At 32.4% G+C, this 61,825-nt stretch overlaps 5 protein-coding genes and 2 long non-coding RNA genes across 8 annotated transcripts in view; all 7 read left to right on the top strand.

Moving 5' to 3' along the window:
• Nucleotides 1-3,922: 3,922 nt before the first annotated feature.
• Nucleotides 3,923-4,867, top strand: LOC125589993. Its single transcript, XR_007326186.1, has 4 exons — nt 3,923-4,169; nt 4,293-4,373; nt 4,547-4,592; nt 4,694-4,867. It is a non-coding gene; the product is annotated as an uncharacterized LOC125589993 (long non-coding RNA).
• A 1,669-nt stretch (nt 4,868-6,536) lies between these two features.
• Nucleotides 6,537-11,819, top strand: LOC106444495 (protein DETOXIFICATION 49). Its single transcript, XM_048762777.1, has one exon. It carries the CDS (start codon nt 10,054-10,056, stop codon nt 11,689-11,691), a length of 1,638 nt encoding a protein of 545 aa, XP_048618734.1. The 5' UTR covers nt 6,537-10,053; the 3' UTR covers nt 11,692-11,819.
• A 2,982-nt stretch (nt 11,820-14,801) lies between these two features.
• LOC111214288 (proline-rich receptor-like protein kinase PERK5) lies at nt 14,802-18,639 on the top strand. Its single transcript, XM_022716858.2, has 14 exons — nt 14,802-15,266; nt 15,376-15,805; nt 15,899-16,021; nt 16,133-16,664; nt 16,736-16,776; nt 16,865-16,933; nt 17,029-17,129; nt 17,229-17,307; nt 17,395-17,493; nt 17,606-17,674; nt 17,762-17,811; nt 17,918-17,999; nt 18,062-18,156; nt 18,260-18,639. The coding sequence occupies exons 1-14, from the start codon at nt 14,944-14,946 to the stop codon at nt 18,354-18,356; spliced, it is 2,190 nt and encodes a 729-aa protein (XP_022572579.1). The 5' UTR covers nt 14,802-14,943; the 3' UTR covers nt 18,357-18,639.
• A 3,074-nt stretch (nt 18,640-21,713) lies between these two features.
• Nucleotides 21,714-24,791, top strand: LOC111214289 (protein IQ-DOMAIN 22). The gene is made up of 4 exons (XM_022716859.2): nt 21,714-22,582; nt 23,377-23,589; nt 23,680-23,754; nt 23,962-24,791. The coding sequence occupies exons 1-4, from the start codon at nt 22,040-22,042 to the stop codon at nt 24,559-24,561; spliced, it is 1,431 nt and encodes a 476-aa protein (XP_022572580.2). The 5' UTR covers nt 21,714-22,039; the 3' UTR covers nt 24,562-24,791.
• Nucleotides 24,792-26,003: 1,212 nt separating this feature from the next.
• LOC111214488 (protein IQ-DOMAIN 22-like) lies at nt 26,004-33,695 on the top strand. Of its 2 annotated transcripts, XM_048762792.1 has the most exons (3): nt 26,004-28,569; nt 28,660-28,734; nt 28,893-29,594. In XM_048762792.1, the coding sequence occupies exons 1-3, from the start codon at nt 28,345-28,347 to the stop codon at nt 29,481-29,483; spliced, it is 891 nt and encodes a 296-aa protein (XP_048618749.1). In that variant the 5' UTR covers nt 26,004-28,344; the 3' UTR covers nt 29,484-29,594. The 2 variants fall into 2 exon arrangements, 1 of the variants encoding a protein (XP_048618749.1); XR_007326202.1 differs by lacking the exons at nt 28,660-28,734; nt 28,893-29,594 and adding an exon at nt 33,654-33,695 and having other exon boundaries at nt 28,356-28,569.
• An 18,180-nt stretch (nt 33,696-51,875) lies between these two features.
• On the top strand, nt 51,876-53,791 carry LOC111214706. Its single transcript, XM_048762803.1, has 3 exons — nt 51,876-53,033; nt 53,145-53,420; nt 53,496-53,791. Exons 1-3 carry the CDS (start codon nt 53,010-53,012, stop codon nt 53,514-53,516), a joined length of 321 nt encoding a protein of 106 aa, XP_048618760.1. The 5' UTR covers nt 51,876-53,009; the 3' UTR covers nt 53,517-53,791.
• Nucleotides 53,792-61,412: 7,621 nt separating this feature from the next.
• LOC111214707 overlaps nt 61,413-61,825 on the top strand; it is a 3,446-nt gene continuing 3,033 nt past the window's right edge. The window contains exon 1 of the long non-coding RNA XR_007326205.1: nt 61,413-61,825. This exon is cut by the window's right edge and continues 1,443 nt beyond it. This is a non-coding gene — a long non-coding RNA (uncharacterized LOC111214707).

Here is a 61,825-nt window from a genome sequence, read left to right on the forward strand (position 1 = left end):
GAAGGTAACTCGCGTGTCTATTACATTAGGTGAAGCCAAGAGTATGTCAATTTCAACATTGTCTTTCCAAGATAAGGCTAAACCACCGCTAAGGCCTTCCGGTGGAACAGTAAAATGATTTGTGAAGTCAGTGCCCTTGTACATCTTGTAGACATCTTCATCCTTCCTTTTAGTTTCCATTAGGAACATTATGTCGGGGGAGTTTTTTGTACTGAACTCCCTAAGACGACGAACTGTCAGGTCGCTCCCGATACCTTGACAGTTCCAGCTCATATTGAATAGTCATCAATTATCATTCGTGTGGTTTGTAATAACCGGAAGACGCGTCGAGACTTTTTTTGGGGGGGGGGGGGGGTTCACAATTCACACAAACTATTAACAAACGAAACGAATCACAGTGTGGCCCCGGTGGGTCCAGCTTCGGCCATATTGTACCGTGTACCAGAAAGTTACCAACCCGAGGACAGATCCTATTACACCGCTGTTTCCTTCTTGCCAAAAATGAACCAATCTCAGATTGTGGGCATTGTCAACGCCGCAATATAGGGTTGGTAAAGTAGAAATAGTATAGGTGATTACGGTATAATTGTAGGCTTTGGGTTTCATGATTAGATTAGAGAAGTTTAACGTTGCATGTACAATTGTTTTATCAGATCAAAGTATCATGGATGCAACGTCGTATGTCTGCAATAATTAAATTAGCATGTCTATGTTCAAAAATGTTTTAAATATATGTGTATGCATTAAAAAATACAGTGAAACGTATTATGTCGCGATATTGGGTAAGCGAGACAAATTGCAAATGATTAAAATCTTATTAAAAGATACTAGTGAGGGAGTAGTAAACAAGTGTTCAGATATCGAATTTTCTTCTCATCCGTTTAAGTGTCTCTCTCTAAGACAATGATCTAGTATATGTGATTTATTATATTGTAACACTTATCATAACTATTGAAATGATTAGTTAACAAACGTTTTTTTTTCCTTGCAAAATGTGTAAACGGACACGTAAAATACAAAAGTTAAACGACTTTCTTTTACGTTTTTGCGTTGTAAATTTCGTTTAACGTTCACAAAAACAATATGCTGTAACTCTGTAAAACAATATGCTGTAACTCTGTAAGTTTGTTTGAAGATATATACTACCTATCCTTGTTTATTTTTTCCGTTGCAAGCAATAATACTACGACATATACTTGATTAAGCTTACCAAAAATATAAACTTATCCGCTAGCAAAAACAATAGATTTACATACACTTAATTTTTTTTTGGAGGGGTCAAAATACATAGATTAGAACTATCAACGTACAAGCGTTAACATCTCCACATCGTTGAACCAACAATGACAAAACGAACATAATTTTATTTTGTTGTTGTTGTCGCCAATGCGAACAGTACGTTTGACACAGACTTTTTTATTTGATTAAAAACGTTTGACGCAGACTTGAACACTAATGTACATACAGAGACCAAATTATTTAGAAACTAGGATAAGACCTGCGCCTTACGCAGGGTGAGTTTATTTGTATATATTATCGATAGTTTCTTTTATACATTTGATTATTTTATTTATATATATAAAATATTTATTGTTGTTATTATATAATTTCTTTCCAATGAATCGGATCAATTTTTATTAAAAATAATGAAACAAAAGTATAATTAATACATCATGAGTTGATCGGATTGGACATTAAACAAATTATGACTTAAAACCTTATTTTTTTCATCGAACACATTCTTGAAAAAAGTGAACAGTATTGTTTTCACAGTTGAATTATTTTGACTTTTATCTTCTATATGGTTTTGAAAACTTTCAAATCAACTATCGAATTGATACATGTCATTTTAATGTTTTTAGTCGCATACTTACGGAAAACTTACATTAATTTAAAGTCGTTTTAAAAAAATCAAAATATAACATATAAGAAAAAATCTAACATATAAGAAAAATATAACATATAAGGTGTCCTCATTTTTGTATTTTAAATTCGTTTAAAAAAAATATAACATATATAAGGTTTCCTCATTTTTATAATTTAAAGTCATTTTAAGAAATTCAAAATATAACATATAAGAAAAAATCTAATTTTTTTATTATGTGGTTAATGTGATTGTTTATTTTTTAATAATATAAAATTAAACAAAATGAAGAAGGATGCAAAAATTGTTATCAAATCTTTATTATTCATAATCATTAATTGCCATATATATGTAAATAATATTAGGTAATTTAGTAGCATTTATTTAGGGAAAGAATACACACATCTTATATTTTAGGTTAATATAATGTTCTCTAGTGGACATTAAACAAATTATGACATAAAAACCTTATTTTTCCCCTCGAACACATTCTTGAAAAAGTGAACAGTATTGTTTTCATATTTGAATTAATTTGACTTTTATCTTACATATGGTTTTGAAAACTTTCAAATCAACCAGCAAACTGATACATGTCATTTCAATGTTTTTAGTGGTATACTTAAGAAAAACTTACTTTTTTGTAATTTAAAGTCGTTTTAAAAAATTCAAAATATAACATATAAGAAAAATATAACATATAAGAAAAATATAACATATAAGGTGTCCTCATTTTTGTATTTTAAAGTCGTTTTAAAGAAATATATAACATATAAAGTTTCTTCATTTTTGTAATTTAAAATCATTTAAAAAAATTCAAAATATAACATATAAGAAAACATCTAATTTTTTAATTATATGGTTAATGTGATTGTTTATTTTTTAAAAAAATATAAAATTAAACAAAAATGAAGAAGGATGCAAAAATTGTTATCAAATCTTTATTATTCAAAATCATCAATTGTCATATATATGTAAATCATATTAGGTAATTCGATAACTTTTATTTAAGGAAAGAATACACACTTCTTATATTTTAGGTTAATATAATGTTCTCTACTGAACATTAAACAAATTATGACATAAAAACCTTATTTTTTTCATCGAACACATTTTTGAAAAAAGTTAACAGTATTGTTTCCACAGTTAAATTATTTTGAATTTTATCTTGCATATGGTTTTGAAAGCTTTCAAATCAACCATTGAATTGATACATGTCATTTTAATGTTTTTAGTCGTTTATTTAAGGTAAACTTACATTTTTGTAATTTAAAGTCTTTTTTAAAAAATTCAAAATATAACATATAAGAAAATTCTAACATATAAGAAAAATATAACATATAAGGTGTCCTCATTTTTGTATTTTAAAGTCATTTAAAATATATATATATAACATATAAGGTTTCCTCATTTTTGTAATTTAAAGTCATTTTAAAAAATTAAAAATATAACATATAAGAAAAAATCTAATTTTTTTATTATATGGTTAATGTGATTATTTAATTTTTTTTAATAATATAACTTTAAACAAAAATAAAGAATGATGCAAAAATTGTTATCAAATCTTCATTATTCATAATAATTAATTGCCATTATTCATAATAATTAATTGCCATATATATGTAAATCATATTAGGTAATTCCGTAGCTTTTATTTAAGGAAAGAATGCACACTTTCTATATTTTAGGTTAATATAATGTTCTCTAGTGTTATATAATTATAAAATAATGTGACACCATTAGATTAAACTATACTTTATATTAGATGCTCTAGAATTCTTTGAAATAGAATTTAGAAGGCATTTAGAGTGCCACCTAGGATTTGGGGTTTTTTTTAATTAATACAAAATTAAGGTTCTAATTTTTCAAATGCTTCTCAATTAATATATAGGGGATTAGGTGAAACAGCCTTCATAAACAATGCCAAATTAGCCTAATAAGTAATGACACATAATTCACAAAATAAAAGATAAAGGATTAAATTGATAATGGTTTGAGAACTAAGAGCATCTTTAACGCTGCCTCTTAATAAGGTTTTTAATTAAAAAAAATAAAAAAATGAAGAAAGGCGAAGAGGCACCTCTTGTGGAAGGCCTGGAAGGGGCGCCTCTTGCTTGCCAGATGTCACTGAATTAGAGGGTGAAGCATTGGTTACGCGTTAAACGCGAAAAATCTCTCTCTCTCAACCTCTCTTCGGCAAAAGGCGATTTCGACGTCTCCTTCGGTTGCTCGCGTCGGCGTCATCTCCATCGATGTCTCGTATCGTCGACATCACCTTTGGTGGCTCGCGTTGGCGACCTCTCTCTCGGTAGTTCTCCTCCAGGCGATAGAGCTCTCTTTCGATTGCTCTTCTAAGCGATCGTTCTTTTCTTGATTATACATGTCTTAGATTAAGCATCTTCTTGGTCTGATAGGTTGTTTTTCTTTGTAGTTTGTTGGTTCTCCTTGAATCTGTCTCTCGGTGGGTCTTCTCCTCGAAGCTTTCCCTCAGTGCCTCACCTCAAATCTAAAGGTAAAACGGTTCTTCTATTCTTTGTTAGCTATGTATGTCATTGATTATTATATATGATGTTCTGATCGCAATTTCAATATGATGTGTGTGTAAGTTTGTTTATGTTCGGTAAGTTCTGTCTCGTGAAACAGAAAGTAATGCACTGATATTTACATGTGTGTTTGTGGTAGAAGACGAAGAAAAGCTCAGCAGAGGAGTACATTTGGTGGAACAATACATGTAAAAGTCTTCTTCTTTTGTATTGATTGAAAGGTTTATTGTTGAGTTGGGTATAGTAGTTATGTCTGAATTAATTTTTTTTCCTGTCTTGGTGCTGTCAGATTGAAGGATCAAGCTTCAGCGAGCAAAGGGTGATTGAGCAAACGTTCAACGAACGAAGGTTAGTGTTACTCTGTCTTTCTGGTTTGATTAAGGATTTGGTTTCAATTGAATCGTACTGTAATTTGAGCTCTTTAAAAACATTAAGTTTAATAAAGTTTTTTTTAAGAACCCTATATTAAGAACTTCCCATTGGAGCTAAATATATTGGTCTCTCTTAAGTGCAAGCTCTTAAGTATCATTAATTACTAAAAAAACATTAAGAGCTCAAATTTGCCTCTTAGGGTTGATGATGCTCTAAGGATAAATATATGGATCACTTATCCCGATTTTATCAATGGGCTATTCTCTGGGCTCGGATTGGGTTTCAATGGTTATTAGACTGATTAAGAAAAAATAATTATTAGATTAAACATGTGGAGCATGAACGTTATCTCTTCCATATTGAGCAAGAATTATGAAATAAGAACTTCCGAGCAACTATATAATGTAGCCTGTAAATATATGATCGTTTTGATAAGTATGAGCAACAAAAAACGATATATTATATTTTTAATAAACAATAATATAAGACATTATGTTTATGAAGAAGATAATAATATAACCGGAGCTTCCACTTGTGTAAAGGATTCGCAACTGTGAGTCCGACCACTTAAAACGCTATAAATGGTAAGAAAACGTGAATTTTGCAGATTTGGTAGTGATTAGTCTTTGGACCTAAAAATCATTTGGAATAATACCATAGTTATCAAAAAAAAATATTATTCGCGTATTATTCATTGCATATACAAAATATCTTTTTTCAAAATAAAACATAGTCAATCTAATTAAGTAAGCTAAAGCATATATATATTGTCTCAATAGATAAAATATTTGGGATATTGTAACTCATAAGAGTCTAAAGGTGGATATATATAACACAAGAGTTGCTGGCAGTCCAATTTACACATATAGTTAGATTTTACTATCCTGAAAAGTCCAATATTGTGTCATCAGATGATAAGACAACCAATGAAGTAAATTTGAGGATAATAGCTGCTACCTCTATTGATAAAGCCTTCTTCCCAAAGGATAGATGTTTCTGGTTCAACTACTGTGGTCTGTGGGGATGGGATTAAATAACCGACTTTTGTCCCTGGTCCAAAGAGATTATGAGGTTAGGCCGAGAATTTCTTGAATTCAGAAAAAAAACTTTTAGGTTTGCCTCTCTTTTCTGACATTCAGCTTAATCAAAGAGTGTATCCTAGTTTGGTGTTCATAGTACAGTATAACCTCTTTAAATTAATATTTTTAAATTAATATATACTAAAAATCTCTATAAAATAATATAATTTTATAGTCCCAAATTAAGTTTTTGATTCAATTAGTATATCGATAAATTAATATTTCTATAAATTAATTAAAAAAATTTTAGTTTTGGTGTAGTCCCAACATTATTAATTTATAGAGGTTTCACTGTTTGTTTTGGACTGTTCTTTTTCTTTAAAATTTCATTAAGTTCTATTAAAGACCTACTCCCTCCGGATTTGAATATATGATGTTTAAGGTTGTGCACACATATTAAGAGAAATTAAATACTTACTTATATCAAATACTTTTTGGTTTTACTTTTAGTTAGTTTAAAGATTTATTTGAATCCCAATAAAATTCAACCACTTATATTTTTTACATTTTATTTTAAAAGCAAAATGCATTAATGAAAAGTAGAACATCATACATTTGTATACAAGAAAGAAAAACTAAAACATCATATATTCAAATCCGGAGGGAGTATAATTTATCTTGTCTAGGATATGATATATAGACGAACATAGGACAATACCCTAATAAGTAATAATGTTCGGCATTGAAACAATGTCAACATCGGGTGCCAATGGATATATCTAACAGAAAAAAAAATTGATGAAATAGTTTTCTTATCGAACTTGGTTCTCTCAAACTCCGATAGATAACTAATTTTTGTCTGATACTACTACACGATCAATGCGAGGTGCCTTCCAATTTCCCATACAACAAACAATTTTGTCGCGTAATCAGATATCGGTTGATAGGACTCTAATGGTTTTCTTTTGAAAAGATAATCGAGTTACTTTTCAAAATTATATAGAGTGAAGAAACTCGCGCGTTTAAAGATTTTAAAAGGGATGTATGTAATTTTAAACTTAGAAGATATGCAAAGTATATCATGTGCTGTTAAACAACTTTATACTTATACGTAAATGATGTCTAAGATCCCACGACAAGTTAAAATATTTATAGGCCCTTTGTGTATTAACCCATAGCAATTGAATACTGTAATACATATATTACTTTATTTTCTCCCTGCTATCGGATAATGGTTATCTCATACATAGAAGTCACCAAATGACAGAATACAAAGGTATGTCTAGTTAAAGCTACATGCATTAATGCATAAACTATGCTGTTAGGCTATTAGGGTTCCTAATGGTCTTGCTTTCCTTCTATGCCAAATATATTAATACATTTTGTACATCTTTGACAACTTGACATATTTCTGTTTCGCAGGATATTGTTTTTTTTTTTGTTACCTTGATCATATGAAGATATGGTTTCTAGAATATCAGTGGATAAAAACCATATTAGAAAAATGCCGTACGCTGATTTTAGTTAGTATATGTCTTCGCCGAAAAATATAATCAAACGTTGACAGAATGATGCACAATTATTAGTTTGTGTTAAGAAAAAAAAAGAAACAGAATTTTTTTTTTTTTAAAACAGAATTTAGCTACCATGATAATAAATACGTTTAAATATAATGAATGGCATCCCTCAACCGCAAAGTTTCTTATTATCAAACAAAATCACTCTCAGTAATTTAATATGTGGTTTATTATTGAGCTATAGCACAAAACCTAAATTCTTCCATAATATATAAAATATATCTGTTAAAAATATAAAATTATATATCTTATCATATAAGTTCTCCTTTTTAATTCGTCGCATTATTTCTATTTACAGTTGTGAATCTAATATATTAATTCAAGTTCATATTTTTCATCTACCATTAACAAGTCATATTAGGACCACTTAAATAATTAATTAATATGACATATTTAATTATTGACATTAATAATAAACTAACAATAAATTTGAATTTAATTTTTTTTTTAATTATAACAAATCTGTTGAGAAATAATCTAACAAAATCTTACCTAAAATTTTAAATATTTTTATAAAATAACATATTATTTCAAATTTTTATAAAATATGAAACTATAGATAATAAAGAATAACTTTTTGAAATGCACCACGAAAAAATAAACAATATATGTTGTAAAACTTAAAGCAATCTAATATTCTGAAATCATAACTAAAAAAAACTTAATATCATAACATCCAAAAATATCTTATATCAATAAAACTTACTGAAATAACATAATAAATGCTATTATGTATAAAATTTACTAATATCATAGGGTTATATTATTTAAACAAAATAGTGGTTTTACTTATGAATCCCGTAAAATACTAAAATAAAATATATTAGATAATTTTTAAACAAACATGTAAATATTAATTATCTAACATATTATTTTCTATAATATAAATAAATAAACTTAAAAATGTATTATAGCAAAATGTACAAATAAAGAAAAAACATATTTTGAAGGATGTTATAATAATATCAAATACATTTATAAAATTAAAAAATACGTGCGGATAAAAATCTGATTATTTTATTATAATATAGTAAGCGATCGACATAACTCGTGATAAGATAATATAATTTTCGTTTCCCATCATCCTAAACTTAAGCTATATTAATGGTCCACATTCTATAGAGGTCAAGCATGTGACATTACAATATTGTCTATGCACAAACAATAAAATTCTTATTCCAAATCTATACCATAAACTCATAAAATCTTTCATTTAAAACGAATTATGGAGGCAAGCTTTACTTTTTCGCGAAACTATAATTTTCCTCTCAACTACATGAATAGGGTGGTCCAATAAATTATTGTGTAAAATTTTTAAATGTGTATTAAATGGGTATATTCCATATAATTCTTCTCACTTTATTGCAAGCATCAACATCTTCCAATTTTTTTTATAGAAAGCGTACCATAATTTTGAATATAATTCCGTGACAACTTGATATTAATCTTTACTTAATCTATGCATTGGTTTAGTGAAAGAAAAAATAGAGACGAAATTGGAAGTATATAGAAAATGTAAGGGTCATTTTCTTGTATTATTGGTCAAAGACTCAAACAATTGGAAACTCAGTTTTATAATATATTAATATCGTACATTTTACACCGAACCGTCAAGTGGATTCAACTCTGACGAAGATAGTCATCTTTAGCGATTTTCTCACTAACTGATTACTTTTTTTTTCCGACAACTGATTACTTTTTTTTTTGTTTATAGTTTAGATGAAATAGTGATTCTCTAACATCCAAATTTAAATTAAATAAGCTTTGACATTTGTTGTTGAACCCTTAAATTTAAGAAACGACGCGAGTCAATTTGTTACGCTATGTTTTTATAGTTAGGAATATAATTCTCTAATACGTCTCAAATCTTATCTTAGAAACTCAATTTCTGATTAGTTGTATCTAACAATCAAATAACATGTATTGCAAATCTAGAAAGTCATTTTCAATGTATAGTGCATATAACAACTATATATTAAGCCAGTCTTTTATGGACCACAGTTCAGCCTAAAAAGAATTTCCAGCTAATGTATAAGTCTTGTAGCTTATCATTTTTATTTGATATATGTGAAGTTCGTCAATAATCAATTAAGTAAAATCCTGTACAAATGAGATGTTTCAAAAACGTAGAAGATGCGCAGTGAACCAACTATTTGCTGATGTAACAAAACTTAGGAAATAGTAGAATTAACAAACAAGAAAATTATATACAATATTATTTTTCAATATAAGCTGAGATGCATGCATTCAGCAAACGTGAAGAAAAAAAATCCAGATAAAGGATAACTTATTTTTTGTAAAGCCCCAAGTCAAAATACAAATAAACGAAAACGTGAGTAAAATAACAAGTTTCCATATACATCCCTGATTCATAGTTTCTCACAATGTTGTGTGTGTGCATGTATTCCCCACAAGGCCACAAACGAAAATAATAATCATAATAATAATATTAAAATAATAATTCCAAAATAGACACCAAAAAATTAATTTTCGAAATTTATATTACTTTGTAGTATTTCATAAATGAAAATAAAAAACTGTTGCCAGTAGGAAGACGGGGTCATAACAATGACATAATGGCTGGTCAAAAAAACCGCCAAAACTGTTCTGTTTTTATTTGGAGAAGAAAAAAAACTTAACTGTTCCTTAATCACTTGTCTAAGCTTAATTAGCCACTTAATATGAAACTTATAAACACGCCTTTCACATATCGACAGCACCTTCTTCATCTCCTTTCTCTCTCTCTCTCTCTCTCTCTCTCTCTCAAACCTGCAAACATGGCTGTTCCTTTGATCCTCAAGAACCAAACAGATCACCGACAAGATCCTCACCCGAACACCACGACCCATCTCTCCTCTACGCTTCAAGAAGCCAAATCAATCGCCAAAATATCCCTCCCGATGATCTTAACCGGTTTACTCCTCTACTCTCGCTCGATGATCTCAATGCTCTTCCTCGGCCGTCTCAACGATCTCTCTGCTCTCTCCGGCGGCTCGCTCGCCCTCGGCTTCGCCAACATCACCGGCTACTCTCTCCTCTCCGGTCTCTCCATCGGCATGGAACCCATCTGCGTCCAAGCCTTTGGCGCCAAAAGATTCAAACTTTTAGGCCTCGCTTTGCAAAGAACCACGCTTTTGCTCCTCCTCTGTTCTCTCCCCGTCTCTATCCTCTGGCTCAACATCAAGAAGATTCTCTTATTCTTCGGACAAGACGAAGAGATCTCGAACCAAGCTGAGATCTTCATCCTCTTCTCTCTCCCTGATCTGCTTCTTCAATCTTTATTACATCCTATCCGTATTTACCTCCGGTCTCAATCCATCACTCTTCCTCTCACATACTCTGCTTTCTTCGCCGTGATCCTCCACATTCCGATCAACTACCTTCTTGTTTCTTCCCTTGGTCTCGGCCTCAAAGGTGTAGCCTTGGGAGCGATATGGACTAATGTGAATCTCCTAGGGTTTCTGATCATCTATATCGCGTTTTCGGGTTTATATGAGAAGACTTGGGGAGGATTCTCTATTGATTGTTTTAAAGGATGGAGATCGCTAATGAAACTAGCGATCCCTAGTTGTGTATCAGTTTGTTTAGAATGGTGGTGGTACGAAATAATGATTCTTCTTTGTGGACTGTTACTTAACCCGCAAGCAACCGTCGCGTCTATGGGAATCTTGATCCAGACCACTGCTTTGATCTACATTTTTCCTTCCTCTCTTAGTGTGAGTGTCTCTACACGCGTAGGGAACGAGCTAGGCGCGGATCAGCCTGAAAAAGCAAGGACAGCTGCGAGAACTGGACTCTGGTTAAGCCTAGGGTTAGGTTTACTCGCCATGTTTTTTGCCTTGATTGTGAGGAATTATTGGGCTAGATTGTTCACGGGTGAGGAGGAGATTCTGAAGCTGACTTCCATGGTTTTACCGATCATCGGTCTTTGCGAGCTAGGGAACTGTCCTCAGACCACAATGTGTGGAGTTTTGAGAGGAAGTGCTAGACCTAAACTAGGAGCAAACATAAACTTGTGTTGTTTCTACTTTGTGGGAATGCCTGTGGCTATATGGTTAAGTTTCTTTAGTGGGTTTGACTTCAAGGGACTGTGGTTAGGTATGTTTGCAGCTCAGGGATCGTGCCTGGTTTCGATGTTGGTTGTGTTGGGTAAGACTGATTGGGAAGCTGAGGTTCATAGGGCGAAAGAACTCATGACTAGAACAAGTGATGGAGATGGTGAAGATGATAATGGTAGTGGAAGTAATGCAATGCCGTTTTTGTTGGATTCTTTGGATATAGAAGAAAGTGGGAACTATAGGCATTTGAATCTGTTTTGATTTATTGTAGCACTAACGATATTTGTTTTCATTGTAAACTCTCTAATTGATTATTTTAGGAAGGAAATACTTCAAACATTTGATCGTTGGATTTTTTAAATATAATGTAAAATATGATTTGTGAGATATATTGCATTTTTCTAGTTTAATTTTTCTTTGTTGAATGGTTGAAAGCAATGTAAAGTTACAAAATCTTATCTGTCTCCTGTGATTAAATATCATGGGAGTGACATGATTTCATGAGAATGACTTGACAAACTTTAGTTTCAAACACAAACTCTCTCTGTCAAGTGGTTTTGAAGTATATATTATATTCATGTAAGTGTGTATGTATATATGAATCTGGTTATGCAATTAAAGGACAAGATAGAAGTTGGTTTCGTTGCCGGGAAATTCTAGTGCAAGAGTAAGATAAAGAATGCTTATAATAAAATAAATGTTAAACAACATGTGACGTGGTCCTCCATGAACGCATGTGTTTATGCTCCTAAGCGCGTGTAACTAACGGAAGGAGTTGTGGTGCAACTTTGTTGACGGCGAGAAATTTAACGTCTCCGTCAAGGTCGTCGTTTGCGACAGTGGACGCCGTGAATGACCCGCTTTTCTTTTGTATCCTTCGATTAATCTTTTTTATTCCACTAACATCGTCGGCTTGACCCGATAACCCGTCCACTTTTTTGTTTATTTCTGTAAATTCCACACGGTTGGAAGAAATATAATATTTGTGGATTACAACTTTACGACCACTTGGTTATAACTTATAACACTTACAAGAATGTATAATATTTCAATTGCAGACTTTAAATGTAACTAATGAGGATCGTTGGTAATCATATATAGCTTTTGGATCCCCTCTTTGGCTCAAGGAAATTTTTTGAGCCGGAAAGTAACCTTACCTCTTTGTAACAGTTTGGACTTTTGTCCCTCGTTAATATAAATGAATTCAGATGAACAAAATGTAACAAAGTCATGGTGTAGGTTAGTTGGTTACAAAGGAACAAGAAAGGCCCATAAAATGAAACAAAATGGGGTTGAAAGCCAAGTTGTGAGTTTGCCACTAAAATCAAACCTCTAGTTTTCCTCAAGTGTCCCAACTTGCTTTTATATAACCATAGCTTCTCATGTCCTCCATCCTCCATCACCTCGCTTCTTTTTTTTTGTTATTTATTTTGTCCACTTATATATTTTCTCTGGAAACAGTTGAGATTATCTTTTTAATAGGAGTTGTATTTAATCTTTTGGATTTTAAATTTCTTTTACTAACTCAATTAAAATTCTATCCACCTGCAATGACTGTTAAAAAACAACTAAACTAGTCATTCTTGTGTGTTTAAATAAGATTTGCACAAAACCCATCAAGCTCAACTTTTAAGTTGTCACACAAAAAGAAAAGAGAAAGTGAAAAGTTCTTTTGTATCCCCCAAAATTTTCGAGATTTTCATTCCGAGCTTTAAATATCATTTCTTAATGCTAATCTTGGTAAGTTGACCACAATATTAGTCTCAAGTATTAAGTAAGAGATATATAAAGTGAGAATATCACATGCAACTAAACCAACTAATATAAACTGCTCTTTTGATTTGAAGATTATTAAACATTTGACTCTACATCGGAAATGGTTTCCTTTTATAGCCGACCTCATGCTATTTTGACCCAATTGTGTTTGGCTTCATTAACAACACATAATTTCCGAGTAACTTCTATGGATTAAGAAAAGAAGAAGACATCTAAGTTATGGAACTCCCAAACAGATTACTCATTTTTATATCAGCTTTAAGAAGCTTCTTGGTTTCTCTTTCTCGTAAAACCAACCTCATTTAGCTAGAGTCTATGAACTTTCCCCATAGCCAAAAGTAATGCTGAGGATATGGCCTTGTCTATTTTGATTTACGTAAACATACCATTACCAACTACACGTCTCCAATGAAATATTGTATATAGCATTCTATGGCACAAAGTACAAAGCACGTACTAGCGTCGGCAACTATACATATACCAACTAAAGAAATATACTAACAATACGTCTTCACATTTCTCTAAAGTTCAAAATTGCAACTGAGAAAGAATACGATTTGTGGTTATTAAGGTTATATTTTAGAATGAATGGAGGTTAAATTCATCCAAATCATGCATACAATGTTTGGATCTAACTGCTGACCATTATAGAAACATTAGGAATAAGTAGATGAAAAAATGTAGAATAATAAAATTATAAGAATGAAAAAGAAGATTATTTTTATAAATTTTAGTGAAGAACAAATTTGTTTTATATTTCTTTATAATAAAATGAATGAAAAGAAATCAAAAAAAAGATTTTTAATAAATGGTAAAAAATAAAAAATAGTAAAAAATACATTATTTCCTTTCATTCTTTGATTCCTAGTTAGACCATTTGTGTTGATCGATTTGCAAAACATTATTTTCTTCTACTACTAATTAATTAGGAATTCTAAGAAAAAAACTAATTAGATTCATGGATTTGATATTTTTAAGAAAAAAAATGAGAATTTAACTAAAAGTTTTTAGATGCTAAAACAAACTAATGTGTATTCAAACTTTTGAGTCCATTCAACCAATATTTTCATCAATTTAGTCAAATTAATACCATAAACAATATGTAAAATCAATTGGAATATTTATTATATACTATACTAAAAATCATGATTTCCATAAATTTATTGCTATATATAATCTTCTAACAATAATATATCACAGATTTACATCTATCACCACTAAAAATATTTCAAAAAACCACGATTTATATTACAAATTATGGCATTTCTATACAAGAAATAATCAACCAAAGGGGTAACAGATTATTAAAATTAAAACGTCAGCAATAAATAATAGAATATGCGAATGCCGTTAGAGGCCTTTCAACACATTCAGGTCCCTTTGACATATCCACGGCAATGGCGGCAACAAGCAGGGCAAAATCGTAATTAAACTCAATCCTGACAAAATCTTTAGTTCCGGAATCCTTCAACTTGCATCGGCGTTTCTACACGTGGCAGCACCTAATTAGCCCACTCACCACGTGTCGCAACCGTAACGCGTCACAGTGTTTATTCCAAAGCTGGTTTTGTTAAGTATATGGCGTCACGAGTAATTTCTAAAGATGGAAAAAAATTAATAAACAAAAGAAGAATGAATGCCTCAGTTTCGATCTTCTGATTTTATTTTAATTTAAATAATTGCAGAAACTTAATTCATCCAGATGCATCTGCTCAACAGATTCTCCGGCAAGCTACGATGGCCGGCGAGAACAACGCGGATTCGAGCCTCTACCAGGTGCTGGTGGAGTGGTGCCAGAGGATGGAGACGAGTCAAGCGAGGCTGAGGGAGGATGTTGACGATCTGTTGAACCAGGAGGAGAGGCGAATCGGCATCGAGGCGGCGCCGGAGGCTGATGATGACGTGGAGGAGGCGGAGGAGGCTTGGGATAGTCCGTCGGCGACGTGGGAGAGAGCGGTCTCGGGGTTTTACTTCGCCGATAGCGCGTACCGGACTCTGATGGATTCGATGGGTCACGCGATTCACGTGACGTCCGCTGGCTCCGGAGAGATTACATTCTGGTAAAATCTGATAACCGATTAGCATAATTTGATTCGTATAGGTTGCTGGTAGAATCAGCAGCGATGCGTTGAAATGAATTAGAGTGTGATCGGTGGTTTCTTGAATCAGGAGTCGTTCAGCTGAGAATCTATACCACTGGTATGCGGAGGAAGTTGTTGGATACAGAACGATTGATGTGCTTGTAACGGAGGAGTATCGTAACTGCCTTACGAGTATCCGGAGCAGGGTGTGCCGTGGGGAGACTTGGACTGGTCAGTTTCCGTTTCAGAAGAAAACAGGAGAGCTATTCATGGCGCTGGTGACTAAAAGTCCGATTTACGAAGACGGGGAGCTTGTTGGTGTTGTTACTGTCTCAAGCGACGCGACGCTTTTCAATAGGATGCATCCGTTGAGTAGCGAGCATCATCAGCAAGCGTTTGGTACTAGACCTGAGTCTAACTTGAGGAAGCACCAGTGGCACCTCCCGAGGCCTCAGATAGCTGAAGTGCCACAGAATCTTCCAGCTGTCCCGCAGATTACATCAGCTGTTTCAAACCTGGTAATCTCAGATTCTGATTGTAGATTTGGTGTTTGATTCTTGTGCAAGATGAGTGATTGTTTGTTTTGGTTGTGGTTTGCATGAACTTATAAGGCGTCAAAGCTTCTACCACAGAGAAATGGAGATGATTCGTTTAATGCAAATCAGAGTTCTAGGAGCAGAGATGAAAATGTTCCGGTTGTTCCCTCCACAACTTTTGAAAAGTATGGTTCAATGGTAAGTGTTTGTTGTCTACTTAAACAAGACTTCGGTCTTCTCATTGAGATTTTCTAGAGCAATTGATGTGTCTCGTGCCATCAGCTGAATCTGCGTATATACTATTTGTAGGCGGATAAGTTTTTGGGGAAGCTGCAAAGGAAGATTACTGGCAAAGAAGATAACGAGTCTATCTTAGGAAGTGGAATAAACAAGATGGCCGGTGGCAGTGGATCTGTTTCTAAGGCTTCTAATGCAGTTAGCTGCACGACTTTCAGAGACAATGGCAATGGAAAGCTGAAAAAGGCTGAAACTAGATTCTCGGATGTTTATGGGAGTGGAGCTCGAGGTTTGAGCGAAGAGAGACATATAGTACCGCCTACTAGAGACCGATTCCAGTTAATTGGGAATCTGAGTCAAAAGAAACCACCCAAAGGACCAGAGTGTGGTTTGGTTTCTGGCAGGGGAACTAGAATGTCGGACTTAAACGGTGAGATAGAAGATGCTTGGACGGCTCGGCCTAGTGCTGATCCCTTTCCAGGCCTTGAAGTCAGCCTCGGTAGGCAACAAAGTCCATCGAGCCAAATTAATAATGGATTTGTTACCGATTCCTCGTGTGAGATACGGTGGGAAGATCTTCAACTTGGGGAAGAAGTTGGTCGAGGTGCATTTCGTTTACCAGAGTCTCATACTCGTTTAGTTCTGTGTATTCTGATGAATTATGGTTGTGCACAGGTTCATTTGCTGCTGTTCATCGAGGAGTTTGGAATGGATCGGTAAGTCTTCTGTAATTTAAAGATAATTCAAACATGGTTCTTGTATCAGTGGACGGAATAACTAACTAGTGTAGTTTATTTGGGCCAGGATGTTGCTATTAAGGTTTACTTTGAGGGTGATCACAACGCGATGACTTGGACGGAGTGCAAAAAGGAGGTATGCATATTTGGTTCTCTCTACTATGTAAATATCTTGCAAAATCATCCCTGCCAGACAAAAGTAATTAAATCAGTTGGAATCAATATCTTCAGATCAACATTATGAAGAAATTAAGACATCCGAATGTTCTGTTATTTATGGGAGCAGTATGTTCGGAAGAAAAATCAGCCATAGTCATGGAGTATCTGCCAAGGTGAGACTATTAAAATCTTGATCTGGAAGTAGTGTTGCTCCTTATTGAATGTGTTATAAGATGTGTGTTAATTTGTTTCTTTCCGGTTGTGATGATTAGAGGGAGTCTCTTCAAAATACTTCATAGCTCGAATCAGCCATTGGACAAGAAACGTCGTTTAAGGATGGCGCTTGATGTTGTAAGACTCTCATTTTCCTGAGACCCCCCTCGAAGTTTAAAAAAAATGAAAGGCTAAGTGAATACGGGTTCTCCATTGTCGTTGCAGGCTAGGGGAATGAATTACTTGCACCGCAGGAATCCACCAATAGTACATAGAGACTTAAAATCTTCCAATCTTCTAGTCGACAGAAACTGGAATGTCAAGGTACAGCAAATAAAAACTTCACTTTCCTCCACAAGTCGCACTCATGAAAGACCTCTAAAGATTAGTTTGGCCTCTTAATATAAAAAGCAACAATTTTTTTTCTTATTCCTAGGTTGGAGACTTTGGGCTGTCAAAGTGGAAGAATGCAACATTCTTAAGCACTAGATCCGGGAAAGGAACAGTAAGCCATCTCTGAATTCTTTTAAATCAAACAAAACATTCTTGGGTTTCTGTAACTAACCATTATTCATATTGTTTCTATGTGCAGCCGCAGTGGATGGCCCCTGAAGTTCTCAGAAGTGAACCTTCGAATGAGAAGTACGTTGATATAAATATTAACCCTGGCTTATTGTCTTTCTTTTGATAAATTGTTCAGTAACTTAGAATTTTGGGATTTAAAAACTTAATACTTTTGTTGTAACAGGTGTGATGTGTTTAGCTTTGGGGTCATCTTATGGGAGCTGATGACTACTTTAATACCATGGGACCGTCTAAACTCTATCCAGGTACCTTGTGTTCCTGTGAGACTATAGCACAATCATAAAGATTCTAATCAAGTTTAAAATAGGTTGTTGGAGTTGTGGGATTCATGGACCGACGGTTGGACTTGCCTGAAGGATTAAATCCTCGGATCGCTTCCATAATACAGGATTGTTGGCAAACGTAAGACACGATATTCATCTATAATTTGTTTCATCTGATATCCCTCAAAAGTTTGGAAGAGGGTGGTTTTTGTAATCTTTTAGTTATTAAATTATTGGAACAGTGATCCAGCAAAGCGACCGTCGTTTGAGGAAATAATTAGTAGGATGATGGGCCTGTTCCGCAAAGCGGGGTCGAGTGCACAAGAAGAAGAGGATTGAGAAGGTCAAAATGGTTCGTGGTTAGAGGATCGTTCACGCGAAGCAAAGGACGTGAGCTAAAGAAAAGTATACTATATACAATATGTCTCGTTGTATTATGTTCATCGCTAATTATATATCTTCACCAAATCATGCAAAGTGTAGAATAGCTGAATTAAAAGAGGGTCCATCAAAGAAAAAAAGGGTTGTTCACTAAGGCATTCAGTTTGGTTTGTCTTTTGCAGTTTTGGAAAATGTATAATGAAACAAAATCTTTGATTAAGTTTGGCAAAATTTTGGCTCAGTTTGCGATCAAATTTTGTTTCGGTTATGTTTATACAGTACAAAAGAATGTTACACATCGGTTACAAGAAAAATTGTATTATTTCGGTTCGATTTATGAATGTGTTAAGTCTTAAAATTGGTTTGCTTAAGAAATTTTGCTTTTGGACCCAGATGCAAATTAAATACTGTAAGGGGTGAAATAGAGAAATACGAAAAACAAGTGATTGGTGGCTTTTTATGATTTGGAATGTAGTTGGTTTCTGGGGAGAGAAAAGAACAGAAAAGGGAAGGTGAGGTAGTGAGCAGTGACAACGCGTAGCTTTGCCACTTTTGCTTTTATATTCTCTCTTACAGGCTTACAGCTTCCCATCACAGCCTCGTCTGTAGCTTCTCAGTACCTAATAATATAAGAAGAGCCAGAACCCTAAAACACTACTTTGTTTTAATCTGCATTTGTGATTCCTCGGTTCAGCATCTTGAAATAGATGCGTTTCATACACTCATAATCATATATGAAAACAAGGGAGTACATAGACGGGTGTAGCATTGTATAAGTGCATACATGTGCGACATGCGTGTAGAAAAAAGTATTGAAAGGAAGAAAAATTTGTTTTGGGGATGAAGAGATTTGTCTGCCTGTCTGGGTAAGTCCGAACAAATCACATCGAGCTGCATAGTGCTAATCTTTCGCTGACAACACGTTACACATGCTTGTGACCTATGTACAACAAACTGCTAGACTTCTAGCTCTTGCCTTGTATGTATTTCGTAGCATTTCAATTTGAAATTGTAATTACTTTATCTTTTTTATGATGTGTGACTGATTGATAAACGAGTCGATTTCCCAAGCGGTGTCTTTAGGGGAGTACTATATCACGGGAATACGGTGATTGCATATGTAATTTAAAACAAAAAGTGATGGTAGAAGTCACTATTAACGAAGGAAGGTACACAGTAATTTAAATACTTGCTTTCAAGCAGTACCGTGGGAAGGTTAATAGGGGCTCAAGGCAAGATTTTAAAACTAATGTTTTACTGATAAAAATTGTTATGCTTTTTGTTTTTAAACCTAAAGCAAACCAGATATATATACAACCCTATAAATTAGAACTCATTTTTCGTATTAGAAATGCCTAATTCAGAAAAAAGAACAGTTAAGCAAAAAAAATAATAATCAAATTTGAGACAAACATTAAAAACTGCTCTTAAAACCACTATATTAAACCAAACTTATGCAAAAATGGGACTCTCAAAATGTTAATATACCAGTGGGGCCTGTGGCGAAAGCCTTTTGGACAACATGGTAGTCACGGCCCTGCTTTCAAGCATCTATCACTCAAAATTATTTGTCAGATCTTTAGACCATTAAAAAAAAATGTTGAATCATCTTTAGACCATAAAAGTATAAAACAAAAACAAAATTCTGGAGTTTTCCTTTCCAACTTAATTATATTTCTTGTAAATGAGTTTCGTTTTTTTCCTTTGCAATCTCGCTGAACAAAGGGAAACCGACTAAAACAAGTTAATTTGTATGCTTCGTATTAGTAATAAGATTTTTTATTAGGTGCACCTAATCTTGTTAATAAATTATAATTATCGCTGATTAGTTCCTATCTAGATTTCCTGCGACAACTACATGATTAATCAAATCAGGTTGCATTATTTACTTAAGTATCATATAATATTCATTATTAGATAAAAACATTGTCATTTATTAGTCCGTTAAAAACTTACGATAATACCACAATCTCTCTTCCAAACAAATGTGTTTTTTTTGGGAAACAAACAATAGGTCCGCTGCAAAATTTTGACCATCACATGCAAAAGACACGTAAGACCGAGTTCATGCACGAAGAAGCGTTGAATAAAGTCAACAAACAACCATCGTCCACTCGCAGTTTAGTCTACTATAACTAAACATTCATGTAGGCTCCACCTTCTATACTTGTCCGAGACGTGGCAAATTTACAACGGCCTTTGGAGTTTTGGTCTGATGCCTCTTCCGTCTCTTGCGATGTCTTCTTCTTCGCATGAGAGACATACGGTAGATTCCAGTGGATTAATTTGTCGGTCCAGTTTTTTTTTGCCCTTAACGACTACGAGTTAGATAGATTCTCCAAAGTGGTACACGTGAACCGTTGGTCTCATTCTGATTACTACTTAAAGCCATATCTTCGTTAACAGTGTTTGTATGTTGATTATGGTTATAGATTTGGAATATATATTGAAGATTAACAGCTCACCTTGTATCCCAAGTTCGTAAATAAGTTCACTTTGGCTACTTAGTTTTGTATTTAGTTTTGGCTGTCATGATCTTTGTTCTTGGAAATCAATGTTTAAATGATTAATATTAAATCGATCATGTCAATATATTATATTGAGAGAACTACGCAGTTTTCATTCGCACAACACTACTACTATTACACATGTAGCGGTTCCTACCAGTCACAAAACATGATATTTGTCATATACCATACTAGGCTAGTCTATATACAGTCCGAAAATATAACATCATTTTAAATGCGTAAAGGACAAAAGAGAAAAGAAAACAAACAAACAAAAATATAAGAATCGTATTCCGACTTCGAAGCCATAGAGGCAAAACGACGATGCAGCGAACGGCGCGATCCCGTTAGGAGACGAAACAAACGGAGTAGGGACCACAAAAACGTGATCATAAAATGAAAAAAGAGAAAAATCAACAACCAGACGGGTCCCATTAAAAGTGGCTTCATCCGATTATGGGTTCGTAGCGGATCATAGTATGGTCCATACTTCTGGAAACGCTTTTTGTCATCTCTATGTTCTTTGAAGTCAGTCATCATATATTATTTCCCAGATTCACAAAATGTAATCTAACATAATTGAATAAAATCTTACATTATAGATTTGGTTACAGAGGGATGTGACTATTAATGAACAAAGAGAGAAACAAGAACAAAAATTAAGTGGAAATATTAGTAGAAGCCAAGAAAGTAAAAACTCATGTTTTTTTAGATGAAACATTCACTCACAACTTTTTTTGATCTATTCATTGGTTATTCTTTTGATTGGTGATAAGCTAGTGGATTCTAGAGTAATTGTATCATCTTCTTTTTCCAGAAAATTTATTCTAAAATGTGTTTCCTTTAATGGATTTATTATGGATTGGATGAAATAAGCAAAAATTGTAGTTTAAAAAAAAAAAAAAAAATTGCCAACGCATTCTTGTAAATATAGACAAAAATAAAATAATATGGAGATAAACAATAATTTTCCGAGAAGAGACGCGCGAGTGGGGAGCGTGGTACTAATTATAACACTGTGTTCTACTGCTTCGACTACTTGAACTCTTTCAAGTTCTCTCTCTCTCTCAAAACGAGCCAAGACGCAGGCGCAAGATAAACGTCATCGTTTCATTCTTTAAGAGAGATTCTGTAATGGGAAAAGCTTCACGATGGTTCCGGAATCTACTTGGGCTTAAGAACCCCGACCCGGGTTATCCGGATCCATCCTTCGAGACGCCTTCTCGCTCTTACCCAAAACGCCGATGGAGCTTCGTCAAATCCAAACGCGAAAACGGGACCGCACCGCAGAGTCACTACCCTCATACTCCTCCGTCGCTTCCGAACTCAACCCCTCCACCGGCGTCGTCGTACCACCAATCGTCTCCGTCATCTAACGGTCGGCGGTGGAAACAGAAGCTGGTATGGGATGAGGAGAGGGACGAGGATTCCGACAAGCATGCGATTGCTATGGCCGCCGCCACTGCTTTGGTTGCTGAAGCAGCCGTCACCGCGGCTAATGCGGCCGTTAGACTCACGAGCACAAGCGGGAGGTTGACGCGTAGTCCCGTCGCAGCGCATTTTAGCGATGGCTACAGTCACGTTGTAGCTCATGATAGCAGCTTCGATGGACACCGACGCGACAATCGCGAAGATCTTGCGGTGATTAAAATACAATCTATATTTCGCGGTTATTTGGTAATTACTAATTACCCTTCTTTTATTACTACTATTTGTGGTAATATCTTTTTTGTCTTATTTTCTGAATTCAGTTTAGAAATAAATCATTATTTTTTGCCTTAGGAAGAGTTTAGAATTCTTAAAAAAGTCACGGGGATTATCGTCTATGTTAACCTTCTATATTCCCATTTTTTAATAATAGCAATTGAATATTCTCTGTATAAAGTAATCTGTTTTGTGGAAACCCAATAGTTTAACTTTGCTTTTTTCTTATTTTTATATTCATCGGTCGGACATTGATTTCAGTTCAACCGGTTTTGTAAATTGATTTCGGTTCGATCAAATGTAAAGTTTACTAGCCTTATGTTAGAAATTTATTCATTCTTTCAATCGACCGACCATCAACAAATGCTTTTATTTAAATGGGAGGAAATGTAGAGTGAACTAGCCTTTGGTTTGTGAATGGTTTTCGCAGGACCACTTCATACATATTGACGTAAAAGTCGCATTGTTTTATTAATAGTCGATTCAAGTTTTATACGATTGTAGAGGGGTTGACAATATACATTTAATGATGTAAATGTCTTTATCATATTTAACTTTCGTGAATTCCTCCTGAATATTTCAAAAGTTCAATTTCCTTAAATGTCTTTGTTTCATTTCTTTTGGCCCTAACTTCTATCAAAAGTTATGCTTATTTAAAATTCAATATGCTTTTGTGGTCCTATCCCCATAATGAGAGTTTGAGCTCAAGACTTTTGTAAGAATTGATAATTAGATTTTCTTGTGTTGATTGATTAATGTTATTGAAGGCAAGGAGAGCGTTAAGGGCACTCAAGGGATTAGTTAAGCTTCAAGCTATACTTAGAGGCCATATCGAACGAAAGCGAATGTCAATCCACCTGCGCAGGATGCACGCTTTGGTTCGAGCTCAGGCTCGTGTTCGTGCCACTCGTGTTATCGTCACACCTGAATCATCCTCTTCTCAATCCAACAACACTAAATCTTCTCACTTCCAAAACACCGTAAGCCTGTTTTAGATTGTTCTTATTTAATCTGAAATTAGTCTTTTATTTAAAAGATTCTTCTTTAACAACTCTGTTCTCATCCATCAGGATCCACCAACGCTGGAAAAACAAGAGCATTCGATCTCTTCAAGCTCCAAGCTCGATCACTCTTATATTTTCAAGGTATTAATTACATAATTATAAGCGTACATTGAAATCTCATGAGAACGAAAGTTAATAGTATTTATCAAAAAAAAAATTATAAGCGTATGTTCAAAACATAATAGGTTTGTATGTTTCTCGTTATTGCATCCAAGTTAGTTAGGCTTTACATTTGTTATCATTGTTTACTTACTACTTGAACTAAGAGATTGGATCACAATTTTCCAGAGGAACGGTTCTTTGGCAAACAACAACAACATACCGTTCTCAGCCATGAACGAAGAAGAAAAGGTCCTTGAAATCGACAGGAGACACAACAATTCTTACACCAGACGCAACAGACCAGACATGTTCTACTCATCCCACCTCGTCCTAGACAACTCAGGCCGGTCTGGACCAGTTTACGCCTTCCCTTTTAGCCCGTCCTCCTCACATGAAGAGACGGTAAACCAGTTTTGCACTGCTGAGAACAGTCCACAGTTACACTCAGCCACTTCTATAAGCAAGGGTAGTGCTTTCACGGCTAGTTCTATTGCCCCGAGTGATTGCACCAAAAGCTGCTGCTACGCGGACCATCCAAGATTCATGGCTTGTACAGAGTCATCTAGGGCTAAGGCCCGCTCCGCCAGTGCCCCAAAATTGCGACCTCAGTTGTCTTGCGAGCAGTCTTCGTCGAAACGGTTTGGATTTGTCGATGTACCATACTGTGGTGATACGAGGTCTGGTCCGCAGAAAGTTTCTGCTCTACACACTAGTTTTATGAACAAGGCTTATCCTGGTTCAGGTCGGTTGGACCAGCTTGGGATGCCAACTGGGTATAGGTACTGAGAAATTCTGTTGGAGCAGGTTGTTCTATTTAGTTGGGGTTGTGATAAATTGATAATAATCAAAATGTTGAAAAGTAGAACTGGTTAGATCAGTTGACTAAGCTTTGCTGTTAATTTTCCTGGTTATAGTTTGGATTAAGTGGATTAAATCTAAAATGCAAATAGAACTTTTTTTTTTCGAAACTAAATCCAAACAGAACTTGCTTAATCATAATGTTGAGTTGGCATCTTTAAGCATTATTACAAAAGAAAGTATCCGTGTATTGAATACACGACTCTCTTAATTATGATGCTGACAGCTATTGCAATTTTCTAAATAACGGTGATCATTGGTTTTTTAGCGATTAATCAAAATTTACTTCTACAACTAAAACTTATGACATTGACATAGCTAACTGAAAAAATATTAAATAACTATAATTCATAAGAATTGTTTTTATTATTGCACATAAAATCATTATTAAAAGTTCTAAAAAATCAATATATATTTTTTCATCAGTTTCAAAGTTCTATCAATAGATAGACGATCCATCAAGAAATATATTTCTTGTTTAGATAATAAAAGTTTAAAATCAATAATAAAAACATTCTTAAAAAATTTATATTCATTTGCTTCAGTTTTAAAACTACGCTGACATAAAAAAAAAATATTAAAGCATATAATATTGGTATCTATTATAAGAACTAACTTATAATCAGAATATTTGTGGCATTTAAAATTTGAAAGGCATTGACAAAATGACTTAGTGAATGTTTTATTGTATAGCAGATTTTAAAGAACAATAAGAAAATCTGATGCCTAATTTCAATCAGCAAAAACCGGTGATGGTCATTGTTATGAAGAGTCACGAGGAGCAACTCAGTGACCAAAAGATGAATACGAAGTTGAAAAAAAAAAGAAAATTGGAAAATAGAATGAAGAAACCATGAATTTTTTTTGAGAAACTAATGTCTCAAAATGTACAATATAAGCCTAGTCTAGGTTGAAAAATTCTTTGCCTTTAGCTATCAAAATGGGTTTAGTTGTTTAGATTATGGATTTTACCTTTCCGCGTTTTACTAAGAATAACTAACATGTTTATTTATGCACATAGATAAGTTTCAAACTTGGTAGCTTTTTCCTTCGGTTAGACATTAAACTTTAAAATTTGTTAGTCAAAATTAAAACGCTTTTTCCAACTCATAAATCATATTTATCAGTACATAGATACATTTCCTTTTTACTTTCCATATACAATATTCTGATCCAAATACAATGATAAAATTTATTCCTTTCTAGTGTCTACCATATATCACAGTAAATTTGAGAACCTAAATTTATTAGTCCAACCAAAAAAAATCAAAACTGTATTAATTTAAAAACTAGAGTTGTGGTTCCACTGCTAGTGGGTGGATTCATAAAGGATTAGGGAACAAGATGTGATGCTACATCTTCTGCAACACTAGTTGTGCATGTAACATTAGTGGCAGCTTGAAAAATTTCCTACAAAATCAAATTTGGAAAAGTAGCATCCATTGTTGGACTTGAAGTGTTTGGTAGATCTCTTGCAGGAGTTGTTCTCCACCTCATTGTCATGATATATAAGATAGGAAAGAAGTGAAAACTGGATGCATTATCTTTAATCAACAAAAACCGGTGATGCATAATCTCACTCAACAAAAACCAATGATGGTTATTGTCAGGAAGAGTTATTAGGAGCAGCTCAATTAGTAAAAAGAAGAAATTTAGAAAGTTGAGTGAAGAAATCTTTGAAAAAAAGTTTGAGAGACTGATGTCCTAAAATGTACAATATAGGCACACCATTCATTGGAACAATAAACAAATAATTAGGCAAATTTAAAAATTCTCTCTCTTTAGCAATCAAATGAGTTTAGATTATGGATTCACTTTCTAACATTCTACTAAAAAATGACTAAAATGTTTATGCGCATAGCAAAGTTTTAAGTTCTTTCGTTTCTTTACAAATGAAGTATTGTGGACTATTTAACACGTTTAAGTTTTTTTCTCATTTCAGAAACTGGTTCAATTTATTAAATTGGTCAATAATTTTAGTCAAATTATATAATTGCATGTTACTTCTTTAAACTTGTTAATGTAACTTTGTCTTCAGTTAGGCTTTAAAATTTTAAAATTAGTTAGTGGTTAGTTATGCATTCTAAGCTATATGAGAAGGACACAATCATCAAATAAATTAAATGGTTTTGGAAGATTTACAAGAACACCTTGATGATTCTCTAGTGCATAATGGTCATGGGCTGCTTAGTGTCAATTACATCTTACATAATGAAGTATTCAAACAACAACTTAAAGATTACATTTTTGGATGGTCTTGGGAATTTAGTTGAACTGATAATTGCAACGTGTTGAACAACATTGTCACTCACATTTCCATTGTAAATCCTTTTGTGTATTACAATAATTGTTCTGAAACGTAATAGAAGCATTAAATTTGATATGAGTTTTTTTGCTTTATAATAACAGCTAAGTTATTGTTCCAAAACGAAATATGATTAGTGTTTGGTTATACATACATGTACTTGATGTAGCCTTTTGATCTACTACATGTCATGCAACTACAACTTGTTAACATGGATTTGGATAATATAGATGTTTCAGTGTTTGTTGCAACACAAAGAGAATAATACATATCATAATATGTTAGTAAGATATTAAACTTTAATTTTGACAATGATTACCAATTTGCTCGTTTGAAGGTTAATTAAGAATTTTTTTTTTTATTAAACATATCACTAATTTACAATTTAAAATTAGTTTATCTAATTATAAATATGAAAAAAATTAAAATCTAATTGGTTACACAGTTTTTGACAAAGTTAAAGTTACATAGATCATGCAAACATCAAGTATCGTGAATATCTTGCGGTGATTAAAATACAATCTATTTTTTGCGGTTATTTGGTAATTTCCTTTCGTTTATTACTACTATTTGTGGTAATATCTATTTTGTCTTATTTTCTGAATTCAGTTTAGAAATAAATCATTTTCTTGCCTTAGTTTAAAATAAAATGGTTAGATTTCTTAAAAAAGATCACGGGGATTATCGTCTATACCACATTTTTCGATGTCGTAAACCTTCTGCTGCTTCCTCTTCTCTAGACGATTGATTAGACAATAACCTTCTATATTCCCATTTTTTAATAATGGCAATTGAATATTCTCTGTATAAAGTAAGTAATCTGTTTTGTGGAAACCCAAAAGTTTAATTTTGCATTTTTTTCTTATTTTTATATTCACCGGTCAGGCATTGATTTCAGTTCAACCGGTTTTGTAAATTGATTTCGGTTCGATCAAATGTAGAGTTTACTAGCCTTATGTTAGAAATTTATTCATTCTTTCAATCGACCGACCATCAATAAATGCTTTTATTTAAATGGGGGGGGGGGGGGAAATGTAGAGTGAACTAGCCTTTGGTTTGTGAATGGTTCTCGCAGGACCACTTCATACATATTGACATAAAAGTCGCATTGTTTTATTTATAGTCGATTCAAGCTTTCTACGATTGTAGAGAGGTTGACAATATACATTTAATGATGTAATTGTCTTTATCATATTTAATTTTCGTGAATTCCTCGTGAATATTTCAAAAGTTCAATTTCCTTAAATGTCAACTATTATTTGTTTCATTCCCTTTGGCGCTAACTTCTATCAAAAGTTATGCTTATTTAAATTTCAATATGCTTTTGTGGTCCAGTCCATAATTAGAGTTTGAGCTCCAGACTTTTGTAAGAATTGATAATTAGATTTTCTTGCGTTGATTGATTAATGCTATTGAAGGCAAGGAGAGCGTTAAGGGCACTCAAGGGATTAGTTAAGCTTCAAGCTATACTTAGAGGCCATATCGAACGAAAGCGAATGTCAATCCACCTGCGCAGGATGCACGCTTTGGTTCGAGCTCAGGCTCGTGTTCGTGCCACTCGTGTTATCGTCACACCTGAATCATCCTCTTCTCAATCCAACAACACTAAATCTTCTCACTTCCAAAACACCGTAAGCCTGTTTTAGATTGTTCTTATTTAATCTGAAATTAGTCTTTTATTTAAAAGATTCTTCTTTAACAACTCTGTTCTCATCCATCAGGATCCACCAATGCCAAAAAAACAAGAGCATTCGATCTCTTCAAGCTCCAAGCTCGATCACTCTTATATTTTCAAGGTATTAGTTACATCATTATAAGCATATGTTCAAAACATAATAGGTTTGTATGTTTCTCGTTATTGCATCCAAGTTAGTTAGGCTTTACATTTGTTATCATTGTTTGTGAGTCCTATTACTTACTACTTAATCTAAGAGATTGGATTACAATTTTTCAGAGGAACAGTTCTTTGGCAAACAACAACAGACCGCTCTCAGCCATGAACGAAGAAGAAAAGGTCCTTGAAATCGACAGGAGTCACAACAATTCTTACACCAGACGCAACAGACCAGACATGTTCTACTCATCCCACATGGTCCCGGACAACTCAGGCCGGTCTGGACCAGTTTACGCCTTCCCTTTTAGCCCGTCCTCGTCACATGAAGAGACTGTAAACCAGTTTTGCACTGCAGAGAACAGTCCTCAGTTACACTCATCTACTTCTATAAGCCAAGGCAGTGCTTTCACGGCTAGTTCTGTTGCACCGAGTGATTGCACCAAAAGCTGCTGCTACACGGACCATCCAAGATTCATGGCTTGTACAGAGTCATCTAGGGCCCGGTCCGCTAGTGCCCCAAAGTCGCGTCCTCAGTTGTACCACGAGCAGTCATCGTTGAAACGGTTTGGACTTGTAGATGTGCCATATTGTGGTGATACGAGGTCTGGTCCGCAGAAAGTTTCTGCTGTGCACACTAGTTTTATGAACAAGGCTTATCCCGGTTCAGGTCGGTTGGATCGGCTTGGGATGCCAACTGGGTATAGGTACTGAGAAATGCTGTTGGACCGGGTTGTTCTATTTGGTTGGGGTTGTGATAAATTGATAATAATCAAATGTTGAAAAGGAGAACTGGTTAGATCAGTTGACTAAGCTTTGCTGTTAGTTTTCCTGGTTGTAGTTTGGAATAAGTGGATTTAAATCTAAAATGCAAATATAACTTTAAAAAAAAACTAAATGCAAATAGAACTTGCTTAATCTTAATGTTGAGTTGACATCTTTAAGCATTATTTCAAAAGAAACAATCAATGTACGGTTACAGCTATTGCAATTTTCCACATAAAGGTGATGATTAGTTTCTTAGCAATTAATCAAAATTTACTTCTACAACTAAAACTTATGACATTGACATAGCTAACTGAAAAATTATTAAATAACTATAATTCATAAGAATTGTTTTTATTAATGCACCATAAAATCATTATTAAAGGTTCTCTAAAGTCAATATTTTTTATGAGTTTCAAATTTCTATCAATAGATAGACGGTCCATCAAGAAAGATATTTCTTGGTTGAGATAATAGAAGTATAAAATCAATAATAAAAACATTCTTAAAAAAATTATATTCATTTGCCTCTGTCTCAAAATAATGTTGACATAAGAAAATAATATTAAAGCATATAATGTTGGTATCTATTATATGAACTAACTTATAATCAGAATGTTTGTGGCATTTAAAGTTTGAAGGGTACAGACAAAATGACTTATTGAATGTTTTATTTTATAGCAAATTTTAAAGAACAATAAGAAAATCTGATGCATAATTTCAATCTGCAAAAACCGGTGATGGTTGTTGTCATAAAGAGTCACGAGGAGCAACTCAGTGACTAAAAGATGATTATGAAGTTGAAAAAAGAAAATTGAAAGATCGAATGAAGAAACCTTGAAGAAAAATTTGAGAAACTAATGTCTCAAAATGTACAATATAAGCCATTCTAAGTTGAAATTTTTTTTGCCTTTAGCTATCAAAATAGGTTTAGATTATGGATCTTACCTTTCTGCGTTCTACTAAGAATAACTAACATGTTTATTATGAACATAGCTGAGTTTCAAACTTGTTAAAGTAACTTTTTCTTCATTTAGACATTATAACTTTAAAATTGGTTAGTTGAAATTGATTTGGTGAATATGCTTTAATATTCTTTGCCTTTAGCTATCAAAATTGGTTTAGTTGAAATTGATTTGGTGAATATGCTAAATGAACCTCAAAACTGCAAGACAAAGTAGACTTAAAGCAGGAGATCATAACTGATCAAAAGACTACTTGCGATAAGCTATAAAAGGATTATGAGGTGATTATTTTTACCATTGTCTTATTCCTTGTCTAATGATCTGATGTTTGTTAAATAGTTTTTAACCTTGCAGGAAACAAAAACTCATTTGGTGAATAGTGAAAAGGAGTTTAAGAACCTACAAGATGAAGTCCAGTCAAAAGATAAAACCATTAATGATCAAAAGAGCACCTGATAGACATGTAATATGCTCTATGATGATATTCGATCGTATGTTGTCAAATGCTAGTGCTTTATATATATAATTTACTGAATTTCCTTGATTGATTTATGGTTCTTATTTTGTTTCAGACATTGCTTGTGGGTGGTTTAGATAAACACCTCGCTGATTCACTGGTCCAGAGAATGGTGAATACACTTCCTCAGTGGAGCAGAGTTTTAATAGCTCATGGCGGTGCTATCACAAGTTCTGAACTTGGAATAATCATGTACAACTTGGTGTCTATAACGTCATACATAGTGACACATTCAAATAGCAAACCAAAGATTACCTTTCTCGGAGGTCTTTTGAATTTACTCGGTCTGATTATCGCAACAGTGTTGAACAATTTTGTGACTCACATTTCTACTGTAAGTTTGATAGTATTACAGTTTATTTTTTAAAAAATGTTATTGTAGAGTTGAATTTGATATGATTACTCAGTGGCAGACCTACAGAGGAAGATGGGGTTGCACCTGACACCCCTTAAATCTCAATAAAGTTTAATTTGTTCCATAAAACAATGAATAATCGGTAGTCTAGTGGTAAAGTCTTCGTTCTGACACTCCTAATCTGCGGTTCGAATCCTACCTATGAAACCTTTTATTCATTTTTTCCTTTTGAATAACAAGTTTGACCCAGATAAAATTAGATCATGGGTCTGCCATTGTGATTACTTTTGCTTTATAATAACAATTAAAAACACACAGATACATGATGTATGGTTTTGGTCTACTGTTGGCTGTGCAGCTACGTCTGTGCCGTCGGTGATTGTTGGAGGTCTTCTACCACTTGTTATTGGCGGTTTATCCACCCATGGGCGACAGTAGCTATTGTCACTGGAGTTGCTACTCTAACATTGAAGATTGTGTTTGCCATCGTATGGACTTTCATGTACAACATTCCTGTGGCTAGTGCATTAGGTACAATACTCACAAGTGTGTCAGGAATTGCGATAACACCCCGTGTTTCCAGCTTAATTGATTGGATTGTTAAGCTTTTTCAGTAGCTTTTCATTCTCTGTCACTTTGCGAAGCTTTTAATAATAATGTTCTTTCTCTTGTCAGAAACAATGCTCACTTGTAGTGCAATGTAATAAATTCATACACAGTTTTTTGCTTGATTTTTGAGAATTTGTTTGGTTCTTCTATTAAAAATTGGAGTTTAGTTTGATTAAGTTGGAACATGATATCTATAGTATTTATAGGTTTTAAGTATCTCACTTTAGTTCATTTAAATCATTTCAGATTGCATTTAGGTGTTTATATTGCATATATATATATTTATGTGTGTGTATTAGGGGTTGTATCATAAAATTAAGAAGTTTGGGGAAAAAATCAAGGGTTAATATGTCCATTTTATTTCTTTGGGCCTAGAATAAAAGAAATCAAAAGAAGACGGACCGTTGTGCAATTATTAGGAGGTCTGGAAAGCACAATGGAAAGTTTTTGGGTTAATTCAAAGGGTTATGTATGCAAATCAGAGAGTTTGGGGTCGCAATGAATGTAATAAAAAGATAAAGGACCAAGCTTGCAAAATGAAGAACCAGTACTACCCACTTCGATAACTATATAATCAAAACGACGATGCACCGGACGGCGCTATCCCGGTAGGAGACTAAACAAACAGAGTAGGGACCACAAAAACGTGATCATAAAATGAAAAAAAGAGAAAAATCAACAACCAGACGGTGTCCATTAAAAGTGGCTTCATCCGTTTTATGGGTTCATAGCGGATCGTATTTTTGCCATGTCTCTGTTCTTTGAAGTCATCTTATATTATTTAACAGATTCACAAAAATATAATCTAATATAAATGAATAAAATCTTACATTATAGATTTGATTACAGAGGGATGTGATAGTTATGAATAAAGAAGAAACAATAATAAGTGGAAATTTTACACCAAAAAAATAATGTGGAAATTAGTGGAAATATTAGTAGAAGTGAAGAAAGTAAAAAAACTCATGCTTTTTTTAGATGAAACAGTCACTCAAATTGATTTCGGTTCGATCAAATGTAGAGTTAACTAGCCTTTATATGTTAGAAATTTATCCATTCTTTCAGTTAACAGACCATCAACAAATGCTTTTATTTAAATGGGAGGAAATAATCTGTTTTATAATTTTTTTATTCGAAAATCATTACTTACACGTCGATTAGATGAAATCTATCTATAGAAATAAGCCAATCGAACAGTTAACATCAACCAATACGTAGTAACTGTAGTTTTGTTCTTTTGGTTTGCGAATGTTTTTCACTGAACCACTTTGTAATTACATGGTGATGGTGGCTTGCTATAGTTAGGCTATATTTCAGTTAAACATAGGCTAGACGTGGGTCGATATATCTTGTATGTAAATTAATGTTCCGATGCATGCCTATTGAACTTTAGTTAATGGAGAATCTTTTTATGGGTGATTTTTTCTTCTTTTTTTTTTTATTGTGTCAAGACAATTCAGACCCAAATGTGTACTTATTGACATAAAAAGTCGCATTGTTTCACTAATAGTCGATTCATGCTCGTGTTCGCGCCACTCGTGTTATCGTCACACCTGAAACATTCTCTTCTCACTTCTAAAACACCTTAAGCTTGTTTTAGATTGTTCTTATTTAATCTTAAACTAATCTTTTATTTAAAGATTCCTCTTTAACAACTCTGTTCCATCCATCAGGATCCACCAACGCTGGAAAAACAAGAGCATTCGATCTCTTCATGCAGCTTCAAGCTCGGTCACTCTCATATTTCCAAGGTAGTTACTATTAGACAAAAAGTGTCTCACATCGATAGTTGGAAGAGATCCTAAGCAATATATAAGATAGATGTGCCAATCCACTTATCACCAATTGGCTTTAGGTTAGAAGTTCATCTAGCTTAACATGATATCAAAATCCAATCCAAACAGTCCAACTCGATCTACATCGATCTGCCCCAAAGTTGGCTTATCAATCCTTGCCCAAACATTCTGAGATTGAAGCCTAAAAAGCCATCATCTCGAGGAGGCGTAGTAGACACAAAGTGTTCTACATTGGTAGTTGGAAGAGATCATAAGCAATATATAAGATATATGTGCCAATCCACTTATCACCAATTGATTTTAGGTTGGTAGCCTATCTAGCTTAACAGTTAGTCTGTTCCAAACATAATAGGTTTGTATGCTTCTCATTATTGCATCCATGTTAGTTAGGCTTATACATTATACATTTGTTATCATTATTTTTGAGTCTTGTTACTACTTAAACTAAGAGATTCGATTACAATTTTTCAGAGGAACGGCCGTTCTTTGGCAAACAACAACAACAGACTGTTCTCAGCCATGAACGAAGAAGAAAAGGTCCTTGAAATCGACAGGAGACACAACAATTCTTACACGAGACGCAACAGACCAGACATGTTCTACACATGCCACCTCGTCCTAGACAACTCAGGTCGGTGGGACCGGCTTGGGATGCCAACTGGGTATAGGTACTGAGAGTAATGATGTTGGACCGGTTTGTTTTATTTGGTTGGGGTTGTGATAATCTGATAATAATTAATTGTAGAAGTGGAGAACCGGTTAGTCCCAGTTTTGTTGATCAGTCGAACGAGCTTTGCTGTTAATCTTCCTGATTGTAGTTTAAGTTGATTAAATCTAAAGTGCAAGTAGAGCTTGCTTAGTTGTAATTTTGAGTTGGCATCTTTATTATACAAAATAAAAAGTAATTAATCCAACACCAAAAAGAAAGAAATGTCACGTCCATTGGGATTAAGCGGGGGTAGCCAAGTCTATCTGTTTAAGTTATCACATCTGAACAGTAGAGACAAACCTGCATATTTGTTATAACTAAAACAAAATCCGGTTTAGTAACCCAATCAAACATTGTTGTAGACATAAACCAAACGTGTGTACTAAAAGTTAACAATATGATTGCGAGAAGGTATAGGAAGTAGTATACTAGTATCATGGAGGACCAAGACAGTTTTGAAGCTTCCCTAACGGCAAAATCAATGGATACCACCAGCGGAATTAACCATGTCTGATATGTTGGAGTATTTTAAAATCTACTGCTTCCTTCTTCGTTAACCAAAATTAAAGAAGAGAATTGACTTGGTGATCAAATGTCAGGTATGAGTATAATTTATGGGGTCCATAATTTATAAATGTATACTATAAGCTTTTTTTACTGCAATAAGTCAAATTGTACGGCAGAAAAATAATCCAAACACTTTTTTTCCAACTCATAAACCATATTTATCAGTAACACATTTCCTTTTTATTTTTCCATATACAATATTTTCTGATCTGAACACAATGATAAAATTTATTCCTTTCTAGTTTCAACCATATATCACAGTAAATTTCAAAACCTAAATTTACCGATCCAACCAAAAAAAAAATCAAAACAACATATTAACTTAAAAAATTGACTAAATGTTGTAGTTAATAATTTTTTTGGCGTAGTTAATAATTTAAATTTTTAGTTAATAATTTGCTCGTAATTAATAAATTTAATAATATCGATGCGACATTACAGTAGTAAAGAGATTAGCAAAGAAGAGCTGATGCAAACAAGAGAAATCAGTGGTTAATACGCATACATTGCTTTTCTCTCTCTCTTTATCTTTGATAAACAGATTTCTCTTCACATTTTTGCTTGCAACTTGCTAAAAAGGGAAATACATTTTCTTGATAGACACAAAGCTGAAGAGATAAAAGCAAGCATGCCGAAAACAGATGCACTGAAGCAGCTCGGCTCTGAGAGATCTCAATGAGGTAAGATCTTTTCTTACTTTTTTTGTCACTGTAGAAAGTCTTTGAGATTTTCTTTTTTTTGTCGTTTTTGTAAGAGATGGAAGCAAGCATGATGAAAACTGATGCACAGAAACAGCTCGACTCTAAGAGATCTCAAAGACGTAAGCTCTTTCCTTCTTTTGTTGGTTTTGTATGTGTAATAGAAAGACTGAAAACGTTGAAACATATTGATCTTGATATCTGAATGAAATTTTAATCTGAATGTTTGTTGGATTTATATCTTTAAGTGTTGGTTTTATGAGATTGATGTTTATAAAACACTAGAGAAAGGTTTATTGTGAATGTTTGTTGGATTCACAACCTTTACGAGCAAGGTTTATGAGATTGATGTTTATAGAACATAAGATAAATGTTTATTTTGAATATTGGTGGGGTTTTGAGTTTTTACGAGTTAGTTTTTTTATGCATAATCTCAATCAGCAAAAGAAAAAATCGGTGATGGTTGTTGTCATGAAGAGTCATGAGGAGCAGCTCAATGACCAAAACATGAATATGAAACTGTGGAAGATTGAACGAAGAAATCTTGCAGAAAAGTTTGAGAGACTAATGTCTCAAAATGTGCAACATGTGTACATCCTTGGTTGAAAAAATAGGAAGATAATTAGGCAAACTTGGAAATTCTTTGTCTTTAGCTATCGAAATGGGTTTAGATTATGTATCTTATCTTTTCACATTCTACTTAGAAATAACTAACATATGGATAAACTTGTAATCAGTTCTATCATTATCTTGCCATGCTTTGTCTGACAATTTGATGCTAGTCAAATGAGTTTAACCTTGTGGGAAGTGGGAAATTATTTGGTGAATATGTAAAATGAGTTTCAAAAGCTATGAGATGAAGCTGCCTCAAAGAATAAGATCATAGATGATAAAAGGTTGATTTTGGAAAAATAGATAATCAGTTCTATCATGATCTAGCTATCTTTGTCTAAAGATCTCATGTTTGTCAAATGGTGGTGCTTTATATATATATATATAAACAAATGGTTTTTTAAAATTTTGATTTGTTATATCGGTTCATAACTTGCTTTTAGGTGTTTTAACTTGAACACATTGCTGCTTTGCCGTTGCAAAAATTTGGTGGATAAGTCCTGAGTGGATCAAGGTTTTATTAGCTCTTAACAGAGATGTTATAGGATATGAACTTGGAGTAGTTATGGGAAACTTAGTGTCAATAACATCTTACACAATAAGACATTCAAACAAGAAAGTAAAGATTACATTTCTAGGTGGTCTTTTGAATTTACTTGGACTGATAACTACTAGCCGGAGTGTCAAGCATTTTGATCGCAGCGGGTTCTCCCAACTTCACTGACTGGATGGCAAAACGTATTCAGTAGCTATTTATTCCCTTTCGCTTTGGAATTTTTTTCATAATATCGTTATTTGTCTTCTCAAAAACCACGCTCTCTCTTAGTTCAATGTAATAAATTCAGACATTGTTGTTTTGCTTGACTTTTCAGAATTTGTTTGATTCTTCACTTTTATTGGTTAGGCGTTTAGTAAAATCTAGGTTGAATAGGTAAAATGATCAAAAATATTATAACCTGATAAAGATAAGAAAGACGTGATCCTTAAATCCTTATATCTGTTGAAATATTTTTGCCACCATTACACAACAACAAACAAGTAATGAAGTAGGAACGAAGACCACAAAATTGGCTGGCTGCTTTTTCCTGGAGGAAAAAAACAGAGTGAAATCAAATATCTTGTACCTTAGAAGTCACCAGTATTAAGAATAACATGTTGATCAAATGTTTGATCGAAAAAAACAAATCCAAGGGATACTTTTTGTGCAGACGGGTGGTTTAAATAGATCATGCTCGATTGATTTGTAGGATAAATCAGATTAAGATGGGCTGGGAGAAGGAACATAAGAGTCGAAAACAATAAACAGAGTAGGGTTGAGAGTATCAAAAGTTATGCTAGTATACAAGGAAAAGAGCAAGAGAAAATATATGATGCTCACCAGTGAAATCCATTTGCTAGTTCTTTTTCCCCAACTTCAAAATATTACTCTAAGCAAACAAACAACATAAAAACATTTAAAATGCTCCAAAATAAACACAAGGAAAATCAGTTATTGGAGACCCAAGAAGCAAGAAACACTTTGTCCTGCTTGAATCTTTAAAAGCAGGTTTACTTATTGGTTTTGGAAGATATTATATTCAATAAAGTGCTTTATGTTCACGATACTAAATGTTAATGAACAAATACTAGTATAAAAAAAACTTAAGGTTATCATCTAATTAATTTAATATTCATAGGTAATCAATCCTTACAACAACAACGACAAAAAAGTGTTCATACAGCTTCTAGGGTTTCACAAACTATTTGACATTTTTTTTGTTATGATTCGATAATTAAGGAGTAAGAATCGTAACTGTGAAAGAAATTAGAATATGTACATCATGACTGAGTCAATGATGTACACGCACATGATCGACAGGTCTCGTAATCATATATAGGTGGCACAAGGACACATGCCTCTTTCTTATTTTCTTTTCAAACGAGTTGTTTCGTGTTACCTCTACTTCTCACTTAACAGAGCCTTCATGTTATTCTCATTGCCTTTACCAATATTTAAAAGGCGAATGCAAATTTTATTCCCAGCAATCAAATCCAAAATCCTTACAAAAACCGTGCTAAAACAATAAAAATAGTTAAAAAAGTTAACAAATTTTAAACTGAAATAAGATAATGAAAACCCAAAAACCTAGCCCCATAACAGACTTGGAAAAAAAAGGAGTATTTGGACAAATGCTCAAGCTGAGGAAAACTCTAACAGCTTTGAAAACAATCACCAACAATCATCACACAACATAACAAAAATATCTAACTATAACATCCAGTACAACAAGAGCAAGCAACAAAAACGAAGATAAACCTCGACAGTGCCAACATGAGACCACACCACCTGATGCCGTCCCTTTGTCTCTCATTGTCGCGTAAGAAATCACCACCTTACGCAGTCCTCGTGAATTCCACGCGATCACACCACCTCATGCGGTCTCCGCATGATCTGCACCACCATATTCACGCAATCACGCCACCGCATGCAGTCTCCGTGTTCGGCACCACCATATTCACACGATCGTGCCACTTCAGGCCACTTCATACGGTTTCCGTGTGATACGCGCTACCATATTATTAACTTCACACATATCACGCCGCATACTCGCTTCGCCAATGAATCATGCCACGTCATGCAGTCTCTACACAACCCAACAAGAAACGATGCAGCGCCTAAGATGTATTTCTTTCTATCACGTTGCACATGCACACACTTGTCTTAAGCCTATTTCTAACTCATATACACCTAACTCATATACACCACCCACACAAGCCATAACCCTAATGAATACAATCATCACATACAATACTCAAACATTATTCAACCATTTTTTAACAATCTAATAATAGATTTCTGTTTATCACACAATAACCATCAAAAAGATATATTATGTATATGTGTATATAGATATAGGCAAGACTTTTAGTTGTATCCTTATAGATACCTGCATGTAAGAATGATCAATGTAGACATCTACCATGATGAGAGAATAATAAAAGAATATAAAGATCTCAACCAGCCTTCACCTTAGTCTAGATCTGCATGTGAGATAAAACAATGTTAGATCTACGTTTTAAAGTTCCACACTTACCAAAAATAAGGGTTAGTTTCCATCCAAACCCTAGATCAGAAATCTATATGAAAAATAGGCAAGATATAACTAAAAAATAGTGTTTAGCCTTCATTACTTTCAATAAGACTAAAAAAACAATGATATTGGATAGATACACGACGGTGCTTCGGTGACTCGCAGTGGCTCAGGCGGTGGGCTGCTCGTCCACTGCTAATTGGTCTACGATTATACAGAGTTACGCGACGTTTTATCTTTGTAGAAAAATATATCTAAGGACTATCTTTGTTATAGAAGAGAAAATGAAAAACCCTAGACTTTCTTCTACATATCCATCGTAGACCTTTACATAAATGAATGGACTCAGAACTGAGATTTTGTTGGGATTGTGAAACCCCGTGTCCAACTCTATATTGTCCGATTAGTACGATATTATCCACTTTGGACCTAATTGGCAAGTCCGCATGGATTTACTTTTGGTTTCCATCCCAAAAGGTCTCGTACTATTAGAGTTAGACATCTCTTTATATATTAGACGCTCCTTGTCTAATTCTCCAATATGGGACTTGGATTGACATCTCTCATTCTCTCCCTCAAGCTAAGGACCACACACCTTGTGCCCTTTCCTCTAGCAAATCATCTCGGTGCCTTGTCGCATCTTTGACATTCGACACCCTTAGTCGCAAGGTTTACTTTGAGTGGCTTTGAGGATGTTCTTCCCACAATTCTAGGATATTCTGACTAATCTCTGCCAAACCTCCCTTTCCATCTTGAAGGGCTCCATTCTTACTCGAAGGGTATTTTTGGTCTTCTTGCAGATTTTTCGTCAAACCGCTCTGATACCAATTGAAGTTGCACAAACATAAATATTATAAGAACTAACACTTCTTATTAGATTTAGAAACTCTCTCAAAACTAAACCTTTCAATGTGTTTCTCTTGATGGAACATCTCTCCATGAGAACTCCTTATATAGGAAGAAGCTACATCTTTTCCTAAGGGCGAAGCTACATCTTTTCCTAATAATAATATGGAAACATTCCTAAGCTCTATATGTTTTCTTTTTTCCTTAACCCATCAAACTTCACTTTAATGAGTTAATTTGCTCCTCAAGTTGATTGGAATTATCCAACATTCTCCCCCTTAATTCCAACTTGAATCTTAGGTATGTTGATCTTCTAAACTCCGATGAACTTGCACAGACCGTTAATAGGTGCACCTTGTGTCATTTCCTTTAGCGAATCATCTCGGTGCCGCATCTTCGACATTCGACACTCTTAGTCGCAAGGTTACTTTGAGTGGCTTTGAGGATGTTCTTCCCACAATTCCAGGATCTTCTGACTAATCTCTGTCGAACCTCCCTTTCCACCTTGAAGGGTCTCATTCCTACTCGAAGGGTATTTTGGTCTTCTTGCAGATCTTCGTCAAACCGCTCTGATACTAATTGTTGGGATTGTAAAATCCCGTGTCCAACTCTATATTGTCCAATTAGTACGTATTGTCCACTTTGGGCATAATTGGCAAGCCCGCATGGATTTACTTTTGGGCTCCTTTCCAAAAAGCCTCGTACTATTAGAGTTGGACATCTCTTTATATATTAGACTCTTTTTATCTAATTCTCCAATGTGGGACTTAGTTTTTTATATCACATTCTCCTCTTCAAACTAAGGATCATATTCATCTCGTGTCCCACAACTGACTTCCAAGATCTTTTGACTTGATCTCTGCCACACACACCTCCCAATCCTAACTCGATGGGTCCCGTTCCTATTCGAAGGGTATTTTGGTCTTCTTGCAGATTTATCGTCAACCTGGTTCTGATACCAATTGTTAGGATTGTTAAATCCCATCTCCAACTATATATTCTCTGATTATTACGATATTGTCCACTTTGGGCCTAATTGGCAAGCCCGCATGGATTTACTTTTGGTTTCTATCCCAAAAGGCTTCGTATTATTAGAGTCGGACATGTCTTTATATATTAGACACTTCTTGTCTAAACTTCCAATGTGAGACTTGAATTGATATTTCTCAGATCTGATAATTTTAATCTAAAACCTCATTAAAAATCAAAATCACCTCAAATTTTAGATTGAATACAACCCCTAAATATCTGAGAGATATTTGATCCTCACAAGGTATATTGTTGCTTGAGATTTTTTTATTTACACTTAATTAAAAATCTCAGTTAGACTATGTTTTCGGTATAAGATTCATAATGTGGTTAGGAGTAGTCGAAATCTATATAACCTATATATATATGCATGCACCTGTTTCCTATTAAAATTTCACAATATTCTTTTAATCAAGGATTCAATAAAAAGTAGGTTATTTTCTTTGGGCATCTCGTTAACGTCATGGATTCATCACGATATGAAGAAACGGTCATGGTGTTGTTTCGAGTAATGGTGATGATGACCGTCATTGTTACCCTTTTTGGCTGTTGTCTCTGTATCAAATTTTTCTCGCGGATGTGCAGTGAGGAGGATGGAGCTATTGTACAGTTGGATTGGAACCCATGTATGATCAAGGAAAAGAAAGTCTGCGAGTGAAGAGATTTTATTAGTTAATGTCTATGAGTTAGCAAAATAGCTTTATTCCTCTTGTTGATCAAAAACAGAAAAAAAAAAGTTATTCCTCTACTGCCTCTATAGTTTTTATTTTTTGATTGCGAATTTTTGTGTTATGAGTTAAAACTTTAAATTAGACTTTCGCCATATATGTCGTCTTACAATTTATCAATAGTTAATGAGAACTTTGCTTTCTTCTATTTTTTCTTCATTGTTGCCTTCATGACCTATAGGTTATAGCTTTTACGCTAGATCAAATTCCGGTGGTTGGAGGTTGAGGACTAGGAGATAGGAACGAAAGCAGTTTGGATACCTGATTGAATCGACCTGTGATATAGATGGCCGCTGATTTCGGATTCAATTATCTTAGAACCTATTAGTACTCCAAAAATTCCGGTTTTTTTGTTGATTGAGCTCGTTAGTGTATATTAGTATATACCTTACTGCTATTTTTGGATCCAACTAGTCCCGTTGTAGAAACTTACTTAGACTTTGGTGTATTGAATATAATATTTGAAAGGCTCTGATTTTTATTGAGTTTTAGATGATTTTGTGTGAACTAAGAACTTTCTTCTGATTTTAGTTAAATTATAATAGAATTTTATCTCAAATCTTAGAGATTTGAATTTTTATATTATAAATATTTTGTTTTACCAAAATACATTTGCTGGCAGAACAAATATCCTATAGATATTTTCAACAATAATAAAATTTTAAATACATCTATTTTATTAAAACATGAGTACACTTTGAAAATTAACCCTTAAACTTGCAAAATATTTACAACCCAATGCCACTGAATAATTAAATGAACCTATCTTTAAGGAATGCTTGCCTTTTCTAAATATTTTATAATTTCCGAAAATAATTTAAACATTAATATAACGAAATAACTTGCGGATACTTTGCATATAATATAACTTTCCTCGAGACACACAAATTAATTTAACTAAGGTTGTTCATTATGGTACTTAATAACTTTGCGGTTGAAACAATCATATTTTGTGTTTGGTGGAAATGTTCATTGTGGTACGTAATAATTTTTTAAACAATCATACTCCAAAGTTGGTCCTAATATCAAATACAAAACATATCTTTAAATTATTATTATTTGATACTCTTTAAGAACTTTCGTTATAAGTTAAAAAAAAAATTTATATAGGAAATAGTTCAGAGATCAATTAATATAAGTTTATCCTCCTATATAAGCGGCCAATACATCTATATCATCCCTATTTCAAAAAAATCACCACAAATATATATCATTAAGTATTTGAATTAATTATGTCCACAAATAACTATAAACTGAAAATTCATTTGAATGAAATACAAAATATTCTTCGTAACTGTAAAGTGATTTAGGCAATACTTTCTAGGGAAAATTGTTTTTTTAGAGCAAAAAAAAATAATAATGTTATCCCATTAGACTAATCTCATATAGTTTATGTTTCATTAGACTAATTATTTTTAAAATGATAATAATGCCCTTAAATTTTAAATTTTAAATTCGTAATTAAAAATTAATAAATCAAAATTTTAATTTTAAAATCGTTATTACAGTTAATAAATTAGTTTATTGTATTTGGGAAAAAAAAACCATTTAATTCCCCAAGTATTTGAAATTAACAGATAAATTTCTTAACTATTGCATACCCAAATAAATTCCCCAATTCGTACTTGACTTAATAAAATTAAACCCCCAAAAAGTTAACGTAGAGCAGTAAACAGAAAACGTTAAATGAGTTTTTTTAATCAGCTTAAATACAATTATGTCTTCTATTTCCCCCAATTTGAAGAACATGATCCCCTAAATCAATTTGAATGATAACTGGAGAGGAAATTTAATCTCCAAAAAAAACGAAAGCTTCCAATTCGAAGGACTCCACCTCATAAGAAGGAAGCAACTGGTGAAGAGCACTTGTAATACAGAAAAAATAAAACTGTAAGGAAGAAGATGAAGAACAGTAACTTGAAATCACATTCAAAAAACGCCAAACCAACTTTCATCTGCTATGAACTTAGCAGTAGATAATTGCTGTAAACTCTTTCTCCTCCTGGATAAGTTCTATCATTTTTATGTGTTGGCTATTGATTCTCCCAACTGATTAAGTAAAGCAATCCAGGCCAGGCACTGAGGCTCCAATACTGCAACAGTTTAACCAGCAATCCACGTTAGAACAAATGACACAGATTACTTGCTTCAGCTCTTCCTCCTATCTTCTACTAACCCTGAGTTTATACTTGAATTGCCATGATTTGGGAAGTTTTTTCTTCTTGAATAGTATGACCCATGATTCAACAATTCCTTGTTCGCTGCGTTCCATGATTACAATATTTTCAATTTTTTTCTAATATGGAAATAAAATATTTTCAAATATGGAAACAAAATATTTTCAAATATTATTCAAATATTTTGTTCCATTATTTTTGGAACAGATTATCCTTATCAGTAGAATTTGTATTCTACTAAATTTAGAATATAGTAATCATGTTTGAAATCAATTTCTACATGTTTTAGATTTACATTAATATATGTAGAAGTCGGTTTCTACGTGTTTTAGATTTATATTAATGTGTAGATTTTGATTTCTACAGATTTTATATCGGTAGGTTACGCGCGGAATGTGTATTCTAAATATTTTTAATATTTTTAATATAAATTAAGAAAATCATTAATTTCTTATATTTTCGAAACAAAAACATCATTAATTATTTACCTAACCACAATTCAACCAATAGAAAAATAGAAGATATATTATCATTGGTCAGACAACATTAATTATTAATAAATATTACATAGAAAACCGAAAACGACATATAATTTGGAACGAAAAAGTTTCTCTAAAACGACTTATATTGAAAAACGGAGGGTGTAATAAAACTTTAATAGATTATTATGATGATGATACTTTTTACATGTGTAGTTTAGTGATAGAATAAATAAAATATTTTACAAATACCAAACCATTATCTATATTGTCCTGTAATAAAAAAGGTAAATTATATTTTTAGTTAATTTAATATTTGAAACTAATTAAATAATTTAAATTTGAAATAAAAAATTATGTTAAAATTTGAATTAGTTGGATATATATATATACTAGGTGTCTTGCCCGCATATGCGGGCTTAATCGTTTTACAAATATTTATTAGTTTATTTTTTATTAATTCAAAAACCAACATAATAACTTATTATTTATATTTTCAAAAAAATTAAATCAAACATATATATATATGACAAAAATCTAATTAAATATATATGTTTAATTAAAATTTATTAAAGATAATATTGACTTTAACCACTGAATTTATTATAATTGTTTTATAGTTTATTTTTAAATTTTATAATTGAAAAATATGTTTTAAGATAACAACACAATATACAAGAATTATCTTATTTTTTAAAAAACTTAATATTATTAATAAAAATTCGTTTTTGATTATATAATTAATTATATATAAAATTCATTAAGGGTATTATAGATATTAACCGCTCTAACTTTTAACGTGAGAGCTCGATTCCAAAAATTTACTTCGCAAAGAATAGTATAGATAGTTAATTAAAATTTATTAAAGATAACATTGACTTTAACCACTGAATTTATTATAATTGTTTTATAGTTTATTTTTAAATTTTATAATTGAAAAATATGTTTTAAGATAACAACACAATATACAAGAATTATCTTATTTTTAAAAAAGTTAATATTATTAATAAAAATTCATTTTTGATTATATAATTAATTATATATATAATTCATTAAGGGTATTATAGATATTAACCGCTCTAAGTTAATATTATTAATAAAAGTTCGTTTTTGATTATATAATTAATTATATATAAAATTCATTAAAGGTATTATAGATATTAACCGCTCTAACTTTTAACATGAGAGATCGATTCCAAAAATTTACTTCGCAAATAATAGTATAGTTAATTAAAATTTATTAAAGATAACATTGACTTTAACCACTGAATTTATTATAATTGTTTTATAGTTTATTTTAAAATTTTATAATTGAAAAATATGTTTTAAGATAACAACACAATATACAAGAATTATCTAATTTTTTTAAAAAGTTAATATTATTAATAAAAATTCGTTTTTGATTATATAATTAATTATATATAAAATTCATTAAGGGTATTATAGATATTAACCGCTCTAACTTTTAACGTGAGAGCTCGATTCCAAAAATTTATATATATATTAGTCCGCACAAATATGCAGGCCACCGGTTGATATTTTATAATATATGATTGGTAAAGAATGTATTTTAAACAAATCATCCCAAATCTTTTGCTCTTCCCTATATTTTCCTCTTCAATTTAACTAGAAGACATTTTTAAGCATATAATAAATTACAAAAGATAGGAAAACCATATATTATTAATTTAATAATCATGGGTAATCCGACAACACAAAAATGGTTATATATCTTCTAGGGGTTTACCTTTCTTAAAAAGTTATTTTAGATTTTAAGAACTATTTCGCCTTAAATATTTTTTTCTAATAATTGGATAATTACGGAATAAGAATTAAATTAGGACTCGGGAATATTTATTTAAGTATATACATACAAAATTCATGGCTCATAATTATTGTGTTTATAAAATAAATAAGCATACCTCGATGGAGTATCCCCCAAGAGGATCACTGGAATGGATCGACATACGATTGATATTTGTGTTTTCAGTGACGATTTTCTTCCTCATTGTTATCTTTCTTTCTCTCTGTGGCTGCCTCTTCCTCCTACGTCACGCCAAGACTTATTACAAAACTGGTGGAGATCCGCTTTAGGAGTTCGATCGACAAATTGAAAGACAAAGACGGATTCATCGTCGCTTTGCTAGACATGTCTCTCTTTTTTTTCAGATCTAATTATATTTTCTACTGTCTTGGATCCAGTTAGATTAACTATTGTTTACTTCCTTTGTTTCTTTACTACGTTGTTATATCAATTGATTCACAGCACTTGCAATTATGCAATGCAAAAAAAGAAGGGGAAATCAGTGATAGGGCGGATGTAGGTTAGGGAAGAAGGTGGCAAGTGCCACCATAAAATTTTAAAATTTGCATAATATACCCCAAGTTTTAGTTATTTTCTCCTACCAGATTACATATTTGAACCATGTTTTTAAGTTTATATGTGATTCACCTCCATTAAAAAATAACTCAACATCCGCCAATCATAGGAGAGACCCATTAAGCAAGAAACACTTCTACCCTGTTTGAGCAGATTTACATTCATAGGCTTATTGGTTTCAGACTATTATATTCAATAAAAGTGCTTCATGTTCACGGCGCAGTGAAGTCCAAAAGTGCTTTGTGTTATTCCTCACGTTTTGAGGACTATGAAAAGGAACAATCCAAATGAAAAGGAAGTTTCATGATATAATGTAAAGAAACAACACCGATTCACGTGTTTCCAAATATATCCATGTTTACGTGATGACATAGCATTGCTCAAAGATGCACATATACGGATTGCAGTTTTAATCCACTGAACACAATTAACCAACAATAAAGCAGAGTTATGAGAAACCAGGGACCGTAACTTGTTTTTTTGCAAACCAAGACCGAGTCGGCCATGGACCATGCTAGGTAAAACATTCACAACAGGTTTTCAAAAATTTTGAAAAAAATTACATACAAATTGGTTTTCAAAAACAATTTTAGACTCTCATATTTGTTAGACATAGTAACAGGATCCTAAAATCTTGGACCGGCCTGACCAAAGCTGATATTGTAGGATTTTTGTAATTTCTGTTTGCATAGTGTTTTCCACGTGGCAAGGTAAGGTGCTTACTATTGTTTTCTATTTGCACGTGGGCGGTACATGTGGCGAATGAAAAGTGTATTTGATCGCAACGACAGTGGTTCACAGCTTCAATTTAACGATTCATTCCGGTTCAGTTATGATGGGCTAGTAACATACTTGCGGGCTTTCTAAGAACTAACTTTTTTTTTCCACAAACACCATCTATTAAATTATAGTCTTATAGATAGATACTGCATTTAGTACTGCATGGCTCAAAATATTGCAGATCACCTTGGCTTATGACCATGTTTTTCTAACACCATCTTCATAAAGTTCCGAGGAGGTTGAAAGACATAGAGATGTAGACCATTTGCTAGGACATCCAAAAGGACCCCAACTCTTCTTAGTCTAATCTCTCCCAATCTCTCGATTTTATCAAACAACGAAACACTACATGCGAAGCCTGATATATTGGCCATAAATCATGTAGATTTATATTCAATTGAAGAAATCAAGCTAAGATGAGGAATTTTAATGAAGAAAGCAAAGAGGGTTTTCCGATCAAAATCGGATCTTATTAGTCCAAACCAAATCGGAAGCCAATGATAAGCATAAAGAACAACTCCGATTAATTTGAAAAGACACACCAAAGTCGTCAAACGAATATAAACAAGTCGCCTAGCGAAACAACTATTCGATTAAAACAGAAGATAATGTAGTACAATGGAAAACAAAAGTAAAAGGGATGGCAACCGGGTGAAGTGCCACCGGTCGCCGGAAATCTATCTCACTTTAAGAGGTTTAGAGAGAAATTAGAGAATTGGCTTTGTTACTACAAATAGCTGATATATGCGCTGGGATCTAAATAGTTGGAGAACTAAATAGTTACTCTTCGGGGGTTATTGGAACATGAATTTCTATGGATATTAATAGCTGAGAGGATTTTACAAGTTAACTAGATTTAACAAATTTTGTCAAATACTTTTACATAGATTTTCATTACTTGTGTATAGAAAAAAAAAGAAAGAAAATCATTTCAATTAAGACAATTCTTAAACAACTTTAAAAAAGTTTTTGTCACAAAAAAGATCTCAAAAAATAAAATGACCAAAAAAAATAATTTCTACTTCTTACTTTATAGATATATAAATAATAAAAAATAAAAAATATTTTTTATATAATTTCGAAATATATGTTTTAAATTTGATTTTTTGTAAAATAAATTTGAATTATTATTTTTGAAATGTTTTTTTTAAATTCGAAAGTGCTTTTTAAAACTATTTTTTTAATTTTTATTTTAAATTTTAATATTATTTTCTATTTTTTTAAGTTGTGAATTGTATTATGTTAAAGTTGTGATTTGTATATTATTTCATTCTTCAATTTGAGTTTTTGTATGTAAATGTATTTTATAACATTGATTTCAAAAATCTTATGGGTATAGATGATATTTTGAAAGTTGAGTACTATGAGTAAAAACAAAGAAAATTTACATCCCAATAACAAGAGATTTTAATAGAATCTTAAAAAATCAATGAAAACTAAATTTTTCCAATAACAAAGTATTTTGAGTGGAATTTAAAAATCATCACCCCAATAACAATGGATTCTATTTAGATTTTAAAAATTCACAAACCAATAACAATGAAATCTCAAAATTTAACAATTCCTCTAGAATTCTTTGCCCAGTAACCTCCCCTTATATTGTTATTTTCAGAATCAAATAGTTACTATTATATTGTTATTTTCATAGGAATAAGATATGAATACATCACATGGAAAACATGTTATTGAATTTTAAAGTGTTTATAACCACTAATGAGAGTTGACACATCATCTCTAGAAAATTTAGCATTCTTTTTTCATAGAAAATTTACTTAATCAATGCATTTGGTATAAACCTCCTCGATTTAAACTCTTGCTTATTTATCCTATGTTCTCGATTGTGCTATGATAGGTATCAAGTCTTTAAATCCATCAACTTCCAACCCTTCAGGCTTCATCTTCCGCGGTGGATTTAAATCAGATTTTTGGCAACAAATTGGTATGAAGAATATGGAGAACTGGTGGAAACGCTTCACGAAAAGCTTTATCGTCTCATCTCTTGCTTTATAAGTATTTATTAAGGTAACTACTAACTAAGTAACATATCTATGTTCTCAGCTTCTTCTTTTTTGAACATTTTCTCAGCTTTGTATTCTCTCTACAAATTCCGACTTCGCATCATCTGTTTTTGTTTGTACTGAATAATTTTACATAGAGAGAGAGAGAGAGGGTCGTATTTTGGATAGTGAAAACCTCTCAATGCTTTTAGTGGGAATCGTGTAGATCATCACAAAATAAATTCAGCATTATCTGTATATTTTGCAATGAAAGTAAAGGCCTAAACACTTTAGACATCTTTTTATGAATAATCAAGACGTGTATGTTTGTTTCTAAGAACTTCGCTAATAACTATTCTTATTTCCCACTATATGAAATCGGTTCTTCTACACTATAAAAAATGATATAAATTAAAATTTAATATTTTTAGAATTATGCTAATTGAGGTTAACTTCAGTCTATCTTTTTGAGGTTAACTTCAGTCTATCTTTTGTTTAAAGGTGATAATTGTTTTGACCTTAATATTATGATAATTGTTTCTACAATTTCTACGATCAAAATTGGACCTTGAATTGAAGCATATGGAAAGGGAAACACGAATATAAAAGAAAGGAGAAGCCTCTCGCAGTGATCAGAGGAGAAACAGGTACTGGAAATGCAAGATTAAATTGGTAAAGTTTGTCTTTTTTTTTTTGAACAACTGGTAAATTAAGTTTGTCTTCAAGAAGAAAAAGAAGAGATATATGCTCCTTTGTTGTTAAGAAGAAAAAAAGAGAGATACGCTCTTTTTAAGTTTTTTTTTTGGACATAATTTATGACAAGAATAAAACTGATACCAACGTTCTTTGGTAAATTAATATATAGTAAATTTAACTTTTATTGGTGCTTTTAGAAGAAAAAAAAGTTTTCAATGTCTATTTCCATTTCTAAAACAAAAGTGCGAATCTCATCCCATGTCGTTTCTAGTACGTATGTGCTATGGCTTCATATCAAGAGACTAGTTAGTCAAAATTTCTTAGGTATATAGAAAAACTAATTATCTAGCAGATAGATTAGCTAACTATGCATTTTCTCTATCTTTTGGTCTACATTTCTTTGAAGTTGTTTCAGATAGTGTTGTTTCTGTTTCGTTGGAGGACTTTCACGAGGTGTCTAGACCTCGGCAAATTTGCTTGTAATTGATTTTATGATTGAGTAAAGAGTAGGAGACATGAGTCTCATGCAATCTACCAAAAAACAAAAAAAAAACAAAAGTGTGAATCAAAAAATGTTTTTTTTTAAAACAGAAAAAATATTTATAGTGAGACATATATTAATCAACACAAGTACATATTGCAATATATTTGTTCTTTGATATTTGGCCACTTTTATATTTTTTTTGACTAACACTTTTATATTTATGCCACTTTAGATATTTATAAAATGGTGCAGCTTTTATATGATGAAAAGATAATATGAATTAACTCTAGCAATGTTACAAAAAAAGAATTAACTCTAGCAAAAAGGTGTTAATGTTTTTCTTCCGGTGCTCCACATATATGTTATAGGATTTCTCATGTGGGTGTCTGAATTTGGACCTGGTATCATTGTTTTTACGGTTTCCTCGTATGTGTTCCAGATTGAATTTCGGTCTGGAAGAAAGTATTTTATATTTCTTTCAAAACTATAAAAACAACTAAATAGAATATGTAACGGCTAATAAAAAATCTTTCCCTTGTCTTATTATTCAAGAAAGACAGCTAATTTAAAAGAAGAAAGTTTACAGCTAAATGGACACCTATTGCTGAACTATTGCTGAAATAGCAGGATGTTATTTGGTATACGCTCAATTCTTCGGAATTTGGATCCTAACTGAGCATTGACTTTGTATTTGTTTTTGGTTTTAGTAAATAATTACCTCCTGAATTTAAGTTTTTTTTCTTTCTCCTCTGTTTTTCAACGAGATGCATTTCTTGAATAGATGCAACATTGATAAAATACATCTGGACTACAATTTAGGTTAAGTTATGAAACTTGAACGCCTTATCTTTGAGTTTTCCAGTCGTTGTATACGCAGCAACACAAATTATGATAATTGTTTTGACCTTAATTTAGCTGATAATTGTTTCTACGATATACAAAATGATACCAAAGTTTTCTTTGTTAGATATATTTTAGCACAGAGACATAAATTACGACAAGAATAATACCAACGCTTTTTTTTTGTTAAATTTATAATAGGTTTAACTTTTTGGTGCTAAAATTGAAAACTTAACTAGAACAATTTTTCTGTCAATGTCTATTTTCTTTTCTAAAACTAATTGTGAACCAAAGAAAAGTTTGAAAGACTTGTAGTGAGAGACATATATTAATCAACACAAGTACATATCGCAATATAATTTAGTCGATTCTCTCCCAGGCGAGAAAGTTTGTTACCCGCTGGTTACAAGGAAACTCCCCTGTCCTACCTACTAGTCAGTTACCAGTTTGAGGTCTGTTTCCCCTGCAAATCGCCGGCTAGATTCAAATTGTTTCTGCTTTCATCCTTACCCAACGGACTAAAGCAAGTTCTTGCCTAAAACACACCGGGTTCATCCCCGACTTCAGTCGGAGGGCCGCCGTCCATCATGACGTCTATCATCGGAGCTCACACAAATCACCGCTAAACCACACTTCCGACGAGTCTATCCTCTAGTCTGTGTCCTCATCTTCATGACTGAATACGTAGAGGTAAAGACCCCATGAAAGATGTGTGTTTAGTGTGCTGACTGGTTTCTCTTTCGTAGACTTCTACAGATCTTTCTCACCCTAGTGGTGAAGAACTTTTATAAACTTTACAAAGCAAGGAGCTTCGCTCAACATCCTGTAACAAAAAAAAAAAACAAATTAAAAAAGTAACCAAAACCCATTTATCTCTTTTCTTTTCTCATCACATCTCTCTACCCTTTCTCTAGAAATCTAATTAGTTCTTTTTTCCTTATTTCACTAATTCCAGCTTATCATTATTATTTTGTTAAGTGCAATCAGATCAATTGTGTTTTTAGCAAAAAAAAAATCAGATCAATTGTGACTAATTTTTTGGGAAGTCTCGTGACGACGACAGCCTATAATGTCACTTACTCAAACAGTGACTTGAAGGCATATTTGTTTTGGAATTCACTTGCAAACTTGATTGGTTCAATGTTCGGCCAGATATGCAACAACGTAGTCACACAGATGTCTCAGACAGATGTGAGTCTATCTTATTATATTATTATATAGTCATACGTAGCCTAAATGAATTCTAACTGTTTCCATTTTGTTTGGTGTTTGAAGGTGAAAAAAGAGGGGGCTAAGAAGACATTTAAGACCATTGGGAAATCAGTCTTTTGGATCCTCTTGGGAGGACTGATTCCAATGTTTGCTGGAGGGTTTATAAAAAAGTACCAGATTAGATTGGTTGTTGCTGCAGCTTCAGCATTTGCTATGCAGTGCATATCAGCAACGCTGTGGAAACAATCCTATCAGATCCCCACCTGGCAACCAGTGTTCATTGTTGTACTTGGCATCATTGGAATTGGCATAGCTGCTGGAATTCCACATCTTGTCAAGGTCAGTTATTGAGTTGACTTTACATATTCATTATTTGCTTATTTGTGCTGATACGAACTTGTCTCTCTTCCATAGGTTGTATCTGAAAAAAAATAAGAGGATTTGTTGGGTTTCAAGGCGCTCTGATTCAGGTTTTAGAACAGGGTTTGAGATTACTACTCAGGATTTTGGTTTAGCCACTTGTTATCATCAATTTACTCTTTCTTTTTGGGTTTTCTTTCTGGATCATGGAAGCTAAAGTTCTCTGTTAGTCTAAAACCAAATCCCAAAGTTTGTGGCGAGAGACTGGTTTATCTCCACTACGGTTGACTTTTCTAGTGTTTGCCAAACATTTTTGCTCTCGATAATTTAAGTTTTTTTTCATTAAAAATAAAGAGACTTGAACAGTCTAGAAAAAACGTACTATCAGGTTGGGCTGGACCGGTAGAAAGATTGTCGGCATAGACTGTTACTCATTGTTAAGCTTTAGGTAGGTATATTATTAATCAGGCACCAAAACCTGCAAGCAGATACTTGACTTCGGTATGTGCCCAAACATATTGGATCTATATTCCAAAGCCCAAACCATGGCTATAGAGCCTTTTCGGGCTTTTTTGTCCACTGTATATTAATTGGCCGAAGGCCTAAACATTACAAGAAATTCAAATCCCTCATACGTAAATTTAATCGGGCTTTTCATTTAGATAGAGAATAATTAGGTTGACAATAATAATTTAGATAGAGAATAACTTACAAACAAAACAAATAAAAAAATAAATATACACCTAACCAGACCATGCAAAGTCATCTCATGCGACACTGAATCTATAACCAGCCTGTCTAAAACACCTCAAAATTATAAATAAAAATAAGAGTAAAAATTATTAATCTTGTATTAATGAAAAAGATATAACGAACCATTTAATTATTATAAATATAAATAAAACTAGGTGGTTGCCCGCGGTTTCGCGGATATATATATATTAATGAAAATTATATATTATGTTTAGAATTTTAAAATTTTGAATAATAATAATTATTATTAAGAATAGTCTTTTTATTTTAAATAGTTTGAATATCAAAGTCTTGATATTGTATAATCTTAGAAGATTATTGAGATACATTGTTAATTTTATAAATTTTATTATAAGTTTCCAAAAGTTTTTTATGACATAATTTTTAATTAATAAAAAAAACAAAGATTAATGAACAATAAGTTATTTTATAACACATTCTGTTTTTGCATTATTTTTTCTACCATTTTATTTTATTTAGAAGTAATAAATTACAAATAATAAATTAACAGTTACAGTACTACGTAAATCATATGTATTTTGGCAACCATATAGATTCACATTTTCTGTGGAAAGTTGTACAATTATGGTGGTGATTGGTTTGGCTGCAAAGTTATTCTTTGAGTGAAAAATGACAAAACTGTGTTTTTTGAATTTGTGGAACCACATTTTAAAAGGAAAAATGGTTAAATCATATTCCCTCCGTTTTTGAATAAGTGTCACTTTGACACATTTCACAAGACTAAGAAAATAGTAAAAATATTATGTAAATTGTTATTAATTACATCTTTCTGACTAATAGTATTTGAGATAAATAAAATTATTTATAAAACTAATGCAATTTGCAATTAATTTTCAACTGAAAGTAAATATAATTTTCATTGGAATTGTAAAGTGAATTTTTTTGTGTAACAAAAAAAAAACTTATAAAACAGAGGGAATATATTTTTGGTAAAAGCTAATATACTTTTTTATTGCAAAATGCTAAATCATGAAACAACACAACTCATCTCATTTACTAGCATCCCCACAACATTTCTCTTAAATAGCGAACTATACTAGATACGACCCAAATCACCCGCCCTATGCTGAAATGCACAGTTGTCTACTGTCCACTCATTCCTACGAATCTTACCGTCTAATCGAGGGGCCAGCTCTGGACAGTGTCGGACTAGCTTTGTGTGAAGAGAGTCATATGACCCATGTGTTTTTTTTTAGAAAAAGAAATTACTTGTGTTTTTTCTAAAAAAAAAAGTTAATATTGTGCCGCCAAAAAATAGAAAATTGACCCATGTAAAATTTTTGGCTGGTTCCGCCACTAGATCTTAGATTGTTCTCCAGTTACTCGAACAAGCTTACCCCATTGATCTTTTGCAAGACCGTCAAATCTTATGGATTGATTGCATGTAATTGCCATATCCAGTGGCGGATCCAGAAACCTCATTAGACGGGGGCACAATTTTAAAAGTAAAATAAATAAGAAATAATATATTATAGCTGATAATAAATAATAGTAATATATTATAAGCAAAATTATTATAAACTGGAAATATAAAACTATAAATTTTAGTAGACTCATAAAATTATATTTATAATATGTAGGTTTTAACTTTTTGACTAATATTATTAATCGTAATAACACGTTGTAAAGAAATTAATTTTAAATATATAGGAAAGTAGTATACATAATATTATATCAATTTACAATATATAAGTTTTGTATCATATCACAAAAAAACTAAATTCTAAAGTATTAATAAAAAGTGAGTAGATTTTTTATTATTATAATATTAGATGAATCTAAATTTTGTTTGGAAAAAAAACTAAAGATGAAAACAAAATGGAAAAAAATAAAGAAAGATAGACAGAAAAGGAAATAAGTATGTAAAAAGAAAAAAAAAAGGTAAAAAGTATACATATGAAGCGTGTCAACTGCAACATTAAATGCACATAAAATAATGTTGGTGGAATCGAACTCTCAACATATGAAACAGAAGGGGGCACATTTACCAACTGAGCTACAAAAGATACAAATAAAAAACTATAACTGAACACGGTTTTAAAAGTAGTCGGGGGCACGTGCCCCCGTTGCTTACACTGTACATCCGCCCCTGGCCATATCAGAATGAGCTGTCACTCCATGACTGTAGGGCATGTAATTTCCTCAACTTCAACCCGAAAAACAGACTCTTCTACGTAAAACGAATTATTATTTTTTGAATATTGTATCTACATTTGTTGAGAGTTCGTGCTTACTTTATCCAAACATTCAAAACTTGTTAATGAAAAATACCAAATTGTTAATGACTAACAATCATCAAAATTTTGAAAATCAATAAACAAATAAATAAAATTAATATTTAAGTTTTTAATTAGTAAATTAATAAAATTAATATGTGAAGGTTAATTGAAATCTGTAATTTGTTAGATTATAGAGTTAATATAAAAAATAAAAAAATGTGACAAAACTATAAATTCAAAGATATAAGGGGACAAATCCATTTTCAATATGTCTTATTTAGACAATTCTTTCAATAAAACGAGCTAGTTTTGTATTTGACCATAAAATATTTTATATTTGAAACAAACTCTTGAATAAATAACTAAACGGTTCTTAATGTCCCTATAACGTAAAATACTTTTTACCAAGCTATATTTGTCCCAAATAACACATATACAATGTAACCGAAAAAACTAAATTCTTTGTTTATATATTTACGGAAGAACTTTGTATATAAACAAAGGATGGGTCCCGTGTGGTTACTTAAGGATTGGCTTTGTAATGGGTAGTGTTCATTCAAACTCATTAATCGTTTATTTTTCTGAATGAATATATGTGATCAAAGATATGTCTGATAACCTGGTAGGTTCTTCTAGGTGAATCAAAATTGCATAAAAAATTTAAGAAAATAAAGTTCAGAAAAGAAAAGAAAAAGAAATAACACCAAGAAACACAACTATGCCACAGTTCATCAACTCTCAAAAACCGGTTGATTCATACCTCCTGGAACTGAATAGTCTCCCCCGCCTCCAAGCTCCCAAGTTCGATATCGCGTAAGCGAGACTCTTCATGAATAACTTCATTACCAATCAGCCATCCCAAAAATCCTACATATATAATAAAATAGATGGCTGAAAATACGAAGACAAATCCGACACATTCGGTCCCAAGCCATATTATGTAATCACGGCGGGTGTCGAACGAAAACGGAGGAGCAGCCATAGAATCCACAGGTGGGTTACATCCATTGTTAAAAACATTATATATATACATACAAATCATAAAATCAGTAATAGATATATATTAATTAAATTGGTACGAATTCTAATTCCATCCAGATAAGGAATGATTTACAATTATTTTTATCCAAAAATATAATTTTATATCAATCTTGCAGCGAAAACATATTAATATCAATCGTGATCGTTTTTCTATATTATACATATAGAGTATATATGAACGGATAAAATTGGATATAGATCACTAGGATTCCTTATTATCTATTAATAAAGGAATTGGTTTTAAAATTAATTTTAAATGCATCCAATTTTTTTTTATAAATTAATATATCTGTAACTATTAATTTAAGAAAACATATAGGTGATGATTGGTTTGACTGTGACTTTAAAAATTTAGTTGTAAATGTTTAGTTGTAGCTTTACAGTTGTTACTGTAGACTTTTTCTGCAAAGATTTTTGTTGTAGATGTAAGTTATAGGCTGTAGATATTTTAAAATAAAATATATGAAATATGTGTTGTATATATAAAATTATTATTTAATATGAATTAAAATAATTTATATTAATATTTTTTTATAAATTATCTAAATCTATTGTAATTTAAAATGTGATATGTAAATAATTTTTATATTATTTAAATATCTTAATAATTAGAAAACACTCAAATTCAAAATTAATATATTTCGAACAGTTTTTATTATGATTATATAATTTATTTGATATTATAGATATTTTGTTTTTCATTTTACAGATTCTACATCATATAAAAAGATGATGTAGGATTTTTGCCTAAAATACATAAAAAAAAGTTTGGATTTTTTTTTTGCTGTAGCTTTAAAAATAAAGCTAAAGCATGATTGGTAAAACTAAATAAAAACTTGATGTAGACTTTAATTTTTAAAAGTAAAGCTACAGAATGATTGGTAAAATTTATTGATTTAAAAATAAATAAAGCTAAAGTAGGGAGATAAAGTCCAACCAATCACCCCCATAATAATTTCTAGATAATTCAAAATCAAAATCTGCAATTATATTAAAATATATATCACGATTATTGATATTAAATTTTGAAAAGGAATATCGCTTCAATAATTAGAGGGTGATCAGAATGAATTGTATTTTTATGTTTTTGGATGTAAAGTTTAAGCTGTAGATTTATTTGTTTTAACTTTGTAAATTACTGTTTTTATCCTGGAAATAAAAGTATCTACAAGTTTTCTAATTTTTTTAAAAAAATTAAAGAATAGAAAGCTTAACTGGTTGACATATATGGCTTTAAACTAAATTTCGGAAGATGATTCAATATCCAGATTCAGATGTTATAATTCATTAACAAATTCAGATGTAAAAGCTATATTTATTTTAGTTCAAATAAATAATAAATTTTAGTTTTACTATTATTTTATGTTTAGTTATATTTTATCTGAATTTTATTGATATTTAATGTTTATATGAATATCCAAAATTTAGATAATCTTGAAACTATATAATATCCGGTTACCTAAATTTTTTTGGGAATTCAGATTGATTCCACCCCTAATATAAGTAGTTATATTAGGACACAAAAATTTTGTATACCAGGGTTTCTTTCTTGTTAATTAGAGAAAGCTGGAAACGTTAAGATAGTTATCACATATAAATTATTTGTTCGGATAATTTAGTGAATCATGGATGATGGTGACACATCCGAAGATAGGCTAATAGTGATGTATTGTATGGTTGGATTTATAGCTTTCGTCCTTGTCTCTCTCGGCATCATTGGATTTACTTGTTTTCGTACTTGGCTTTCTCTCGATAAACCCTCGTATACTCCTCTTAGAACCGACTCCGGGAAGGAAGAGCAGGAAACAAAATTCTCCAATCGAGTTTGAAGATTTGAGTAGAACATATACATATGCATGGTCTGTTTATCAGTTTGGGGCTTTACTTTTACAGGCCATAATTGTTTTCCTTATTATTATTATTTTTTTAAATTGATCGATCGAACCATAGATCTTGTGATGTTTTCTTCCTGAAGCTTGGGATTGTCGTGTCTTTCTGCCTATTTGCATGTAGCCATTATTATTCTAATACTCATATGTAGGTAATCCCAACAACAACAACGATACAGCTTCTAGGGTTTTAACAAACTATTTCGCACTGAATGTATTTTTTTTGTAATGGTTGGATAATTAAGGAATTAGAATCGTAATCGTGAAGGAATTAGAACATGTACATCATGATCGATTCAAGACTCGAGACTATATATATATACACGTACATAATCGATAGGCCTTGTAATTGTATATAGTGTTTGTTGCGTAAGTAATTAACGTTGATGGAGTCTCCAAATAGGAGATTGCTGGAATGGATCCACATGCCATTAATATTTTTGTTTACATGGATGATAATCCTCCTCTTCCTCCTATACAACATACCAAGACTTGTAAAATCGGTGGAGATCCAATATCTAGGAGTTGGATCGACAAGATTAGGGAGACAATTTGGATTAGTCGTTGCATTAGTATATTGAAGATCATAGACCGACAAGTGCGTGATATAATCTTGGGAAGGAGAAAGAAAATAATTTTTTTTTTGCACCAAACCAAACGATTATATTAAATATAATTAATTAAAATTATTTGCCACTATTCACAATGCAATAATAGCTAAGACGCAGTGAAGTCCAAAAGTGCTTGTGTTTCTTATTTTTCAAACAGTGTGAAAATCCAAGTTTCCGAGTTCAGGAAACAATGACTTTCTCTCAAGTTGCAGATCAAATTACAGACAGAATTTACCTTGTAATGATAATCCGTTAACTGATATTGATTCTATGAAATGTGGTATTTAGATAAACAACTCGTTCTTTATCCGATTCTACTTACATTATCTTCAACACCCTCCCAAAGTTGCTTCCACACACTGATATTTTTGAGTTCATGTTGCAGGTTTTACAGAAATTTCTTGTCCAATAAGTAATGACAATTTTGGCCTTGTTTAAGTTCCCATAACACCAATGAAAATTCCCCTATACTTTTTGACATGTCCTATGTAAATATAAACCTTTGATATGATCTACGTGGCTTGAGAATTACCAAAATAGCTCCTTCCAAACCCCATCTCGAAACTTTTTTCTTCTTCTTCCCTTTTTACTTTTCTTCCCACCGCTGTTTTCTTCTCGCCTCTGTTCTGATAGACTTTGACAGTCATCTCTTATTCCCCCAGATCGTGTCCTATTCCCTATCTGGAGTTTTCCTTCACCACTAAAGAGATATCTCTTCTTCTGCCTCTTCTTCTTTACCTTTATTTCTCTTCAATGGCTTCTCTCACCACATACTTCAGTTTTACTTTGTCAGTGTTTGCTAATCAGTATTTGAGAGTGACAAACCTTTTTCTCCACACCCTGAACCATCAATCTCGTCCCCGCAATGCTTCTCCGTAACAGCATCGATCTCCACTCTCCCTCTCTTTAAGAGTCTCAAGGCAACAACAACACATCTGGTATGATAACAAAACGTAGATGATTTTGCTCTTGCTTATAGTTTTGGTACGGCAGCGTTCGTACATGTGCAATACAAAAACCCTTGTCGTTTCAGGTTTTGTCCTTTTAATGACTTGGGTACAAAGTTTCTTAAACCCATTCTTTTTAACAAGTTATTTATCGTAGAATTGGGGTGTTACAATATGCTTTGCATATGAGATATACTAAAAATTTCCTCAGCAAACTGATATGAAATTATGTTAATTATTCTTGTATATAATCTGAAGAAATAAAAATAGAATACATAACCTATTTCTGACCAATGATTGTTCCAGTCGCCATCACCTTAGCAAGGCCGGCTTTAGGTTATGAAGGACCTTGCGCAAAAACATTTTTTAGGCCTCTTAATTAATCAATTTTGATATTATAATTAAAGTATTAAAAATATTATTAAAATTTTAAAACAAAATAACTAAATTTATTATTTTCGTTTTCAATTTTTAACTTTTAAATTTTTTTAAAAACTTAGATTACCATGTCACTAAAATGTTGTCACAATTTAACATTAAATATACTCTTTCTGTTTCATAATAAATGTTATTTTAACCTTTTTTTTGTTACGAAAAGTGTCATTTTATAATTTTAATACAAATTATACTTATTTTTTGCTGAAAATTAATGGAAAACTGCATTGATTTTATAAATAATTTTATTTATCTCAAATCTTATTGGTCAGAGAGGTATAACTAATATCAACTTACATATATTTCTACTATTTTTTTAATCTATGTGAAAATGTCAAATGACATTTATATAGAAACGGAAAGAGTATAAAAAAATAAAAAATAAAAATAAATCAGGGCTTGTAACTTGTTGGTGATTAAGTTGAAGGCAAAAACCCAATACGACCACCATTTCGACATCGTCAGAAA

The sequence above is a fragment of the Brassica napus genome, chromosome A3, assembly GCF_020379485.1.
Source record: "Brassica napus cultivar Da-Ae chromosome A3, Da-Ae, whole genome shotgun sequence".
NCBI classification, from domain to species: Eukaryota; Viridiplantae; Streptophyta; class Magnoliopsida; order Brassicales; family Brassicaceae; genus Brassica; species Brassica napus.

Coding starts and splice junctions, on each gene's coding strand:
- LOC111214289 (XM_022716859.2), top strand. CDS start 22,040: ATGGGAAAAGCTTCACGATGGTTCCGGAATCTACTTGGGCTTAAGAAC. Junction 22,583..23,376: donor CTATATTTCGCGGTTATTTG/GTAATTACTAAT, acceptor ATGTTATTGAAG/GCAAGGAGAGCGTTAAGGGC. Junction 23,590..23,679: donor CTTCTCACTTCCAAAACACC/GTAAGCCTGTTT, acceptor CTCATCCATCAG/GATCCACCAACGCTGGAAAA.
- LOC111214488 (XM_048762792.1), top strand. CDS start 28,345: ATGCTATTGAAGGCAAGGAGAGCGTTAAGGGCACTCAAGGGATTAGTT. Junction 28,570..28,659: donor CTTCTCACTTCCAAAACACC/GTAAGCCTGTTT, acceptor CTCATCCATCAG/GATCCACCAATGCCAAAAAA. Junction 28,735..28,892: donor ATCACTCTTATATTTTCAAG/GTATTAGTTACA, acceptor ACAATTTTTCAG/AGGAACAGTTCTTTGGCAAA.
- LOC111214706 (XM_048762803.1), top strand. CDS start 53,010: ATGTTCGGCCAGATATGCAACAAC. Junction 53,034..53,144: donor TCGGCCAGATATGCAACAAC/GTAGTCACACAG, acceptor TGGTGTTTGAAG/GTGAAAAAAGAGGGGGCTAA. Junction 53,421..53,495: donor GAATTCCACATCTTGTCAAG/GTCAGTTATTGA, acceptor TCTCTTCCATAG/GTTGTATCTGAAAAAAAATA.
- LOC106444495 (XM_048762777.1), top strand. CDS start 10,054: ATGAAACTTATAAACACGCCTTTCACATATCGACAGCACCTTCTTCAT.
- LOC111214288 (XM_022716858.2), top strand. CDS start 14,944: ATGGCCGGCGAGAACAACGCGGATTCGAGCCTCTACCAGGTGCTGGTG. Junction 16,665..16,735: donor TGGGGAAGAAGTTGGTCGAG/GTGCATTTCGTT, acceptor GGTTGTGCACAG/GTTCATTTGCTGCTGTTCAT. Junction 17,494..17,605: donor ACAGAAACTGGAATGTCAAG/GTACAGCAAATA, acceptor TCTTATTCCTAG/GTTGGAGACTTTGGGCTGTC.